Here is a 72,089-nt window from a genome sequence, read left to right on the forward strand (position 1 = left end):
GTGGGGGGGGGGGGGGGGGGGTAGTACTTCAACCTGTCAACTTCAAACCCTGATTAGCAATGTTCTGACCTGCCTTATTTTTCTGCTGGTGACAGTGGTGTTGTTCCCAGCTGGTAGACCAAGTGGCTCAGATCACACGGAATCATCCATTGGCTTTTGTGTTTGAACACTTGGTGAGTCTCAAGCACTGTGTTTGCTCCCTTTGATACCTGTGAAGAACATACTAATCAGTACTTCCCTGGGCCTTTCTCTTGTCTTCTGCCAGACAACTTATTCTTGCTTTTTTGGTTTATATAAATACAAAAATTGTATATTTTTGGTGAATATAAATACATATAAGTGTGTGTGTGTGTGAGTTTCAAGACAAATGATCATCATGTACTCTGATCAATTTATTTTTAAAAATGTTAAATGTTGTTTCAGGCCCTACTGTGACTCATGCCAATTAGTGACGTTTTGCTGTATTTTTCCTTTCCAGACACTGTAATAAACCCACACAAACAGCAGAAAATACTGGCTTAGGGCACAGTTTTGACTCAGGTTCACAGAGAAGTGAGAGGGTGTTAGGCAGTCACATACTTGTTTGCTTGGGCTACCTGTTTCATGGGTAGCAGCATGTGGCAGAGGAGAGGAGAGCAGATGCCACTGAGCTGCTACTTGCCATCCTGTGCAGGTGGGTGGGTAGTGGGTGGGCAGCAACGGAGTGGGTGGAGCCTTGATTCTGCCCTCAAATTCATTGATGAGCAAAGAAAAAAAAAATGTTGTTTTTCTGTGACCGTATCATAGGTGGTACGCTGAGCAATGGAAAAGAAAAGAAAAATCAGACAAATATGATTTTTTTAACTTGATGTCCTTTTGAAGGGTAGTTATTGCAATGTACCTTTTTTTCTTTCTTTCTTTGTTTCTTTCTTTGTTTCTTTCAATTTGTTTGTAAAGAACTGGTGCATTTTTGTTGGATTTTGACTGTGTTTTTAAATAAAATCATTTTATTTGTTAGAAAAAATAATCTAATCTGAAGTGCACATGAGGAGAGGATTTCCTTTGTCATATGATCTGATGAGAGACTTGTTGGTGTGGTTAAAGAATTCCTTTCTAGCACTCTAATCCAGCTCCCATTGGGAGTCTTTCCATTGTACTCAGTTAGTGCTGGTTCAGACCAGAGGTTAGTTCCATGTAGAGAGAGCACCATACCAATGGTCAGAGAATGTAGACTTCCTGAGTCAGATCCTCATCTGGTTTAAAGTGGCAGATCAGATTGTGGCTACACTAATTTACACCAGCTGAGAATCTAGCCCATGGTTTTCATATTTAATTTAGGGCACTTTCAATTTTCTGCTTGTCATAAACATACAGCTATGGGTAGCATAAAATCCCTCTTTACCCTGAAAAGGGTTAATTCCTCTTTTACCTGTAAAGGGTTAAGAAGCTCAGATAACCTGGGGGCACCTGACCAAAAGGACCAATAAGGGGAGAAGATACTTTCAAATCTGTGGGGGAAGGTTTTTTGTCTGTGTCTCTCGGAGCCAGCCAGGAAACAGGGCAGGGGAAAATACATCTCCCTAGCTATATCTGAACTAAGCATCTAGTCTTGCAGAAATAGTAAGTAATAGCAGAAAAGAAATGTGTTAGATTACCTTTTGTTTTAGCTTGTGAATTTTCCCTGTGCTAAGAGGGAGGTTTATCCCTGTTTTTGTAACTTTAAAGTTTTGCCTACAGGGGAAATCCTCTGTGTTCTTGAGTCTTTTGTTATTCTGTAAAGTACTTACCATCCTGATTTTACAGAGGTGATTCTTTTACCTTTTCTTTAATTAAAATTCTTTTAAGAACCCGATTGATTTTTCATTGTTCTTAAGATCCAAGGGTTTGGATCTGTGTTCACCTGTACCAATTGGTGAGGATATTATTCTCAAGCCTCCCCAGGAAAGGGGGTGTAGGGGTTTGGGAGGATATTTGGGAAAGGTAGGGCTCCAAGTGGCCCTCCCTGAATGTTTGGTTAAATCATTTGGTGGTGGAAGTGATACTAAGGTAAGGAAGGAATTTGTGCCTGGGGGAAGTTTTAACATAAGCTGGTAAAAATAAGCTTAGGGGGTCTTTCATGCGGGTCCCCACATCTGTACCCCAGAGTTCAGAGTGGGGAAGGAACCCTGACACTGCTCTTGCCACTTCTATACACCATGAGCTTTGGTGATTTTATTCCAGATAGAGAAAGTGAAAATGTAGAGATATGAGGATCGTGGTAGGCAGAGTTTTATGACTCTTTGAGACTGTAAACCAAGAATGTTATACTTGTTCCAGAGTTAAAATTTATAAATTTATTTTAGTTCACATTCCAGTTTCATCTGAGAGACAATGAATCTGTGACATCATTGATGAGGTCTTTGTTGGAGACATTACATTTAAGCCCTGATGCTTTCTGTGTCTGAAGCTAGAACTCAGACAAATTCTCTAAAGAATAATGAGAACTGAGGTTATGCTTGGAAACCTTTGTACAGAGAAACTGAATGGTATAGCAAGAAATGACAACATAGCATGTCTTTGGCTAACCACTGAGCAGAGTAGCTGACATTTTTTTCATGATGTTATTTTAAAACTAGAAATACAGTAGAATCTCAAATTTACAAACACCAGAATTACGAGCTGACCAGTCAACCACATACATCATTTGGAACTGGCAGTACGCAAGCAGGCAACAGTACAGTACTGTGTTAAACATAAACTACTAACAAAATTAAGGGAAAACAGCATTTTCCTTTTGCAGAGTAAAGTTTCAAAGCTGTATTAAGTCAATGTTCAATGGTAAACTTTTGAAAGAACAACCATAACGTTTTGTTCAGAGTTACAAACATTTCAGAGTTACAAACAACCTCCTTTCCCGATGTGTTCGTAACTCTGAGGTTTTACTGTATTACGTATCAGGCCAAGTTCATTACTGGTGTAACTCCACTGAAATCAGAATTTAGTCCCAAATGTTTTCCCTTAAGCTTGGCATTAGTATGTGACATTTCACCTCCCATCATAAGAATATCTTTATTGTAAACCTTTGTTTTATGAAATATTTTGTTTTCAAGTTGTAGCACAATGTAAATAATGCTATTTAAAGCTCTGGATCATATACACAGCAGAATGTTTTAACTGGTGCATGTGTGTATTACAGTGATATTTTAGGTACAGGATACTGTTTGGGTAAGTTTATGATGGTTATTAAAATGATTAGTTGAGGCACTGCAGTTAGTATCTAAAACAAATGTTGAAAGGCAGTAAGTCTAATTAAAATGTTTACGAGTTAGATGATTAGGCTTAGATTTTCAAAGACATCTAAGGGATCTGAACACCCACATTCCCATTAAAATTAATCGGGACTTGGACATCTAAATCCCAAGATGGCTTTGAAAATTTCAGACTGATAATGTGAGGAAACTGTCCTAATGTATAATATGCCTCTTAATAAAATGTCAAATTATGTTATTTTTAATATTTGTAATACAGATGCAAATACTTAGATTCTATCATTTATATACTGCTGCCTCTCACAATATTATCTAAGCGCTTTCCATGAAAAATCGATAGCAACGGTGAAGTTCCTAGTGGGCTTTATGGAGTCTCCGACACATTTCCCTTTCTGGAGTAAAAACTCTGCTTGAGGTAGGCATTTTGCTCTTGATAGATTTTGTTTTGGGGAGGTTTGTTTGTTTGCTTGCTTGCTTGCTTGTTTGTTTGGAGTTGACTGGGGGACCAATGGGAGGAAGCTGATGTCAATGTTGTGAGTATCGTTCTTATGGAAGACTTTTTTTAAGAAGAAGGTTTTGCAGCATTTCTTAAAGACAGTAGACTCTGGGTTTGCCTAACCTCCTCTGGATGTTTGTTCTATAGCTGGATCTCTTTAACCAATATCAATCTTTTCCCAGCTCACATGTGCTTCATCCTGGGTATCCTATATCCTCTGTACAATCTGCCTACTCTTAATAGTATTCCTGCAAGTGACACAGTTTAGGGGAGAGGACTCCTTAGCCCATGATCTTCTGACTTGAATGCTAAGGAAATAAAAGCTATTTAGTTACTCACCCTCATCCTGCTGTCCATTGGACTGACCTGAAGTAGAGTAGGCTCCAGGCACTCTTCTTGAATCACCTCTTCATAGATCTTGTCTAAACTATACTTTTTGGGAAAATTCCCACTGTTTCACCACTGCCAGTGCAGTCCCATCAGTGCTAGTTAGATAATACACAGCAGAAGAGAGTTTTCAGGAGGGCTTTGAACTAGGAAAGGTTTAATGAACAGGGATTTGGACGGCATTCCATGCACATGGGCAGCACTAAAAATGGTGTAGAAGTTGTACTGTTAAAAGGGAACACCCAGGCTGTATCAGCAAAGCTTCTAATCAACATTAACACAATAACTCTCCACCTTTTACATTTTACAACGTTTTGACACAATGTAATGTTTTCATTTGCTTGTGTGAATATATTCTATAGGAAGTAGCTTTTCTGATCAGAACATTTTTTTCTGCAGCATGAACAAATTCACTAGTCACAGAGGGGTAGCCGTGTTAGTCTGAATCTGTAAAAAGCAACAGAGGGTCCTGTGGCACCTTTAAGACTAGCAGAAGTATTGGAGCATAAGCTTTCGTGGGTAAAAACCTCACTACCAAATGGACTGAAGGTGAAAAATCCATTGCTATCTACATACTGCACAGACCACAGTGAGAGATTATGCCATACACTATCAAAGAAACTGAGGAACCACCTGATCAGCATCCTATACAGCAAACAGAAATAGGAAGAAGTGAGGTTTTTACCCACGAAAGCTTATGCTCCAATACTTCTGTTAGTCTTAAAGGTGCCACAGGACCCTCTGTTGCTTTTTACAAATTCACTAGTAATATGCTCATCTTGTAAAAAGAACTGTACCACAACCGATAATGTCACCTACCTTAATACAACGAAACAGAACTTGTTGGCACAAGAAATGGAGCATGCCATCCCATTCCATGCACATCTGTCCCTCTGTGTCTTGGAACTTCAGGGGTAGAGATAGTCAAATTTATTTATTTTTCTGTGAATAATTTTGACTTTTTGGTTATGGTGCTTGTGAATATTTTTTAATGAAAAGTCAAAATTTTCCATCAAAATGAGATATTTTCCTTGAAATTTAGTCAAAATCCCAATTTCCCTCCAATTTTTTTCTCCTATTACAGGGAGATTATACTTCAAGAAACTTCCCCTCAGGTGGTATTTCTTGGTACCACTCCCAACATGAGCCAGTAGCTAAAAGCCACAAAGAAGCCCTAACAGTCATGACTTTCTTCCTGCTAGTTCCTTCCAACTTAGTTTATATGATATTCCTGAACCAACACAACTGACATTGGGAGAGTTAATCAGATTTCCTGAAGTATTAGTATAGATTATGTCATCCCAATGTGCCAGCAGCACCAAAATTTGTAAAGCATTTGTGTTAACAGGATTTCCAAAGATTTGGTCTGTGAATAAATTTTGAGCTCAGGAATAGCAAGGGAATTTTGACATATATACTCCCATTGTATCCATAATTGCAAATGGTATAAATTGCTGGTACTTGCAGTGTAAATGGATCTGAATATCTATTGGTAATTTTTAAAAAAATCATTTATCCCATAAATAGACATCTTTTCCACCTTGAAAAGCTAAAATTATACCACTGGGAGAGTTTTTTATACTGTAAACCATATACAATAGGGGCATATTTTTCTGAGTGTGAGAGAACTGATTTGAATGATGATTTACCACCATGGGAAAGAGAATCTTGGTAGTATTGATTGTTATTGTTTTTATTATTTATTCAGCTAAACAGCTATCTGATCTTAAACATCCCAGGGGTATAAGTGATCAATAAGTCTCTGTAAGTACCTTGAGTGAAGTGATAAAACAATCCATAGAAAATCATTTCCAAAACTCGGTTGTGCCTTGCTGCTGGATAATAGGCATGTTGTAATATGGGATAAAAAGTACTTTATTGAAGATAGATTTGTGATACGAGATTTCTTTAAACAGAGCCTAATACTTGTGTAGAGCACGTTGTACAAATATTCCATAAGATTAACTGTCTAGAAATTTATTAACAGAATGAAAAATCAGGAAAGGCAATATACCGTATATACTCGTTCATTAGCCCATTCGTTTATAAGCAGACCCCCCAAGATGGTTAGGTAAAAATAGCATGACCCTTTCATAAGCCGACCTTATATTTCAGGGGTTGGCAAACTTTGGCTCCTGGCCCATTAGGGTAAGCCGCTAGCGGGCCTGGATGTTTTGCTTACCTGGAACATTCACAGGCACGGAGCCCCGCAGCTCTTAGTGTCCGTGGTTTGCCGTTCCCAACCAATGGGAGCTGCGGGAAGTGGTGCACCACTTCCCGCAGCTCCCATTGGCTGGGAAGGGCGAACCACAACCACAGGGAGCCGAGGGGCTCCATGCCTGCAGACGCTCCAGGTAAACAAAACCACAATGTATTAGATACTCAATTCAATGATTCCATAGAGTTTAAAATCATCAAATTTTGGTGTAGACCCATTTATAAGCCACCCCCGCTCTTTGATGCGTCACTTTTTTACCAAAAATATTCGGCCTATGAACGAGTACATATGGTAATTAAAATAACTGTTTTAAATCTTCCATCTCTCTGAACAAAACTTTTAAAAGAAAATATGCAAGTGTTTGTCCACTTTGTGGCTTCCTTGTTCAACTTAGTAGTTTAGTTTTCACAAATGGCTGCTTACTTATGTAATTGATCATTTGCATGCACATATAATTTCATATGTACATGCAGCTTCAGGAGTTTCATGAGGATGCTGTATTTTCCTATGTGTATGCAATCTAGGCCCAAATGTCTAAGGCCCCAACCTTGCAATAAACACGTACTCAACTTTCAGGACAAGTAAAATATCCTTACTTTACTGTATTATTTTTAAAAGATATGTTGAAAAAAGCATTTCTAATTTTCATTGACTTACAACACTGGCTGATGTTGAGATCCAAACTTTCTTTGTTGGAGTAATCCTCAGGTTGGTGTACTATTCCCACCCCCCCAGCCACCCTTTTATAATCATAGTATACATACTGAACAGATTAGAAGGTGAAAAATTCCCAACAATCTTTTTTTTTCCTCACTAGTAGGAATAGGAATCTGGTTTTGAGGAACAGGGAAGAGCTTCCAGGATTCTTCCCATTTCCCAAAAGGCCTGGTCAAGAAGTAATAAACCAAGGTCCTGGTTATTAGACATGTGCAAACCAAACAGAAAGCAGTTATGAAGGGGAGCAAGCATGCATGAGCAGACACTGATACCTATTCTAAAACTTTGGATGCATGTTAGATTAAATTTTAGACAATCAGCCAGCATTTATATAACAAATAAACTAAGATCCCTGAATCCTTAGCAATATTATAGCCTGATTCTCATTTACACTAGGTCCCCTTTATACCATGTTGGCGGCATAAAGCAGCCATAAAGTGGATGTGAAATACATTTTACATATACTGTAAGGCAACTTTATACTGCCAGGAGAGTATAAAGAGGCCTTAGGCTACATCTATACTTTCGACTGTACACTGCTACATATGCACTGTTGTGCCATAACCCCCTATTGTCCACATCTGAAGCCCTGAGGTATGTTCTTGAAGGAGAGCACACTGTGAAAAATCTAGAACACAGGGATTGTGGCTATATACATATCTTTGCTGTGGCATCGCCTCACACTAAAATGTAGTGTGGACATGGGCAAGGGGCATGTACCAGGCCTCCAGGGCTATTCCCACAATGCATTAAACCCATTGTTACCTCATGCTTACCAATATGTATAAAGGTCCCTGACCACCTGTTGCCAGTCAACATGAGCTGAGCACTTCTGGACGGTTCATTGATGAACTCTAATGATCAGCACAGGCAATCATACTTCATGTTCCAAGAGCTGCTGCCTGATCTTTGGAGCACACCCAACTGCTCATCAGTGTGTGGCCAGAATATAACTAGACTTCTCAGAGAGCATCAGGAACATACACCTGTTCTGGGAGATTTCATAGAGGCTGGAGGAGACGGGCACTTACAGGACTCCGGCCAGTGCTGGGAGTGCATGAAACATCTGAGGCTCCTGTACCAGAAGGTGAAGGACTCAAACAATTGCCCTGGGAGGGAACCTCAGACATGTCCATACTATGTCCATACTATGATGAGCTGGATCTGGTGCTCTGCAGGGCTGTGTGTCACAGCCTGAAGTGACTCACTATCCCCTCCTCAATTCCTCCAGCCTCACTGTACAGGATGCTGATGAGATACGGGGCAAGGCACTGGGGACCTCCAAGGAAGCCTGGGGAGACTCAGAAGAAGAGGAACATGTGTTTCTGCATCTCTACCTGTTAGACTCAATTGACAAAGCACCTCCCTACCCAGAGGCGCCTCAGGAGAACCCAAAGCCACTGCAGGAGCAAGAACCCCAACTCCTTGGAAATATCTCCTCTTGCTCCAGTGATATGCCTGAAGCTGCCTCCCCCACCCTTCTCTACCCAACATAGTTCCCAAGCAACACACTGCTGTAAATGGCCGATTTTATTGAAATCCCATGAATTACTGTGATGCATGTAGCAGAAGCAATAACAAAGATGATTAACAAGCAGTCAGAGGTAGAGAGGAAGCCTTTATTGTATTCTGAGAAGTCAGATCCTGACCTACAGGGTTTGGTTGGTAAGACTGTTGAACCCATATGGTAGAAACTTTGCTTGAATCTGATATAGTTTGTCAAATTAGGCACCAGTTGTGTTTTAACTTTATTTTCTTATAATTATTTCTGACTTTTATGCCTCATTATTGTACTCACTTAAAATCTCTTTGTAGTTAATAAACTTGTTTTATTGTTTTATCTAACCCAGTGTGTTTAAATTGACGTGTTTGGGAAACTCTATTTGGGATGGAAAGTTGTGTGCATTATATTTCTATTAAAGAAATAATGGAATTTATATAAACTTGTATTATCTAGGAGTGAGCTGGGCAATACAGGATGCACATTTCTGGGGAAAATTCTAAGACTAGGAGTGTGTTGGGGTCACCCTGCAGTACAACCCAGGCTGGTAAGAGCCAAGGTATGGCTGGCTGACTGCAGCACACACTACAGAAATAGCTGGGAGTGACTTGCACTCTGGAGGCTGTTTATAAGCTGTCCAGGCTGGAGGCTACAGCAGCAAAGGGCACCCCATGTTAGATGGCAGTGGTGACACAGCTACTCATTAGTCTGGATTGTACTGTGTCATCTCACAAATGGGTCTGCAGAAACTGATGTTTGCACTTTTCTCAGAGAATTTTACCCTATTTTTTGTTTTTTTACAGTTCCTATTAATAACTGTTTTAGTTCTATGTTCCATGTATCTCTTTAAATAAAAATCACTGCTCACTTGTGTGCATGCACCTTGCTTTTTGAGTATGATCCATGGGATCATCAATGTTTGGAATGGGTCAACATAACTGTGTCTGGTGTCATAGAAATGTAATGAATTCTAGGTCCCTTCCATGCCCTCCCTTCCCCTGGCCCCAATCGTGAATTTTCTAATGTTGGGGAAGAAAAACCGAGTTCTAACTGTTGCTGTCCAGGGCACTGGAATGCAGAACAGAAGAGATGTGTACATAAACATCTTTATGCCTTTGTAATTAATGCAAGTGACAATACAGTGAAAGGAAACAGTGCAGGTATCTGACAGTGAACAATGCTTTAACAACCTCTCATTTCCCACCACAAACAAACATTCGCTTCTTGCAATCTTGGGAGTACTCATTCACAGCAGTTGATAAGTGCTGTGAGCCATGGTGTTAGAAAAGATTGTGCAGAAGGAATGTGTGAAACTCCTTCCCATAAAGCACCCTTAAACAGAGCTGTGAACATATAACAAAAACATTGCTCAATGCTGGCATTAAAGCGTATATACACCTTCTGCAGCACAAAACTATGGCCAAAGGTGTTAATCGTGGGGGAGGGCCTCTCCACAATTGTTGGCTTTCAGTTGGTACATTAACATCAGCTGCTGGATATCAAAATCCAGCGAGGTATGTCATAACATACCTTTGTGACAATGGTTTATTGAACTTTTCCAGCACCACCATAGCATCTTGTAGTGTTCCGAGGAACTTCTGACTCTCTGTTCCATGATGTTTGAGTAAATAGCATTACAAATTCCCCTTGCCTGCCAGGAACCAGGAGCAGTGTACACATGTGTGGGATCCAGCTGCCTGTACAGGGTGTGCAGACCAGATCTGTCCTGTACCCACTCGCTCCTGAAGTATTCCTCTTTAGCCTCACATATATTGTGGAAAGCACAGAACGCCACGATTATGGCCACACTGACATCCAGACATGTCCACAGTCATCAACAATGTGCTTTCAGCCTCCCAAAGGTACATTACAGTACCATTCTGCAGCTACTTAGTCTGTGGTGAAATTCCCTTTTTCTTGGCTCAGCAATGTGGGGTACAGCTTGATGAGCCAAGTTAGGAGCAGGTATGCAGGGTCCCCCAGAATAACTGTTGGCACAGAAACACCATACAGAACCACGTCACTTCTGGGGAATAAAATCCCTTCTTCACCTCTCAAGGACAATCCCAATTCCTTAAGCACTCTGGTATCATTAACTTTTAGTGCGTGTCCAACATAACAACATTTGAGTACGTGAACCAACCCTGTGGCCCACTAAGCCTTCACAGGCCTCTCTCAGTGGTCAAGTATTGGGATATATGTTCTGTTGATGACCCCTGCACAGTTCAGAAACTCTATCCTCTGAAATCCTGCTATAATTTCAGGGACTTGGGTTATGGCAACTACCCCTGGGTAGATGACAGTAGTGATAGAGTGGCAAACCTGTACCACCACCACCCTGACAGTTGCCTTCCCAACCTCAAAGTAATTAGCAAATGACCAGTAGCTGACAGAAGTTGCCAGCTTCCAAAGAGCAATAGCTGTACTGTCTTGGTATGGGTTCCAAAAATGAGAGTGCCTGGCGCTGCAGGGCTGGCGCAAGCACCTTCCGTAGCTCAGGAGATCTGCTTCCTCATTCGTATATTATGCAGCCACTGGTGGTTGTCCCAGGTTTCCAAGATGATGTTGCCCCTCCACACTATGCTGGCTATCTCGGATCAGAAGTGGCAGTACACCCTGGGCATACCACTGCAAACCTGGCTTTCAACACATCTGTTCCATGGGACTCCAGTGGATTTTTATTCATCCTCTCCATCAGCTGTCTTTGACACCTCAAATATTTCTGGACCCATTCCATCCAGTGTCCAGTAATACACCATGTGAACATTTGACCCACGAGCAGGAGCAGAACCACATAATCATGGACTTGCTCCATGTCTTCCATGCAGTTTGGCAGAAGGGGGAGAGATGAGCAGGAGCTGCTGTCTCCAATTGTGTGAAGGCAGCAACATGCAGCAAGGCGGTGCCTAGTGTGTCTCCTGTGGCACACTGAACTCTGGGATGCTGCCCCTGAAATAATAACGCTAATGTTTTGTACTGAAAAGGAGCAGTGTGGATGAGGGTATAAACATGTACTCCTGGTGACTTAGAGTAGCACTTTAATCTGTAAGTACTTATCAGTGACACAACACCCAGAGTCGTGTATTACCTGCATGAATGATGGTGACAGAATGAGGCCTGTAGTATTTTGGGGATTGAAATGATATTCCAGCCTCCTCATATGGGATTATTAATAATGGATTTGTTTTGTGTAATGCCACCATGGCACTATTAGCGGCAGGTTTATTAATCCTTTCAAAGATTCAGTGGGTGAAGAGCAGTATATTTCCAATGAAGACCAGAAAGCCACATTGATTTGCATCAGCTGAGGACCTAGCCCCAAATGTTGATGTAGAGTCCAAGAGCTTTAGATAGCTACTTAACAAACTGAAATAAATAAATACACATTTAAAATGCAGAGAGAGAGTGAGAGAGCTAAATGTCAGTGTGCCAGCCCTCACCTTTTTTTCTTCACACTTCCAGCAATAAAAGGATCTAATAATAATAATAATAATAATTAATAAAAAAACTCTGGGAAATGAATATATTCATACCTAGAGCCATTATTTGTAAATCCATCAATAAGACCAAGTGGAATAGCTTTGAATCATGCAGCTTGGGTTTGTATTTCAATTGGGAGTTGAAATAAACAAAACAAATGGCCATCACTCTTTTATATGATGTACTGTGTAATAATGCACACCCCAGAACCTGTGAATTATCACATATCCCTTTTTCAGAAACAATATAAAAAAGAGCTGACAAGTGGAGTAGGAAAAAACCCATAAACTTATCCTTCTTCCTTAAAGTGAAAATATACCTTGTCTCCTCACAAAAATAATAATGGCTAAAATGATAAGGAGAGTATATTGCAAACAACCCATTGTTTAAACTTAGTAGGTGAAATCTTGGCCTCATTGAAGTCAATGGCAAAACTCCCATGGATTTCATGGAGTCCGGTATTTCATCCAGCCATCTCAAAGGCATCTTTAACATTTCCATAAGTGTGTCTTGTATTTGCCAGCTAAAGGGAGATTTAGATATAGATGAGATTTACATACTGCTTGTGACTTTTCTGCAAATGGATATTCAAACTAGCCATCAACGATATCTTCACTGAATCTTGTGATCTAAGGTGTGCCAATGAAATCCCAGATTTAAATATCAAGAAAACCCATTCTCCATCCATTTGCTTTCATTATTTTTTTTAATTACGCAATCTGAAAAGGTGTTGAAAAGGTGCTAATTTCAGTAATTACTTTTTTATTGCAGACTATTGTCAAGCCAAGTAGTGGAGTGAAGGAAAATATTAGCCAGTCATTCTTTCTGCTTTTATTTCTTTCCCATTAAAAATCCTTCTCTTACTTTTAGTACTACAGGCTGTGAAACTGTTTTTTCATGTGTTATGCCTATTGAATTTTTTATGTAATATATTTTAAGTTACTAATGGTACAACATACAGATCAGTGGCTGTTATAAAGTCTCAGGCTATGGTGTCACGTAAGTGCCTGGTTGAGATATTCCATCCTGATTTAGGGCCTAATCCTGTAGTCCGTACTCAAATTAAACTTTAATGGAAGAGGGCAGGATGGTGGCTGTAATCCGAAAATCCATCAGGTAAAATTACTGTCCCTCCTCAAAACTCTTCCGTTCTCTTAATAAAAGAAGAATGTTTATTTCCATGTTTAACTTCTCTCTCTGGGTGTCTCTCCTTTAATCACAGGGTGTAATTACAGTGCATGTAGACATTGCATAGTGTTATACCTTTCTCTGCTAGGCTGAAGATCCAATTTGTTCTCCATGTAGGTGATTTTGGTCACCAGGACTTTGAACACCTTACACAAGCACTAAATTCTAGATCTGGCCAGAAAAAAAGATTTTTCCTTCCACACAAAAATTTGAATTTTCATTGAGACAAAAAGTCAAAAATTTGAAACGTTTCATGAGAGGAAAATTCTCAAACAATTCTGTTTCAGGAAAATGACAGTGGAACACTTCCGCTTCCTCCCTGGAAGTCAGGGAGCCAGCTGCCTGGGCAGTTTGAGAATCCAACTACCTGGAAGACTGTTGGCCTAGGAATCAGAGAGTCTGCCCACTGGATAGTCAGCTGCCTGGCTTCCTGGGTAGCCCAGGGAACCATTGAGTCATCTAAGCAGGGAACAAGCCACCCGGGGAACTGTCTAGCCATTTGGATCCCCAAGTAGCCCGGGAGCCATCTATCCAGGGAACCCAGTCTGCCAGCTGGGCTGCTGGGGAGATGAGGATGCTGTGTATCCAAGCAGTCAGAGGAACAGTCAGAGGAGGGCAGCTGAGGAGCCAGGGAAGCAGGGATGACTTGCAGGAGCCCAACAATTTTCATTGAAACTTTTGCATTCCCAGAGAATACTTTATTCCACCAAAACAGCATTTTCCAGAGGAAAACTGTTTGGTGATAAAATTTGCGACCAGGTCTAAATTCCCCTTCTCCCTTCCCACCACAAATGCAAAACAAGGAAGACAGTTTTGAACCTGCAGAGGCCAGGTAAATAGTAGACTTGCCACCTAACTGCTGGGTGACGTCACCATGCTTTTCAGAGAGAGTTGAGTTTGTTGCATATAAAGAAAATGACCTTCAGCTGTGATTGGAGCTATAACAATTTACAACAGGTGAGGATCTGGCCCACCGTTTCTAATTTCATGCTCAGCTTCATCATGTGCAAAAGCTCTGAACAGTGTATAACAAAGAGAGGAGAACCTGGCTCTCATTGACACTACAGCCTATTTCTATTGCTTTGATGTAAATTATATTATGCCTACTTCAAGACCCCATTACACTGCTAGTGTGGTAGAAAGATGCCTTGGTTTCATAGGCCTGATTCTCATTTAATGTTCGTGTTATAGTCAGTGAGATGTTACAGAAGAATTTTGAAAGCAATAGTCTTGACACTACTCCAAATAAGTTTGATGTAACTGGCTGGCAAAACTCATTTTTTTAATAGCAGTGACTTAAAAATGTGTTCAAAGATAACTGTTCCCAATCTCAATATATAAAGGGTGCAATTTTTTGTCTTCCTTTTCCCCTGCTTGTATCACTGAATGAAGCAGAGTTCTAGTTCTTGTGGGGTCAGTCTATCAAATTGTAGTCATTATTTTAGGCTTTGTGTTCTTTGTACCATATAAAAGAATTTTAATATAAAAATCATTTTATCTGATGGAAGTGTAATATTCCTTTATTTTGTAAGTGTGAGCGGCAGTCTTAGAAACTGTAGTTGCATATTTCTCAATTGCAAAGCTCCTAACACTTGTCTGCTAGTGTTTTTCAACCTGGAGGGAATACTTCTAAGTGTAAGAGGTTAGATCCCTCTCCCCGGTCATTAAGACTGAGATTTTCAAAAATGCTTAAGTGACATAGGAGCATGATACTGTAGGTCCTTAATCTGTCTGCTGTGACAAACAATGGTTCTAAACAGCAGCAGTCTGAGTGAATTTTGTGTGTGGGCATCTATCAGATAGGTCACTAAGGTGATTCAGTTCTTACTATGGTATTTTCAGTTATTGCTGATCCATCCCCATCCAGCTCATTGATCTAGAGGTGAAAGGTTCTATATAAACTACTGTTACCAATCTACAAAATCATCCAACCCACACCCACTTTGGGGCCAGATTCTGACTGTCTCTGTTCAGTCCCTGAGGAAGAAGAGCACATAAACAGCCCAGGTCTGTGTACTCACGTACAAGGCATCCAGAATGGCTAAGGCTGAGAAGAGTGGACATAGATATTTTGCCCCACATAAAGGGCATGTGTGTGCGTGTGGGGGGGGGGGGCGGGGGAGATAGTTGAGCTGGTAGGAGTTGAGCTGGGTGAATAATAGATTGTTTTGGTTCCACCAGCAAACTGAAAAATCAGGGAAAATAAGTGGTTTAGTTCCAAAAATGTTTGGAGTTTGTCAGCATATTGGAAAAGTCCACGTCAGGCCACCAAACTATGTGTGTGTTTCTATCTAGCCCTTTAGCTTGGTGGTTAGGGTGCTTGTCTGAGGTATAGAAGATCCTGGTTTGATAGGGGACTCATGGGAGGGACACAAAGGGGAGCCTCAGCTAAAGGGGGAGGCACGTGACCTCCCCACATGACTCCTGACGTGACCACCCCACATGACTCCTCCCTGCCCCACCTCCAGCCCAGGGCCCACATGCTCTCCCCGTCCCATGTTAACTGGGAGCGGCTCTATCCTCCCGCTGCGCCAGATACTGATATCTGAGATACAGGGCTCTCCGGAACTGCAGCGGCAAAAGGAGCAGAACGTGAGGCCACCCAGCGGCCCCATGATGGCAGCTTTTTTGGCGTGGCTGTACCGCCCCAGCCCTGTCCTCTGGTGCGGCTGTACAGACCCCAGGAGACGCAGCTCCATGGAAGGGCTGATGGTGGTATAGCTGCGCCAGAGAAGCTGCTGACGTGGGGTCGCCCAGCAGCCCCACATTCTTCTCCTTTCACCGCTGAGGTTCCCTGCTGAATGTGCCCCCCACAAGCATCAGGGGAGGGTCATGTGACTCTTTTTGCCCCTCCCACTTGACACCCCGAGCTGGAAAATGGTAGATGTGGATTTAAAGCTTTTCTCCGTCTGATTCAGAGGAGAGATTTGACTCTACATCTGCTACCTCCTGGGTGATTGCCTTATTCACCAGGATATAGAGTCATTCTCATACACTTGCTCTCTCTTTGGCCCAATGAGTAGTTAAATGGTTAGACTAAGCTTCAAAAAGACAGAATAGAAGTCACCTACACCACAACTGCCTGGTAGTTAGGATGCTTATTTGAGGGTGGGTGTGTGACTGAGTTTAAGTCTCAGCTCCAGTGTGGTGATTAAAGCCTGGATCTCCCGTGCCCCAGGAAAGTACCCCCACCCATAGGCTGCAGGTTATAAAGTGGGGCACATGCAGTGTTCTGGCCCTGAAAAACTTTTCCCTAGCCAAAACCAGTGAATCAAATTCAAAAATAGTTTTGGGTCAACTGACACTGCATTTTTTGACAAACTATCTGAAAAACGTTGAGCAGTTCTAGTTAGAAGTTTAACTCTGGTATATCACACTCCTGCACATTGACTAGTGACTGGAGGCTGGTGCCATGGTGAATGAATATTACAAACACTACTGTATTTGCTGCTTCTGAGCACCTTTCCATAGCATCCCATAGGCTTTCTGAATGTTTTTCTCTCCCTTGTGCAAATCTGGCACCCCTTATTAGTGCACCATTAATGCTCAAAGCACAATATACTTTGACAGTATATACTATGCATAGCATACACAAAAATATGTGAACTTGTTTGACAAGGTGAACAGATACTGGCCCTGAACTGGCAGGGGAAAGTATTAACCTTTTGCTCCTAAAAGGACCCCAGGTGCCTGCAATCAATGTAGAAACAGTGGGTGGGGTTGTCATGTGATTGGTCATATGAGCCTGGAAAGGTTTAAAAGCAGGGCCTGGTGATTAGCTTGGAGAGAGTTTAGAGAGGAGGGGTGGTATTTGCTCAACAGCTTGCAAATAAACTATGTTGGGGCTGGCAGAGCACTCTGGTCAAAGTGAGCTGGCTAAAAATCCTGGAATAAGATTAGGAGGGGCATTGATACAAATAAGGGTGACTGGGGAGCTCTGCAGGAGAGCTGAAAGGGGGGGAATTCTGCTCTGATGGTAAAGGAGCGAACAGGTTTATTTGTTAATAAACCTGGGAAGAGTGTAGTTAAAACACTAATTGTGTGGCCTGAATACCTCCAAGGGTGGTGGGGGAGGGGATGCTGAAGGTTGGAGCACCAGGCACTTTTGAGGGGCAAGAGCACCCTCCCAAACCTGTCACAACAGGAGAATTTTTTTCCCCCAGACATATTTATTATTGTAGACCTTCAAGACCTGTAACTTAAGAAAAAAGCATTAAAAACATTAGTGCTGCATTAACTAGGGTGGATAGGTGTGTGTGTGAGTGCATTTTACTTCAGTTAGCAAAATTTAAACTGGCAGAACTTCAGACTGACCCTCCCCCATACCAATTAACAAATAAGTAGATGGAGATTATGGATAAATTTCTATGTAAACCAAAAGAATCTGTTCTTGATTAGTTATAAGAAGCTGCTTAGTTATTTTTACCTAGTTCAATACTGCTAAGAGTTGCACACCAATGAAGGGTTATCAGGGAATATCTGTGATCCAGTGCCAGGGAAATAATCTCACTTAAAGAAAGGCAAACTGCTAAATATTCAATTATTTTAATGTCTTTAAAAAAAAAAAAAAAAAAGCTGAACTGATGTATTTTTCTTAAGAGGTAGTGGGTGTGCACAATCACACGGGGTAAGCATTTGCTTAGCTTAGCTATAACAGATCATCTAATGGTGTCTACAGCTGTGGTAGCTGATAAAGATCTGAATTTGTTAGCCTTCAAACAATTCTCCCCCAAAACTGTATGTAGTGCCTAGGGCACTGTCACAATGCATGTGGTAGCTACCCTAGTGTATAGCGGCTGTGGCCAACTTTCCATTGTGTGAGTTTACAACCCAGTGGATTTATGCTGAGCATAAAACCACTACCCCCCTATTCCAAGATGCTTGTAACATGCCAACTCCTATTTATCCTCTGTTTACACTGCAGTGAAGAAAGCCCTGGAGTATGAATGCCTGTTACACACCCATCACTGCTGCCCGACAACCCCCAGCCATGCAGCAGGAATGAAATGCTTCTGCAGTGTTTCAGGAGCAGGAACAGCCAATGTCGCTTACTCCTCTGTGCTTAACAGGTACGCTCACCCACTCTCTGCCCTCCCCCCCAGTAATTCTAAAAAAGAATGTAGGGAGCCTTTTCTACTCTTACAAGTTATAGATGTAGGGTAGAATTTTTTGTAGGCAATATTATAGCGCCCCCCCCATTTATTGTGGACCCCTCCTTGCAGCACTACCAAAAAGAAGACAAAACCTGATAAGTGTAGCTGCTTGTTTGTGTGCTCAGCTATCATCTTCTATAACCAAAGAAATGCTGGGCCCAAATAAATCAATTTACTCAACATTTCTTGAATAGATTCTGAATGGGGCTGCATGGGTTGCAGAGGTATGAGTGGAAGTGAGAACCTTGCAGCTGGATGTGCAATCATATAGAGATTCTGTGACTCCAGGATTATTCCTGCCACCTGGAAGAAACTTGGCTATGCCTCTACAATGCACCAGGCAGTGCAACTGGACCAGGCATGTGCTGCTGATATAGGCCAATAGCAAACTTCTATGAAACAAGTGAGAATCAGCAACATAACTGTCAAGTATAAAAGGGGGTAGACGTGTTAGTCTGTATCCACAAAAACAATGAGGAGTCCGGTGGTACCTTAAAGACTATCAGATTTATTTGGGCATAAGCTTTTGTGAGTAAAAAAAAAAAAAAAACCCCACTTCAGATGCATGGAGTGAAAATTACAGATGCAGGCATAAATTTAGTGACACACAAAGAGAACGGAGTTACCTTACGAGTTGAGAACCAGTGTTAAGGAGGCCAATTCAGTCAGGGTGGATGTGGTCCCAATAATTGAGGAGGAGGTGTCAATACCAAGAGAGGGAAAATTGCTTTTGTATTGAGCCAGCCACTCCCAGTCCCTCCCAAACCCAAATTAATGGTGTTAAATTCGCAAATGAATTGTAGCTCTGCAGTTTCTCTTTGAAGTCTGTTTTTGAAGGGTTTTTGTTTGTTTGTTTGGGTTTTTTTTTTTTTTTTTTTTTTGGAAGGATGGCTACTTCTAAATCTGTTATAGAATGTCCAGGGAGATTGAAGTGTCCTCCTACTGGCTTTTGTATGTATCATAGGGGTAGCCCTGTTAGTCTGGATCTGTAAAAAGCAACAGAGAGTCCTGTGGCACCTTTAAGACTAACAGATGTGTTGGGGCATAAGCTTTCGTGGGTGAATACCCACTTCGTCAGTTGCATCTGACGAAGTGGGTATTCACCCACAAAAGCTTATGCTCCAACACATCTGTTAGTCTTAAAGGTGGCACAGGACTTTCTGTGGCTTTTGTATGTTACCATTCCTGATGTCTGATTTGTGTCCATTTATTCCTTTATATAGAGACTGTTGGTTTGGCCACTATACATGGCAGAGGGGCATTGCTGGCACATGATGGAATATATCACATTTATCACACCTAATGATGGCATATATCACACACAACTGTGCTATTCAGAGACATAATTTCTTCTCTATGCTGCCTCACACAGAGCTTTTAGCAAACCTATAATCTGGCCCTTCATGAAAGAATGCATCTTCTGAGACATTCCATCTGTACTAGATGTGTACTTTCAGTAATCGTGTACATATGGTACATTGTATTGATTGGTTGGCCCCTTCTCATGCTTTTTTTTCTTTGAAGGAATTTTTTTTTTGAATATTTTTTTTCTCAAAAGAAAAAAAAAATCTGTTTATAATATAAGGTGGAAGAGTCAAGCTAATGTTTTGGTGTTAGGGCTGGTCTATGAGGAAAGCTTGCATTGGAATAACTGGGTAGTATCTTTCAAGACTCTGCTCCTTACCAGTATGAATGTAGTCATTAGAAGGCATCTGCCCTAGACATTTCCTCTCATTTTTTGTCAGATGTTTACCACTGACTCTGGGTCTCTGATTGCATGTGTAAAATGTGTCAGCTAGGTGTTTCAATAGAATTTGAAATAGATATTCCCACCCATGTGATGAGATGTCACTTACTTCTCATTCTGTCTGTTCAAAAATCCTTATTTCCTTGTTACAACTTCTTCACATATATTAGCAAGAGACCTAGTGCTGACCACCTGATGTTTTCATAAAACATCTGAGTGAAATAACTAGCCTGTAGCTTGTTAGAATCACAATAATAACGATCCCTTTTTGACAGTTCTGGGATACTGTAACCTTGCAGAGGTGAGGGATAGCACATAGGAAGGAGGACTATAAAATGCCACTCTTTTATTTTCCATCCTGCTGCTCCAAGGTTGAATCATTGTGATTTGGGTAACCTCTAATAGCAATGCTAGGATTGTTTTAAGCTGGGCAAAACCTTTTTATAAAACATCATTCAGACTGATGTGTGAATGTGTCCTTCTCTTAAGATAAGTATATTTTATAACTAAGGGGCCACACCTAAAACAAGTTCTAATAGAATCTGCCTAGAAACTAGCACCAGGTGGGTGGGAGGTTCCACTGGGTATTGTGACCAGGTGTGTATCTGTGAGAAAAGACAAACAGAAAGGCAGAGACAAAAACAAGACAGCCAAGCAGTAGTCTGTGAGCACAGTATGAACCTGGAAAAAGCTGGGTCTATTGCTAGAGATTCTTGCGTCTATAAACTAAGAAACTGCTATTTTCTGTTTTTAGTTTCTCCTGCGTTCGGAGAAGCAGAACTTCTTTTTGTATTCCTTTGGTGTGGGGGAAATAAACAAACCAACCAATATTGCATCGAAGAGAATATCAAACATTTTCTTCTTCCAGCTGGAATGTCCCTGGGTCTCTAAAATATGGGGCAACAGTATCTTTTTCCCCTTTACATTTTATTTCTATTATTAAAATCTGGGAGTTACTGTACATCTTATCCCCATTACAGCAATCTGACCAGAATAATATTGGATGCATTTCTACATTTCATTCTTTGAATTAATTTTTATAGGATTTCTTTTTCCAGAACATTTGTGTTCGTAATAACAAGTGGGCTAATATCCCCAAAACAGCAGCAGGAAGAGCTGGCAATTGTTTCTTAATCAAAGGCTTGTTCCTCAAGGAAGGGGAATAGAGTTTCAGATTTTGCAACTTCCCCTGGGTAAAGCCTACATTTTGCCATATGGTATGTAACTATTTTCCTGCCCCAAACCATAGCTTCAAGTAAAAAGAGGGAGGGGGAAAACCAATGCAAATACAATAGACAAATAGTATATTGCACACTTTAACTCACATACATCTCTGCATAAGATTTCTGTGGAAAGTACATTTACTTCTATTTCAGCTCTCTAGCATTTTCTGGTCACACTTTGTAATACAGAGATTAGAATAGAGATTCAAAGTCTGGAGTAGACTACTGGATTCTATTTCTGATGTTTCTATGCCTCTGTTTAAACCGGAGTGTTGGTTTGCAATTCATTTGTTTGTAAAGTACTTTGAGACTTTTGCATGTGCTTATCTATTGTATGGCACATTTTTTAGATGGCTCTCTGACATTAGCTCAAGAAACAATAATCTACCTGATAGGTCACATCTAAACCATACTACACAGATTTTAAGAGTTTGAATACCATTTATTGAAAAGATTTTCCTACATATTTTGAAGCTTGAAGTCTCTCAGATTTTTAATCTTATGATATTTTCCTTGTTACAGAATAGCTCATGGTCTGTCCTGTCTTGGAGTGTCTAATATGTATACCTAGCCAAATTCAGAGTCAGTATGCAAGCTTGTGTAAATTAAACCCTGTTATGTTCATCAGTGTGAAAGTAAGCATAAGAAAGTAACCAAAACTAGTATAGTTTATATGCTGAGGAACTGAAAGAAAATAACATTTAAAGTAGGAGCATGGTATAACTTAACATTATACATACTGTCCTTTCTTCAAGAGCCTCAGAATATTAGTTACAGCCATCGATTCCCCTAGACTCAGGTTCACCGGGCCATATTCAGAGGTAATGTGTAGAGATTGGAAGGGATGATACACATTGGCAAGCAAGTAACAAGTAAAAAGAAAGGAAACTGGTGTTTGTTTTCCATCACCCTTCGCCTCTGTCTAGCTCAGGGGCGGGCAAACTTTTTGGCCTGAGGGCCACATCAGGTTTCTGAAATTGTATGGAGGGACAGTTAGGGGAGTCTGTGCCTCCCCAAACAGCCAGGTGTGGCCCGGCCTCCACCCCCTATCTGACCCCTCCCCTGCTTCTTGCCCCCTGATGGCCCCTCCCGGGACTCCTGCCCTATCCAAGCCCCCCCTCTCCCCCCCGTGCCCTGATGGCCTCCCCAGGACCCCTGCCCCATCCACCCCTCCCTGTCCCCTGACTGCCCCCGGAACCCTTGCCCACCCACTGCTGCCCAATCCAACCCCTCCTCTCGTTCCTGGCTGCCCCCCTGGAACTCCTGCCCCATCCAGCCACCCCTTCTCCCTGTCCCCTGACCACACCCGGAACCCCTGGCCCTGACTGCCCCCCGCCGCCCCATCTAGCCCCCCCTTCCTGACTGCTCCCCCTGGGATCCTTGCCCCCATTCAACCCCCCTGTTCCCCACCCTCTGTAGTGGCTGGCAGCGCTACAGCCGCACAGCCCAGAGCACCAGGACAGGTCGTGGTTCTGCAAGAGCCCTGCTGCCCACAGCATTGCGCCAGTGGCGGGGCGACTTGAGGCTCGGGGGAGGAGGAACAGCGGGAGAGGGGCCGGGAGCCAGCCTCCCGGGGATGTAGGTCAGGGGCTGGGCAGGAGGGTCCCGCGGACCGTAGTTTGCCCACCTCTGGTCTAGCTGTTTGTTTTTTATTTCTATTGTTAACTCCTCAGGGCAGGAATTGTTTTTTCTTTTTTTTGTCTGGCAATCACTTAGCTCATAGTCAAAGCTGCCATAAAAATATTAATTCATAATAATGAATCTGAGCTAATCTTCCATGTATCCAAATATGTGCTTGGTTCTGTGCAGACATGGCAGGTGAGAGATCCTCTACCCAAAGAGCTTACAGTCTAAGCAAACATCATACAGACTGAAACGGGGAGAAAGAATCAGATGCAACAAAAAAGTGATCTCCACTCCTATTTTGATCAGATATTGTAGCCTTTGCCGTTTAATTGTTTGACCCATGACCCTGGGTTCTCTATTACTGCATGTAATATTTTAGTAACCATATTAAATTATTCAAAGGGGACTAAGAGTCTAACCTGGTATAACTTATATTTTTTCGGGGTGATGTAAGTTTCGGCATCTAATTCCTTTATTTAGACTTAGGTTCACCTCTGAATCTGACCCACTCTTCCTGTTCATAGTAGTTCTTTCAACCATTCAAAAGTTGACAAGAATGGTGATATCACTAGTATCACAGGCAACACAGACAGAAAGGGAAAGACAATCACAATCAAAAGCCCATTTAAAATGTGACTAGCAAAATGTTAATGCTAAAGGGAATTCTGTGGATAAACTCTTACACAATGGTGGGATATTAGACCACCAAACAGTCAAATACTTCTTCAGTGGTAACTTTCCTGTCTCAGTCTTTAAAAGGAGCCAAACTTTGGAGCCTTAAAAGAGAACCATTGTCTCAGAGAAAATTACTACCTTTACAAGGTTAGAACTTTCAAGCATTAAGGAATGTTCCTAGTACAAGAAACATATTTGAAATTGCAAAATGAACCTGTGTGTGTGAGAGATACAAAATGTTCATTAAATATGTTGTATTAGAAATTAATTTTACTTCTGAACGTAATTCCTCAGTCTTGAAGTACTTCTCTCTTTCCATCCTCATTTTAAACTTAAATTAATATCCATAACAATGTGTGATTTCCCAAATTATCACTATCTTGGAATTACTGTACTCTTAAAGAGTTAGACATTTTAGCCAATTGTTCTATACAGTAATCTATTAAATATTCTTTGGAAAAAATGAAAATATTAAAGGCTGCATAAATTACTTCTTACAGGAAATTTCTTGCTTTGTACACCCCAATATCTTTTAACTCTTTGAAGACCATGGTTGTTCTAATGTTCAGTTCTATCTCAAATGGATATCGTATATATGAAGGTGTGGGTTTGCTCTAAAAAGTGACTTTGGAAAAGCAGCATCAAGGAACTTCATATCTACTATGCCCTACTGATTTCCAGAACAACTTTTTTCATTTTCTAAGGAAAAAAAATATATTTTTGTTTTTGAACCAGTCAGGCTTGGAAACTCAGCTATTTTTTTAAATTAATGATAAAAAAGATACAGCAAACTGCCTCCAGCTATACCTGTACAATCCCATTTTCTGCAAATTAATCCCCCAATTACACCTGTGTAGTCATTTGGCCTACACTGAAGCTTCAGGGGTATAACTGATATTCAACCTGGAAAACATTGAGGTCACATAGATGGCCCTGTTTTCAAATCTTTTATAAATGTACTGATGTGAGAAATAGAAAATAATCCAGTTTACTCTCCTGTAGCTGGATAGATTGTGCAATATATTAAAAATTATAATAAAATATAACTATAAATTATAATAAACCCTAATATAAAAATGTACTTATTCAGTAGGTAGATATAACTGACTAGACACAGGAAATATCTATTGAATAAGAAGGTACCATTTTCACATAGTCACTTCTTTAGAGGAATTCTGCACTTTTTAAAACTGACTGACTACGTATGACCAAGGTTAGTTTTTTGTAGTTGTCTAGGAGTTAAAGTCTCTTGTCTAAAAGCCAGTAAGCAGTTAATTTGTTTGAGTCGGAAGATGTACCATGTTGATCACCTGTTTCCTGGGAAACAGATACTATAATAAGTAAGATAGATGGTTCAGAAATAAAATCCAGGAACCAAACTCCAGATCAGGAAATTGTGGGTTTTAATTAAGGGCCATCTTTAATTATGTTAAACACTGTGAACAAACAAACAAAATTCTACTAAGGCCCATTTCTAATTTGATTTACAGAACATGGCCAGACCAGTTTTGTTTTTGTTCTTCTTTTTTTCAGGATTTATTGTATTATGAATTCTCATTAGTGAATTCATAATACAATATCATTCTCCCTAGTTGGTGTCCAAACTGGGCAACCCTAGTTCTTGTTATGATTGGGCTGTTTGGTTACTGGAGCAAATAGAACTATTATGAACCCAACAGTGATTGTGATAACTACTTTCTATTTGCATGTTCCGTAGTGAAGTTCATTTTAAGTTTACTTTCAATGTGGAATTTTCAATGGGGCCAAAGAGAATTAGGACCCAACTCCCATGGACTTCTTCAGGAATCTGTGTACCTAACTCCCTTGGGGAAGGTAAGGAAGTGATACTCTTCCAAGCTCCACCCTTAAGATAAATTCCACCCAACTGAGTTGTCGTCCCCTTCCCCCCCCCCCCCCCCCAAAAAAAAAGTTGAGCATTGCAGTGAATATGCCCCTGGCCTCCACAAGACTCTTTGGGCTTGTTTTCTTCTTGATTAGGAGGGGAAAAAAACAAGTAGGGTATCTCCCAAATAACACCTACTCATGGCACCAAAAGGAGATGTCAATCTCAGAAAATTGTGTGCATTTCTGACCCTCTCCCTCCTTTTTTACACAGGGAAGGAAATAGTTAACAATGTTGATATTCTAATTATCACTGGGTGTCTGCGTTAACTCCTCACTGAGAGGAGTGGGGCAGGTCACACCTCTCAGCTCCATTGTTCCAGGTTCTCTGAAGACTCGTTTCTGCATTGGTTATACATTTTTAGATTTTCTTCATAACCATAACAGCAAAAAGATATATTTTTTTTAAATGAAAGCTGAGATTCTGGAGAATAAAAGTTACCTTCAGAGAGATGCTAGTATCGTGTACAGGCATATGCCAGATGTTTCTGAACGCAGGTTGAGTGTAACATCTCAACATGAGCTTTCATAGACTACCTGGGCAGGCTCTTATGATTTCAGTTTTTATTTTCATTTATTTGTAGGCTTTTTCTTTCCTAAACTAGCATAAGTTTTGTCTTTCTTTGTTGACATTTAGCAAAGGTCATCATTAGCACAGTTAAATTATGCTATGTTAACTGAAATCATCTAACTTCTGAGCAACATCAGGCAGTGTCAATTTAAAATCCAGGAACCAAACTCCAGATCAGGAAATTGTGGGTTTCAATTTATAGCCCTATTTCATGCATAATATCTTGAAGGGAGGAGCAACATGTTTTTTCCATACAGTGATGATTTGTGTTATCTTTACTGCAGTTCACATCCTTTTTGCTAGAATGTGACACAGCATGGCAGAAAATAGACACTTGAAACTATGTCAGCAATAGCATTTGCTTCTATAAAAATGATGCAACAAGATAATATGCCTGTTTTGTCTTATTACCCCTGCATTATTTTTCAGACTCAGAGGCGCTATTACATGCTCTTTCATACGCTGTTCTGCTTTAATACTGCAGTGATATAATTTTTGTCATCACTGCCTTTGTCTCCTTCTTGACATGTTCTCCTATTCTGTAGCCAGTGTTGTCATTTACCTTAATAGTTCAGTTAGTTATTCCATTGCTTACACAATCATCTCAAGATGTCTACAGATAATTGTGCATATTTGGGGTAAAATCCCTGCAATACTCCCATTGAGTTCAGGTTTTCACTTTTTTGTAAAAAAAAAAAAAAAAAAAAAAATAGAGAGTTCTAAAAATATGATAGAGAGGGTGGTCTGAGAAAAACAAAACAAGAGAGTGGGAGTCAGGACTTGTGGTTCTGCCACTGATTTGTTATGTAAACTTGAGCAAGTCACTTAACCTCTCAGTGCCACAGTTGTAAAATGTATACGATAATATTTATTTACTTCCTCGAGTGTAGATAAGCTTAAATAAGTTATATACTTGCAAAATGTGATGTGACAAAATCCCATCCATCTTTTAGCAATGTAATTTCTCTGCCTGAATTTTGTTTACCCCTTTTGCATTTGCATTGTACAGATGTAACTGACTACAAGGTGCAAAACAATGAAGAATCAGGCCCATGTATTGGTATGGACGGTCAACTTTTCATGTTTCAAGTGATACCAAATTCAAACAATTTGTGGGGCTCTTGTTTTGTGAGTCATTTCTAAATCCATAGCAAATATGCTTAATTCTGTTTTTGTGTTCTTCACTTCTCTGCTGTACAATAATGTCTCTTTGTGTGTGTGTGTGTGTGTGTGTGTGTGTGTGTGTGTGTGTGTGTGTGTGTGTGTGTGTGTGTGTGTGCGCGCGCGCCTTTTTCCTCTTTGCTTACTTTTCTGACCAGCTCACATGCATCTGAATCTTCAGGTATCTCTAACTTCCCAGCTAATTTACAATTCTTACATTAGTTTATTTTTTAAAGTTAATTGAGTCATAGTTCCTGTGAGGTGGCTAGTTACAAAATGACCACTTATATGAAGCTACTGCTAATACACGCTACTGCCTGACGGAGGAGGCTTTTGGTGCCATTCTATATTTTTATTTATTCCAGTTAGTTGACTTTCCATATTTTTTTCCTGTGCACATGCAAGTTATTAACTTCTTTTGGTGCATTGCCCCACTATTAATTATGGTGGCTATGTTACCTTGGTTGCTTTGTTTAGGTTTACAGAAGTCATTATGCTAAAGTTTTGAGATTGCAGGAACAGACCTATTTTAGCTTTTTGGAAAGATCTGGGGCAGGTTTTGGAACTAGAATGAACTGGAACCTACTAAAGCAAAGCCCTTGTTTGACCAGTGCACACAACACCCTCACCCAGAATCATTTTGAAGGATGATACAGAGGAAGAACCATTGCTGAATAAGGCCTCTATCTTCCTTTTGAGAAAGAAAAGTTTTGAAAAGCGGGTCAGCACTGTCCTGGAAAGTATCAATCTATTTTCATGTGGGATATATGTAACAAGACATTGGTAGACATGTAAATTGAAATATGCTCCTTGCCAGCTGCTTAATGTCATTACTATAGACATACAGTAAGGACTCTTGATCAATAGGCACTTAATTGCCTTCCAGGTCCCTCAAAACTCTTCCTTTTGTCTCCTATAATGTTACCCCTTCTGCTTCATAAGGATGTCCACCTTGAATGCCCATTTGTCTGCTTGTCTCAAAAAGATCTCCATGCTTTTTTTTCTTTTTTTCTTTTCATGCTTGGAATGGCCTTTCTTGAGTTAATCATAAAATCACTACTCTCTTCTTCAGGTCTCTCCTCTAGACAGACTCACTTCTGCTATGACACATTCAAAAAATAAGCTAACCAATTTAGGGAGCTAATTTTATTATTTTATTTTAGTAAGATGATTTCTTGTCATGAAAGTGTTCAATTGCCAGTCTATGTAAGCACATTATCTTAATTTTTATGTTCTGTTTCTTCCCTCTTTTTTAATGTCACACTTGCTGGATATTATCTGAAATTAGAGTGCAAGCATTTGGAAGCAAGGACAGTGTCTTCATATATGTTTTTACACTGCCTAGCAAAATGGAGCACTGATACTCATTGAGGCTTCTAGGTGCTTCCACAAATAACTCATACAATTGCATGTTCTTCTGGTCACTAATCTAAAGGAATTTGTTAGCAGGAGATTTGTGAAAAACGTGTGAGGCCTGAGATTCCTAACAAGCCCCCTCTACAAAACCGCATATGAATCTTTCAATTCCACTAAGTGTTAAACCTTTTTTCAGAGACCTTCCAGAGAACAAAGGTTAAAGAGTCTATAAGGTCAAGAGGATTAAAATAGCAGGTGTTGTGTGTGTGTGTGTGTGTGTGTGTGTGTGTGTGTGTGTGTATAGCAAGTTGTGAGGAAGAAGGAATAAGAAATTGACTTTCCCATTTCATTCATAGCAACAGTGTTACGTGTTCATAAATTTATATTTTTTCCCTCTCTTCAAAAGAACCATTGAAATGTACTACCACATTGTATTCAAAGTTCAGTCTTGATTTTGATCTTGTTGAAAGGAATACACTTCAAGTATTTTGACACCTAATCCTCGCTACTCACTTTTATCATTTCAGATTGAGGTATAAGTAACCACTTCCAGTACCTGTGATAACCAAGACTGAAAAATATCTTATCTGCAGATAATGGAAGGTGCTCCTTGGAACTCCAGCCCCTTGATATCTCAGTGTAAAGGATGTCTGTCTTCTTTTGCCTAGGGTTTTCAACATTGTGGCATGACATCAGGGAAAAATGTGATATATGCAAGCTACAAAGTGCTTTTAAAAAGAAAAATCTATTATATAATCAAAGGAGGCTAACGCATATGAAACCTTCACTAGGTCTGTATGGGCAATATAGAGTGTTAATAAGGCCCCAGAGAGTGGTAAAAGATTAAAACAAACAGGCACTTTATTGCCGTAACATAAACATTTCTCATGAGATGCTATCATTAGGTAGATCATTACAGGTATTTTTTGTTGTCTTGTATTGTAAAACAGAATTGGCATTAACTGGGCCGATGTTTTGCACAATAAACTATAAAATAAGGATTTATGATGGCAGCAGAAGCTACATAAAATTTGTTTGTGGTGCTGAATGTTATATATAGGCTCCTGAGATAAGTGAACAGAGGTCTCACAAGAACTCTTTCAGGTACTAAACATGAGCAAAGAGTACTTCATCCACCTGCTGTAGCAACCCCTCAAATATCCACTTTACCCATAAGACTAGTTCAAGAAGATGGTGACTCCTGAAGGGATATCACCATGGCCAAGTGACAGGGATCATCAAAATCTTGGATTAATTATAACATTAGCTATAGCCTGACAGCTATAGGTATAGAGACACAATAAAGTGTAGGGGAGCAGAATAATATGTTGATCAGCAAGATGGGCCGATTTAAATGTCACTTGGCTGTTGATAAACCCTCAACGTTAAGTTGTAAGACTCGGAATGCGGGCCTGATGGTATGGGAACTGCGGGACTGCACGTTCTTAGGGATACCAGAAGAGGTGATACTGAGATTCTTCAAGTATGAGCTTGCAGATTCAGTTTGCTAGGAGGATCATTAGCTTCCCCGGACTGTGCCATTTGAAGCCCAATGATAACATAAGTTTTGAGGTCATGCATCAAATTTGGATCAAACATGTCAAGGAAGATTTCTTGTTTGTTTTTATCTAGTTTTTTTTTTAAAGAGAAACAAGTGTGATCAGCCCATCTTGCTGATCAACATATTATCGATGTGATCTGCATACAAGAAACTCATGTTTTATTTAATGAAGCTGGTCAATACAAGATTGATGGCTTCGACCTGATATGCCTTGCTGCACATCCAAAGCACGGCAGTGCCACATGTGATTGGGCCACCATGGCAGGCGCAGTCCATTTGTTATCCACTGAATACTGAGATGTCATCAAGACTGACGCATTTCAGATAGCAAACATCTGTAAGCCTCCTAGCTTACACACACACACCCCTTATCTACTGAAGTCTGTACCCCTGCTCACATTTACCAAGTTATGGAATTGGGGATAGCAAGAAAATCTGGGGACAGAACAAAATAAAACTTCACTCCAGTATTTCAAAACTCTTCAGGGCCTTGTGTCTGAAGTCATTAAACACCAGTCTGTTGGCTTCAGGAAAGGCAGTCCTTAGAAGCAATGTCAAATCGCTGTGTTAAAACGAACCAATGAAAGAAAGTGCAATGAAGTCTAAGGGACACAAATGGCTCTGTTAATGTGTGTTCAAGCAAACACATCTGGCTACTCTGGCTGATGTTTTCACTGCTAATGGAACATGCAGCTGTTCCTATCCGATAAGGAAAGTCAGAGGAGAGTGTGTCTTGAGCAGAGCCCTGTGGAAAATAAATTAATGACACAATGATTAGTCATACAGAGGACATTCAGAAGAGTGACAGTGGCTTTCAGGAGCTAGTACAGCATGCTACAGCATGTGTCAAGTGGGCAAGAGCTGTTAGTTTAAAAAATTGACACATTAAAGCTACTGTAGTTTGGTTTTACAGCTCTCTACTTTACATTACCAAGAAAACTTTTTTAAAAGAATAGACTATTGCTTTCAAATATAAACATATTTGTCTATTTTTACAGTTGAAGTCATTCCCTCCCTTGATTTACTAGCTACTAGTTCTGACATTGACACATTTCCAGCTATATCATGCTACATCCCTAGCAGAATTTCCAGTTTGATTTAAAGCCATGTATGATCTAAAACAAAAGAATAAGACCTACGTTTTCTAGGCTGGGTCCTAGATTAAAAATTGACTGGAAGATCTCTCTCTACTTACAATATCATACTGAAAATAAAAACAAAACAAAAACAAGCCTCATCTCTTAAATATTTAATGGAATACATTTTAAAATTACCCTATCAAATCTCTGGAAAACTTGCTACTTCATTGAAAATTCTGTAACTTTAACAGAGATGCTTAAAGACAAATTAAATTAAAGGTTGGCCTTCTAACAAATCTTATGTTCCAGAAAGAAAATCAGATACAACTTTATTTCTATAGAACAACAAGGAAACAAGTTGTTCCAGAGATTCCTTTGTAATTATTTCTGACAAATTGGTAATCTATACACTTTTATACGCAAGGCACTCTTTCCCATCTCCATTTCCACTGACATGCCATGTGCCCAGTTCTGCATGTTTCTCTAGGCAGGTGGATTCCTGTATCAACATTGAGTAGCTTGCAGGATCAGGGTCTATCTTACAGTAGAAGAGTACAGGCTAATTTAACTTTTACCCTGATGATGTTGCTTTCACATGTTTCCTAACAATGGCAGACTATATGAGTTATATGGCATCAGATCCAGAACTCACTGAAGTCAAAGGGCATTGGGTTAGGTCATTAATTGCTACAGCATTCTGATCTGTTACAGCATTCCAGAAAAGGCATTTAGAAGTGTGACAGTGGGTTTCAGGAACCAGTTTAACGTAACATAACATTACAACTTCCTGAGGCCTTCCTGAATATTCTTAGGGTGGTGCAGCACTACGCTGCCTCCAATTCACAACTGTGCCGTAGAGGAGCTTAAAGGAAATAGCTTACATTTTCCAACAGCACTAGACTCTGATCTCACACTGGTGAAGAGCTAGAGTAATCACACTGAAATCAATGGGTGTTTAAAAAAAAGAAAATCTGTTTTTAAGAGCAATTGAAATATCCGGGGGAGGAGGGGGTGCAAAACCCCAGAAGCCTTTCCAGAAACAGCTGGGAGCAATCAGTGCCAAGTACTTAATGAGGGCAAGTCAGTTACCTTTGCATATATTTCGTGTGCAGGTAACTTCATAACTGCATCAATCTGCATACCACATTTCATTGCTTTCCGTGTCTAATGTTTGAGAGCTGTACTTAAATTACAAGAATGTTTTGTATCCATTTTATACCCTAGATCCCAAAGCTGAGGACAGATGAAATAGGGGCAAAAGAAAGAAGCAATTTAGTAATTTGGACCCAATTTTTAAAATGCTCATTTTCAGAAATATGCACATTTTCAGAAATATGTCCATCCTTTTCAGAGATACTGATTTTTTTCTCTGTTTCCACTGTTGTCGCCCATCCTTGACGCTGTCTTTCAGGGAACTAAAGGAAATTTATTCTTTTGCCTAGCTTATTTTATTGAACTAGTAAAAACACAGTGGAAGATGGAGTTCCAATAATGATTATTCTTAATTTGTTTAATTTATTACTGCAGTACCAGATGTTGGTTACAAGTCGTCTCTTATAATTCATGTGACTCAGTTAAAAATTATGATCAAAATGTAGATATAACTTTCTTTTGGCCCTAATTCTGCACCATTAATGTTAATGGGAGCTGATCATTTACTTCAATGAGTGTAGGATCAAGCCTGGTTTCCCAGCATGAGGAGGGACAGATTAAAAAAACATTATTTAATAGTTAAATATCATTATTTATTATTAGTAGTGCTGCAGTAGCACTAGGTTCCCCAGTCAAGGCCCAGGACCACATTGTGCTAGGGTCTGTACAAATACGACCGTCCCTGTTGCAAAATATTTAAAATCTAAATAGCAGGGTAAGGCTGATTCTCTGCTGTCTTGCAATTTAGGTAATCATTTACACCAGTGTGAAGTGAGAGAGCAATGCTGTTGAATCAGAATTCTCCACCTATCTATATTGATGGCAGGAATTTATTTTCACTCTACACAGGTGTAAATGGGGTACAAGGCGGTGGAGAGAGAGAGAGGACAGGAAACAGTTAGCTGTATTGCAAAGACCTCAAGATAGAATGGGGGCTTTTTGCAGGTTTGGTTGGACAATATACACACTTTCTTAACATAGAACACAGAATGGGCCACTCTCTTACCACTTCAAAAGTTATTTCTCCTCCCTTGGTATCCTGCTGTTAATTGATTTATCTTGTTAGACTGACCTAACACTTGGTAAAGCAACCCACATCCTTTCATGTATTTATACCTGCTCTTTTACTTTTTACTTCATACATCTGATGAAGTGGGTTCTGGCCCATGGAAGCTTATGCCCAAATAAATTTGTTCGTCTCTAAGGTGCCACTCCTCGTTTTGTTGTTGTTGTTTTTTACAGAAGAGAATAGAGACATATTTTCCATTGCAAATTTGTCTGTAAAATTAATAGTCTACTTGGATTCTTTGACTTTATTTAAATTTAGTAATCAAATATTAATGATATTTCTAATTATTATGCATTTGTTTTAAAAATACTTTTTCTGTGGAGAATGCATATGATAATCCATTGGCTTCTAAAACAACTCCACATGTAGATAACAAACCTACATATTCTACGTAATATCCATAATGTTTTTTTGCACTGGGTTAACAAAGCAAACTCCTCTAGTCAAAAATATGCTTAGAAAGTGCTAGGCTTGGCAAATATATATTTGCCTTTTTGACTTGGATATTATTTGTTTTTGTCAAACTTTACCCTGAGTTCTTAATTATGTTTACTAGCCACAAGTGCATTTTTAGGTGATCCAGATGACCTTTAAAGGGCCTGCAGCAGATGGTGGAAAGTCTGTGTTCTGTGCAGTATTCTGTTTTGTCTGTTAAATACGTATCTAATTACTCCCAGTCTTATCTTATTTCAACACTGTGTCACTAAATTACTTACATGGCTGTAACTGAAGTAATCCTTTGCCAATCTGATAAGCTTTAGCTTGACTTTTTGGGAAGTAACCTTGCACCTCATAATAATTTTCTTTGTGCAGGCTAGAGCATCTTTCAGTACTTTCCATGCAGGTGAACCCTTGTCTTCATGCAACCCTACTGAAGTCAATGGGGGATCTGCTCAGGTTGCATCCACAGAGAGTTCACTGCAGGATCAGGGTCTTAGTATATATTCAAAATACTCTGAGATTTTACAGAGTGACCAGTTCTTCAGCAGCAGGATTTGAAGGAGTTGAAGAAACACTATTCCCTAAAAAGAAAACATTTTGGGATAGCTTACGAACACTGCTAGTCACTACTTCATAAAGTAAATGGAACTCCCTTGTTCATTTACTTTTTATCTGTCAAATATAAGTTGGATTGAATCCTTGCTGTATAATGTAATAGCAGGTCTTCAGTCTAGTAGCAATATTTTTCTCCATTTTTTTCCTTCTCTGCTTTCACATCAGTTGTACTACTTTGGAAATGACCACCACAATATTTTAACCATTTAATTTCCTTTGAAATAAACAAGAACACCATTTGGTGTCATTCAAACTACATCTTATTGTATGATGGCACCATCCTATCTTACACACACAGTGCAAACTTCTGCAATTATTTAAACCCCTGTATGTTCTGTTTACATCATGACATTGCATTACCATCCCATGATGTTGTATCATCACAACTTCCTCATATGATGACATTCATAGTCTCTTCTTTCTCCACACCTGACTGCTGGGGGAAAAAAGGCTGTCTTAGCTCTATTTACCTTTGTATAGGCTGTAAGTTGAGAGGGTGCTACACTCTTACAGGATGAGATTCCAGCGGTTTTATTTCCCCTTTAACCTGTAGGGTAAACTCAGATGGTCCCACAAAACTGGCTGATTTGATCAGTGCTCTCCGTGAAGCATGACAGGAGATATACTTTGCATTTATCCTTGTGTTTGACCAAAGTCCTCCATGTAGGAAGGAACAATCAGTTGCACACATACAAAATGGGAAATGACTGCCTAGGAAGGAGTACTGCGGAAAGGGATCTGGGGATCATAGTGGATGACAAGCTAAATATGAATCAAAAGGGTATCGCTGTTGGGGGGGGGGGAAGCAAACATCATTCTGAGATATATTAGCAAGACTGTTGTAAGCAAGACATGAGAAGTAATTCTTCTGCTCTACTCTGTGCTGATTAGGCCTCAACTGAAGTATTGTGTCCAGTTCTGGGCACCACATTTCAGGAAAGATGTGGACAAATTGGAGAAAGTCCAGAAAAGAGCAACAAAAATGATTAAAGGTCTAGAAAACATGACCTATGAGGGAAGCTTGAAAAAATTGGGATTGTTTAGTCTGGGGAAGAGAAGACTGAGAGAGGACATGATAACAGTTTTCAAGTACATAAAAGGAGAAGGGAGAAGATTTTTTCCCCTTAACTTCTGAGGATAGGACAAGAAGCAATGGGCTTAAATTGCAACAAGGGAGGTTTAGGTTGGACATTAGGAAAAACTTCTTAACTCTCAGGATGGTAAAGCACAGGAATAAATTGCCTAAGGAGATTGTGGAATCTCCATCATTGGAGATCTTTAACAGCAGGTTAGACAAACACCTGGTGGAGTGACCTAGATAATACTTAGTCCTGCCATGAGTGCAGGGGACTGGATTAGAAGACCTCTTGAGGTCCCTTCCTATCCTATGTTTTTATGATTCTAAGTTATTGAACTAAAAATTAAATAACTGACTGAAATTCTTTGTCCTGTGTTATAAAGGAGGTTCCTTCTGGCCTAATATTCCTTTTGTTGTCATTCCATTCACTTTCCCTGATCAGATTCCCAGAGCATTAAAGCAAAATACAGGAACATGAAAAACCAAGATGCAGCTTAACAACCCCATACATTCAGGCTTCTGAGTTCCTGTAAATCCTTTATAAACTGACCCCTTTTTAAGTTCTTCCTATGGGCATGATATTCACAATTTATTTTTTTGATAAATATGCCACTGAATCTAATAATATTGGCTTTTGCAATTAATGTCCAGTAGAGTGGAGACAGATTGTGGCACGAATGCCTGACAAAAGGACCATACCATTTATTTGCCAACCTATTTCCCATTCCATTCTGAGTAAAGGAAGGAGTTTGACCAGCTCTGTGCCAGGGAAGCATTATTACTAGCACTCTAGTTGCAGTTATTGCATGATGACTTGTAAAAGAGCTCGTTTTGTGGTTTATATTTTTACATTTGCCTTCATGCAAAATTAAATTAACATTATATTATCACCCTCCAGGCATGTTGCTGTAATTTCAATTATATTGGATACAAGATCCAAATACACAATATCAGCTTTTGATTATTTAGCTAATTTTACTCCCTCTAAGCCAGGCATTATTTTTCTTAGTCCCTTCACAAAACCAAATTCTATAAGTAGTCTCCTGGAATGCAGTAAAAGGCTCCTTTCTAATATAAAATAGCTGGCAGTTTATTGTACTTGTGCTACAGATGCAGATATAGGCTGAAGTGGTTTGGAGGAGATAAAATCAGAGATTCCCGGCTGTTGCTGCACAACCACAAATGGTGCTGAAGCCATACAGCAGAATGCAAGGCAGCCTTGCAGCTGGGGATACCAGTGATGGCCTAGGCAGGTGCCAGTGACCCTTCAGGGAGAATGTCAGGTTTAAAAATAGCAGGTGTTTTTATGTTAGTCGTGGATTATGACATGTAGAGCTAGATCGTGTCTGGCTCAGGGCATGGGCCTGGCACAAAAGCTGTTTGACCAGAGAGAATGTCAGTTGCTAGTGACCCCTGGAGCTGGAGTCCCCAGTGTGAAAGAGAACAGCTTTGTTACCCTATTCTCACACTGCAGCACTGAGTGGAGGTGGTCAGCTGCAGCTGGGAGCCTGCACTGCACCTTCCTAAGAGGGAAGAGAAGTGTGCATTCTTTTTGTGGGTCAAGGATGCTTCAGGAGGCTTTGTGTAGTTGAGGCAATGCTTCCTTGAGCTCCCACTGCGATGGACCAGCTCTTACAACCCCCAGCACGGGATTATACATTAGTGCCCCTATTTTGTCAAGTATTTATGAGGCAGATTACTCAATTGAGTGGCACCTATGAAAATCCCATTGAAATCAATGGGTCTAGTGACATAAGTCACTACTCAGCTTGAGTAAATATTGCAAACTCCAGTGCTAACTGCCCGATGATTTCACAGCCTTCACCTGTTAGGAGGAGAGAGGAGAAATCCTTCCTGGCTATTGTGGAGAGACCCACACTAAAATTTCCCTGACCCTAAATCTCTCCTCTCTGCTCCCCCTTCTTACGAGGCAGGAAGCCTGACATTTCACTTCCTGTAGGTCACATGTTTGCTCTCAATCATGTGCCCTGCAGCTCACAGTTTTGAAGGGCTCAAGGCTGCAACAGGCACAGTGGGATGTGTGCATATACTCCAATACCCTGTTACCGTCTCCTTATCCCTGTATTATGAGAGAGGGAGAATGGAGTTTCCTGATCCACATTCTCCATACCGCTCCACTTTTATCATAATCCCTCTTGTAAATGTCCTCTCTGAAATAATTAGTTCCAAACTTTTCAATCTCTCTTGATATGAGAGATTTCCCATGCCTGTAATTATTTGTGTTGCTCATACCATTAATTTTGGTTGGTCCTTTACCTATCAGTTGTGATTTCTTCCCCCCTCCAACCCCCCATGAAGCTAACCGTTTTATTGTAATACTTTAAAAAACTGACATATCAGTACAGAAATCTATTATTCAATTATATTTATTTTGTATTGTCTAATATATCGATGCCTAGCTTGAGATAAAGCAAATGTATAATTTAATTTTCCATTTAGAAATGCCATGGCTGGGTGTTAAGCTGTTGTTGCTATAGTGAAACTGCACTAGCCTTGGTAACGAATTAAACAACTGTATGTTTGCCATAGTGCAACATAACAAGTCAATTTAGGTTCTGATCTTTGTAAATAATGAATGTTAAAAAAGTATTCAAATTTCACAGCTGCAAACTAACCTGCCTTTAGATGTGCCTCCAGGAATTAACAAAATGTTTATGCATGAGTTTAAGAACTTAATAGCAACTGCAGGAACTCGCTCTCTCTTTTACTTTTAAGCTAAAACTTCATAGCAAAGAAGTATAATTTATGGGTAGGCATTTTTGTTCCGAACAAATTCCCAAACCATGCAAGCAGCACGGTTTAAAAATAAGCAACATTTCCTCAGGTGATAATCTTAGGGAATGTATAAAGGAAGTACCGCAGCATTATGCTTATAAATGCCTGCATTCTTAATGAGTTGTCTCATTATAGCTAAAGATGGCTCACACCAAAACTCCATCTAGAAAGCTTGGGGAAGGAGAGTAAAAGCTTGAAAATTATTCTGAATTTAGCAGTTGAGGTCCCACTCTCTATACAGCCTAATGTGAAGATGACCAAATGGTGGCTAATAAAGCATGTGCCTGATCAAACTCCAGCTGAAATCTGTTTTTTTCCCCTTAACCTCTGAGGATAGGACAAGAAGCAACGGGCTTAGATTGCAACAAGGGAGGTTTAGGTTGGACATTCGGAAAAACTTCCTAATTGTCAGGGTGGTTAAGCACTGGAATAAATTGCCCAGGGAGGTTGTGGAATCTCCATCATTGGAGATTTTTAAGAGCAGGTTGGACACACATCTGTCAGGGATGGTAAAATATGGGAACAAATTGCCTAGGGAGACTGGAATTTCGGTGGGCTTTGGACAAGGTCTTTAGGAGTTATCTTTGCCTTAATCTCCTGTCTTTATAAAGTAAATGAATCAAAGTTAATCACAAAGTATTTTTTCCAAACAGTAATAATCTGTGTTCCAAAAGAAAACAACTAACTGTTGTAATTAACTATATATCTGAATATCAGTCCTTAGAACACTTAGCAAATGAACATGTAGTGTGATTAATGTGCAAGTTAGCAGTATGTAAGTGAACAAGCACAATAAAAGAAACCCCAAGGATAATGCATCACAAAATGTACTTTGTTCACTTATTTTGACTGAAGTTTCATTTAAATTATTTCTGGTAATGCTTAATATGATATTAATTGGACTGAAGTGTATTCTGTTAAAGAATAAGTCTCAGTAATATGAGACTTCAGAGCAGCCTTTTGCTACTAAATTAAATGAAAGGTGCATGATACATTCATTTAGCACTTTTTACATGGATATTACATAAATGCACACGCATGCTCACACACTTGTCAAAAGCGAAAATGTCTTGCACTTTATGAGCAATGGATTTTTGGATGGAAGTGTCAGACATGTCCAAACATGTCTCAGAGAACTGTCAGCAGTGATAGTTTTGGGGGTAAGGAGTGCAAATAGGGCGATAGGAGGAAAATTGTTTTCATAGAGTAGTGGGGATTTATTTAAGAGACTTAAATAACATTTGGAAAACTCCAATGTGCTGCTGAACATTTAAATACTGTATGTCATGCTCATAACGAAATGCCTATACAGCATATTCTTGACACAGTGTTTATTTTCTAAACAATTTAAAGCATCATTGCCTATCTTCAGGGTGCTACTTTGTGACCTGAGACTCATTTCTCTGAAACACTTAAGGATTTTCTGTGTTTTCTTGCGCAAGCATTTAAATAAATGTGTATATATCTAATTATGACTGAAAGAAAGGTGGTTGATCGGTGAGGAAGTGGAATGGTGAAATTTTAAAATACAGACCTTGATCAAACATCGGCTGTGTTGAAACGAACAATAAATAGGATCTGTCATTTTGTGAAATGTGGAGCTAGTGTGCACAAGAAAAGGTGCAAGTAAGATCAGAAGAGATAAAAGATGTGTAGCGTACAACAAACAGTGTTTAGAGCAGCATTTTTCAGAATGTGGGGCACATCCCATTGGGGGAGGTCATCAAACATTAGCCAGGAGAGAGCTGACTGTCTTCTCAGCTATTCTTCAGCATATCCAGCTGTTATGGGTGTGAAGAAAGCTTTCAAAATATGACCCAAGTCAAACTGATGCAGACTACTTCCTGAATTTGCAAAAAGTCTCAAAAATTAGTTCTAATGTGAACTGCCTCATTCATTTCAGTGGATGCTAACTCACTCAAATGATGATTCTTTAAATCAGGGGTCAGCAACCTCTGGCACGCGGCTCGCCAGGGTAAGCACCCTCGCAGGTCGGGCCAGTTTATTTACCTGCTGATGCGGCAGGTTCGGCCGATCGCGGCCCCCACTGGCCGCGGTTCGCTGTCCCAGGCCAATAGGGGCGGCGGGAAGCCGCGGCCAGCATATCCCTCACCTGCACCGCTTCCCGCCGCCCCCATTGGCCTGGGACGGTGAACCGCGGCCAGTGGGGGCCGTGATCGGCCGAACCTGCCGCATCAGCAGGTAAATAAACAGGCCCGGCCCTCCAGGGTGCTTACCCTGGCGAGCCGCGTGCCAGAGGTTGCCGACCCCTGCTTTAAATATTTACCTTGTTAACTATTTCACCTTAATAAGGGAATTAAAGTATCATATTCTGAAGATCTACATCAGCATTTCCCACAGTGGGAATGTAGCAGGCCACAAAGGACTAGCCAGAGGACATGGAAGATGTATTAATTATGCCTTTTAATAACATATAGTTGAGTTATGATGGGAAGCATGATCAGTTAAATTTTCTGGAAGGGGGCAGAGTTCAACTTTCAAGCATTTGGAAACCACTCACTAGAGTGACCTGCCCACCACTGCACAATTGCTATTAGCAGGACTAGTGTTGCAAAAGCAAAGGCAGTAAGCCACAGTGAAAAGGAAGGAATGGATCCACAGCCGTGCTATGTGTTTCTATTTCCAGTGTGGTAGGGAAACATGCAAGGAATAGATAATATAAAGCTTCCCCAGGTATCTTTAGAAACTTCTGCTATCTGTGGTGTTGTCTCTGCATATTCTGTTTGGAGTGTCCATCTTTTTAACAGCATTTGCAAATTGTTCAGTGTAGCCCTTATAATCTCCCCTCTTTGGTCAAACTGGTAACTCTGCTTCTTTACACTGGTAGGCATGCTCTCTTTTCATTATTGCTACCATTGTGTGTGGCGGTATTTTTTTTTTTTTTTAATAACAGTTACCATCAACAATTCCCTATCCTTACAGGGCCGTGTGCTGCATTAGCCACTCCTGCTAGGTTATAGGCTGGCTTTGGGCATTTTAATTGTATGGTCGTGACATTGCAACATTTCCCACTTCAAAGCAGATTAAGGCACAACTTTTCTCAGTGTAATGCCCGCTGAGAGGATGGGGGCCCAAGAGTATGAAAAATTATGGCTTAGGAGACAGATGGAAACAGAGGAAATTTTGAATGTGAAAGGGCTTTTTCACACTGTCAGGGATCTGTCTGAGAGGCTCATTTCCCCACTGCAGTGGTATCAGGGCAGCAGATGGCACAGTGTTAACAGCACAGGACGATATCAAGAACCACAGGAAAGTATATTTCAGGGAGCATCAGGGGACATCATAGACAGTACCGAGTGTGAGGCAATCATCAACAGAGCCATAATATAACCTTCACCTTTTCTGGCAGAGATTGAAATTGCAGTAAACAAGCTCAAACTGGGAAAGGCACATGGTACAATGTTACAGATGAATTCATAAAAGAGGCTGGCAACTGTGCACTCAGTGTCCTTCATAAAATCTGTCAACAGGCAAATGGGAAATGGGGGACTGGCCAAAGTACCAATGCAAATCAATCTACATCTTGCTATGCCTCCTCCCTCTCTTCCCCTGAAACAACAACACATATTGGAAATTGCATGCAGAGCCAGGCAAGATGGGGGTCAGAATAGATTGACTAAGAATTGGGAGAGGATAAAAAAAAATTATATTTTCAGCTTGAGACTTGAGCAAGATTTGAGATAATTCAATCAACTGCTCTATGTGAACTTTGTGATTGCAAGCGAGGTTGGGATTGTTGTATGCAAATTGGAGCAGCTTGTTTTGGTTTCGATACCTGACTCAATCAATTTAATTTTGTCAGAACTTGTATGAGAAAAAAACAACCAGCACTGCACACAGAATCAGATAAGACACTATTGTGGGCCTGTGGTTTGAGAACAAATCTTTCAATTGAGTTAGATTTCTCTTCTCTTGCTATGTTTTATAATGTAAGGGCCAGATCCTCAGCTGGTGTAAATTGACCTAGCTCCATTGAAGTCAATTGCTCTGCACTGATTTTCACCAGCTGTGGATCTGGTCATTATTTATTGTTTAAGGGCTTTTCTATGGCACTCCTTATAAAGAGCATGTATATAACTAATAAAAACAACCAGAAGTCCGGTGGCTTTTGTGGGTAAAAACCTCACTTCTTCAGATGCACCTGAAGAAGTGAGGTTTTTTTACCCATGAAAGCATATGCCCAAATAAATCTGTTAGCCTTTAAGGTGTCATCGGACTCCTGGTTGTTTTTGTGGATACAAACTAACACAGCTACCTCCTGATATATAACTAATGATACGTTACTTTTGTTTTATAAACAAATGTCACATTAATTGTCTAGAAATCATTGTCAACAAGATGCTGAGTGCTGAACCTGGAAACTTCATTGTGCTAGTTCAGCAAAGCACTATAACAGGAACTAAAGTTTGGGAGGGAGGTTGTTTGTTTTCTCCAGCTAGCACATGATTTCTGTGTGATTCCCCCAAAGGTGAGGGGCATTGGATAGGAAAGGACATAGGCCCAGGAAAGCTTGGAGAATGCTTTAATGCCTAGCACCTCTACCACGAGCTATGGAACTTCAACCACAATTTTAAACTGCAGTCTGCCCTTCTCTAGGGCGTTAATCAGCTGCATCCCTTCCTGTAGAAAAGTGGCTCTTCTGGTACAGAAATGGCACATCTCTTCAGGGAAGAACTGAGCCCACTTTCTTCATCTTTAAGATTTAGTGGATCTTATAGAAAAAAAGCTAGTGTAAACTTGGTTGATTTAATAAAAATTCACAAGGATTAGTTTTTACAAAATCATATTGTTTAATGTTAATCAAGCCTGAATGGGTTGCCACTACTTTGCAGAGGCAAACCAGGGAGTGAAAACCATTCCTTTCAATATCTTAATCTTAATGTTCAGACCTGGGGAAGATTCATAAAGGAACACTGGTGGTAGTGCAACAGCTGTCATTGACAAAACAAAACAAAATAGAATAGAATATATTGGAAGGCATAACATTTGCAAGTTTGGCCCTGGAGCTGGGTCACTCATTTTCCTGCATTTTCTTTTTTTAAAGCTCTTTAAAAATATATATAACAAGTTGAAGAACAAGTCATATATTCCCCCAGATGCTAGGTTGGCTGTAACTGTAGCTCAGAGTGCTGGAAGTAAAGGAACATATCTAATGTGTGTAATCTTTTAAGATGCACAATTCAATTGACGTGTTAAACTTGTCAGAAAAAAGGATTTTGAACATAAGGCAAAATTAGTGAAAGAGTCTACTGTGATTTTTTTTTGTAACCAGACCAAACTTTCAGAAAATGAAAGTTTTTCATCTCAGTGGATTTGGAAGAGCTGAAGGACAAGGATGAAATTCAGCTTGCTGTATCGCTTGCTCTCAGGCTGACACTTACTGACATGAACATACTGTCAAAACATGAAGGAAAGCAAGGTTATGCAGCCAATGGGGAAACAAACAATTACCTTCTGTAAACCCTTTTGAGTTGAGTCTATTTTCTGTGATAGCAGTGACCGGGAACTGTGAAGGAGGAAAGTAAGTAGAAATCAAATGAATACAACAAACAAAGCCCATGAAGTGGAAGATGGAAAAGGGCAGAAAACCTGTTCCATAGAGAAAGTAAAATAAGAATTTACCCAGATGCCAAAAATACACCCCAAAGTCTCACTTTAAAAAAGAAAAGAATGAGATATAAGCATAATAGTCTCACACCAGGCAACTATTCATTTCTTGAGAAGAGCATCATTTTCTGCATCCTCTCACTCTGTGCTGATGAGTAATGTCCCTTCAGGGCAAGTTTGTATCATTGGAGGAATTCTATCTCTTACACACCAGTTGGAGAATAGCCTTAATTAGAGATGACTGTGGTTAGCTATTCCCCTGAAGCTGACAGTGACTACCAGCAACAAGCTGTCTATTGAATCCTACCTAACTAGCAATCCAGCATCCCAGCCCAAGATTTAACACAAATTGGAGAACAGGAGATATCTCTGGATATCTAGGCTACTACCCTCTCCAAAGGAAGATGGAAGTGTGGCATGACATGGCTGAGGACTTCCTTTGGGCACATAGGATGTCTTGGGATGTAAAGACACAGGCAGAATTCACCTATACTGGAGAAGTCTACTAGTGCTGAAGTTTAGCTTCAGTAGGGAGCAAGGAAGTTGATGACCTCAGTTTGGGGATTTTAAAATCAGCAAAATGTTAGTTATTAGAATGTTAATGCAAATTTAATGATGATGATTTATTGATAAGCTCTCTTTAAATCCATTGCTGCTTGGTGTAATGTCGAAAGTTAAAAATTCACCCTTGTGCAGAAGATCAGGACAAGGTGCACATAGAACTTAAGTCCTATGTAAGCCCTGAATGGGTGAGGAACAGAGATAGTATTAACTTCAGGTGAACACAGGAAGTAATACATTTTAAATGTAGACGTTTATGAAGGGCTGAGTCTTTTGTCACTTTTCTGGTGCAAAAGCATTCCTAGTTTGGAGCCCCAAAGTGGATTGCAGATGCCATAAAATACTTGTATATCTCACTACCTGGTTTGTACCTACCACCCGGTAATTAGAGGTGGATGATGTATTCAGATTTGCTCCTGCAAATCAGCTTGCATTCATATGGGACACCACCCTTTTGATGTTTAGCCCATAGCTGCATGCTCAAGATTTAGTTTGAAATATATATTAACATCTTCATGGGAAATATAAGAGATTGATGTTAAATGAAATAAAGTCTCTGTGTTGCTCCAGGGATGCTTTTACAAATTGCAGTTTGCTGATGCTCAGTTAGGTGCGGTGAACTGATTCACTAGTAATGCTTCACGTACTGTTGTGACTATTTAGAATGAATAGCTACAATGTGTCAAATATGCACTGTCAAAAAACAGTAGTTCACTGAAATTTGCAAGCCTACATAAAGCTAAATATTCCACAGGTTCACCAGACTGGTGATTTTCAGTTTGTCATTAACGATATGTGGTAGTTTAAGGGAAACTTTGGTTGGTGGGAAATACCACATAATATGACATAATGTTTGGAAATATGATATTTTGAAATTAGATGTGATTTTCAATAAATACGGTAATTAAATAATTTTGTCTCATTTTCTGATACACTCAGTAGACCATGATTTCCTTCAATTTATTCATTATTTAAATGTACACAACAAACATATATTTTTGCATTCTTTAACTCTACAAATTGATCACGAATATCCAAAATTTTAGCTGTGTTGTCATTGAACAGATCAGTCATGCGGCATTATGGGGTCAAATTCTTAATGCTTATTAATCAGCATAGCTACACTGAACTGATACTGATTTAAACCAGTGACGATCTAGTCCTGTATCTATTTGTTAACTGAATTAAGAGGCAAAATACAACCAATATTGCCTGAACCTAGATCAGGATTTGAACTTTGAACCTGTTGTGTTAAAAGCATATTGTCCATCAACTGAGCTAAAGGACTAAGCTTTTGAAAGTTCATTAAAAACATTTGCAAAACATTTTTGCTGTATTTTGACCACCTTAGAGAATGGTCAAAAATTTTCAAAAGTAATATAAATATAAATATTTAAAAAACCACATTTTTTTCCCCTAGCAGCTCTAGGTTGGATTTTGTGTTGCTGAGAGAGATGTTTTTGGAATGGAAACCATGAAAATCAACAGGGTCATTCACTTTCACATGTGACTTTCAAGGGTCAGATCCTTAGCTGGTGTAAATTTCCCAGCACTATAGACTTAATTTAAGTGGCAACTTTTACACAAGCCACAGATTTAGTCCCAAACCTCAAATTTCAATTAACCCAGACAAACTGAAATAAACACAAAAAGGTTCAAATGAAATCATTGTAAACCAAGAGTGCTGAATTTTACTTCTTAGTAAATTCAATATAATTCTTGGAAACACTGTCTACTTCAGCGAATGGCACTAGTGATAGCAAAATTTCCAGAGACGCATCGTCATTTTCTGGAATACGAGATCTCATTCTCCTCTCATCTATTCCAGTTACACAGTGGTGTACCTAACTTGATTTGCATTAAATTGGGTAAGGAAAGAGGCCAACACAGAGACCACATCACAATGAAGTTGAAAACAAAGTTTGTCTTCTCACTCCTCTCCCTTTATCTTTCCACTTTTTCATATCCTTTGGGGATCTTTTTTCTTTATATTGTAACATTGATACTAATTGTTGAGACAATACCTAGTCTAATTCCTAACACCTAGAGCCTGAACCAAAGCCCATTGAAGTCAATGAGAGAGTTAAGTGAGTTCACAACCAGAAAAGTATGACAAATGTCCAAGAATGACAAATGTAAGTAGGTGCTGTTTTCCAAAATCCTGTCCCATTTGCAATACTCTCCATTTGGAAATGAGAGAGTTGTTATATGTTTTGCCTTTGGATATTAGCATGTTTGTATACTAATTAAAAAAGTTAAAACTTCATGAAATCAATCATGACTCATCAAACTATGATTTTTTTTTTTAAATAAAACATATGGCAAAGCTAAATATTTAGATTTTTTTTTTAATGATGTACTTTCTCTTGGGCAGGGATTTTATCCAAATGTAGAGGTGGACAGAATCCTTGCATATCCTTACTGCTCTCTATGAAGGCCTCTTTCCTTTAGAATGTTTTCTCCCTTCCTTCCCTGGTCCAAAGCAGACTCGATCTGTTGACCTTTCAGGCATGCTGAACAACCAATCTGATTGAGAAGCTTGATGGAGCACTGATGGAGCACATGGTGGAACAGAAGGTGGGATGTTTCTTTGGTGTGTATGTGTGGTGGGAAGTTCAGGTTTTAAGTCATGTTGTTCTACTGACTGGTGGTTAGAGGAGGTGTATTGTGGTGGAGAGAAGGTAGTGTGCTTCTGTTTTGAATGATCTATGTTATAACCTCTTTAGTACTAAGTTCTTAAATGTCTGTCAAAAGTGTACAGAGCTTTGGATGGGGGCCCTTTGTTGTTGTGTTATTTTTCTTAGATTAAAAATTAAAATAAAATAAATGCATAAATAAAATATTGGTTGCTATACACCACTTTCATAATAATGCTTTCACATCTGTTGGTAAGTACAAAAATATAGTCGATGACTAATTTCAGCAGCACTGAGGTGTCATATTTTAATCAGATTTTAAAAGTCACAATAGTAAGCTCAAAAGATTTATTTGAGCTTATTTACTTCTGATCAGTTGGAATTAGTAATTTCTGTATATTTTTAAACAGCTTTAAGTAATGACACATTATCACATCCAAAAATTCAGAAATATCATACTGAGCCCAAGTTAACCTTCTCCCATGCCTACAACAAATGCATTTGGATTAAGTTTTAGTTTTAATAGCACAAGTGCAAATCATTGTTACTAAGATTTGCATACAAATTAAAATAAAGGTAAATGGCAGTTGAGATGAAAAATCACTGGTTAAACATCCTAGTAAGGCTTTAAATAGCAATCACAGATATGTATTTCTTGAGGCTAATTAGCGTAACCTCTGTGTCATCAGTACAATGGCAATCTCTGTCACAATTAGGTAATATGATTGTGTTCTCAATATGAGTCTTCCAGTTACCCTTATTTCTTCTAAAAATATTTTCTGGTTGTGACTGATATGGCAATTTCCTTCAATTCCTTTGGGAGATCTTATTGTATTAAGTTTATGTATAATTATGGGCCAGGGATTGTATGTAATTCCAGGGGGGGGAGGTAACCACAGCTCTTACAGGTATTAAGAACAGTGGGAGATGATTAGGCAAATTCACTCAGTTTGTAACATCTCCAGAGAGATTCCACTACTTGGAGAAGCTTGCCTATACTGGTTCAAACTGGATTCTACAAAGAGCCAAAGAAAGGACTTTTGGATAAATAGCCTGAATTTAAATTGATTTAGGACCTTCATTCTGATCCAGCAAATGGACATGATCTTCTGTCCAAAGGGGAGCCCTTGTGGAAGGGGTGGAAGGACTTGACCTACCAGCGCCCATAAGACTGATGGGTGACCTCTAAGTTTTTTTTTTTTTTTTTTTTTTTTTTTTAAGTATGTGTAGGTTCTTGTATTGTTTTAACATGGTTTCTCTATAATGCTTTCACCTTAAGAATACATATGCTTGCTTAGGCTTTGTCTTCACTACCCGCCGATCCGGCGGGTAGCAATCGGTTTTTCGGGGATCGACTTACCGCGTCTAGTCAGGACGCGGTAAAATCAATCCCTGATCGCTCTGCCGTCGACTCCGGAAATCCACCTCGGCAGGAGGCGGCAGCGGAGGCGGCGGCAGCGCGGCAGCGGTCGACTTTCCCGCGTCCTCACCGCTAGGTAAGCCGACCTAAAATACGCAACTTCAGCTACGGTATTCACGTAGCTGAAGTTGCGTATCTTAGGTCGGAACCCCGCTGCAGTGTAGACCTAGCCTTAGAAAGCTGGTTGGTAATTTGTAACCACAGATGATACAATAGACAGTCTCTGGAGAGAGAGCAAAGGTGTAAATCCAGGGAACTGTGTGGCCTTAAAACTCTGGTCAGATAGGCGTGAAATGTGGGGAAGCAGGGAGGGAATTGTGCCTTAAAGGGGTGTTTCAGAGTCACAATTCTTCCTAGGGCTGTTGCTGGGGTAATGCAGTTAATGCACCACCCCTTGCTCAGTGCTATGCATAAATGTATGATAGTAAATATAAAGAAGTTCCAATAAGTAATTCATTTTAGAAGATACGGGTACTGGATAAAGTGGTATGGACAGCCTTAAATGTTGTGGCAGGTGTGCTAATTTAAAATACATACAGTTACAAAAAAAATTAAACATGTCAAGCTTTTATTAACTGAATAGGCAGATAAGATTTAGATATGACACACATCAAATAAGATTCTATCTCTTAACCACATACAGATGAATCAGTTCCCACAAAGAGGCTAATGTTCAATATTTACAAATTGGAGACGGGTTGGAATTGAAAAATTGGAACTACATAGCTGTCCTGAAAAATGTTTAAGGTTTCTAACCTGTCCTAACCTAAACCTGGCAGATATCCTCAATTTAAAGCTGGTTGAAATTTTTCAATTGAATCCTCTATTGATGGAAAATGGCTTTTATGTATTTTTTTTTTAGATTTATTTTTTTCCAAAACTCTTAAAAATTAAAAAAAAAAAAAAAAACTTTGATAAACATTAAAAAAATCATTTTTGTCAAATTTCACAGGAAAATTAAATAACTTCCTGACTGGCTCTATTAAAATGCAGGCATTAAAGGCCTGATCTAAAGTCCATGGAAGCCAATTAGTAGACTCCCTCTGACTTTAATGGGTTTTGGAGCAGGATATAGATATTCAAATTACCCAATTTCTCAAAAGTACCTGGAATTAAACTAAGAGTTGCCTCAACAGGTAGCATTTCTGTTACAGGATAAAGGGGAAAATAAGATCCCAATGGATATGAGACAGTGGAATTAGAACGGAAGAGTACACTGAGAAGACAACATTTGTTTTCACTTTGATATGGTCTCACTATTGACCATTTTCCCTGGCAAATTTAACTCAAATCAAGACAAGTAATTTATAGCATGGGTAAAAAGGTTACACTAAAATAAAACTCTCACTCAAAACCTGAACCAAGAATTTTTTTTTTTTTTTTTTTTTTTTTGTTGCACATTTGAACATTCTTGGCTAACTTGTCTTCATAGTTATCAATTCTGTAGTGCAGCAGCACTTCTGGGTTTTGCCTGGGGCTGGAAACGGCAATGCTGTAAAATAGGCTGTTCATATGCTATTCCCAGCCTGACTGAAATGAGTGAGTCTCAGAAATCTCACACCAAGGCCCATTCCCAAGGGATTTCTTGCCCAGCTTTGCAGAGCCACAAGGTTCAGGTAAACAGCTGATATTTGAAATGATCATAATTTGCACCTTCAAGTCTTTTGATATTCACTTAGCAGTAGTAAATGTCTCAGTAACATAGGCACAAAGAAATTTGCATACTGGATCAGACCTGAGGTCCGTCTGATCAGGTATCTTGTCTTTGACAATAGCTAGCATCAGATACTTCAGAGGAAGTCTACGAACCCTGCAGCAGACAGATGTGGGATAATCTTAAAAGGGCTTCTCCCTTTTTTAATCAAAATTTTTTGTTCCAAACATTTCAGCCAGCTCTATTACATGGTCTTGTTTATGTTTCTGACTGAATGAACTGAATGGTTTAAAAAGAAAAATAAGAAATAACAAATAAATAATTCATTTTTTGGTTCAAACTTTTCAGAAAATACACTTTCATGAAGAAACTCTTCCTATCCTCAAACATTATTACAAACACAGGACACTGTCCAAATATTCACAACCAATAAATAATAAGCTTTATCCTGAAAGGAACTATGAGCAAGAATTTCTCGCTCTTATGCAGAGTCCATATAAAAGAAGCTGGCATCTTCAATACAAGTATATTGTTGCAAATTCAAACCCAAAATAATTTCACAAATCATAGTGAGCAATCTCTGTACTTTTATTGACCAAAATATTCAGTTTTACTTTTCATATATAGATAGTGTGACAAAGTCAGGCTGGAAGGCTCCAAGAGGGTGCTCATGTTGGATTCCGGGAAGTGGGCGGGCGCAAGCCAGCCCACTGCTAAAGGATCCTTCCACAGAAGGTAGATACATTAGCCCCAGAATGTTAAAGGCCCTCTTCCCTACTAGCTGAGAAGGGGTTACCTCAGATCAATGAGGGACACCTGATTCCAATTAAGGCCTGCCTGAGGCCTTTTAAACCCGCCCCCCCACCCCCTTATGAGCAAAGTGGGGAGAAAGAGAGAGACAAGTTACTGCTAAGCTAGTGGTAATAGAGACAGAAGCTTCTCCAGGATGGGAGGCTGGGCTCCTTCCCATAGGGAAAGTTGCCAAACCTGAGGCCTGCTGGGGAAGGACTGACACCCCAGGGCAACCAACAGGGTGATATGATACCCTGCACCAGGAGAAGGCAGTGAAAGATAGCACCTGGGTTTTCTTTGTTTATGAGACTGTTTTCCATTTTGTTTGGTGGAGGATCAACCCTTAGGCCAACTTTCAGGCCTATCCTGAAAGTACAACCAATAGAGCACAGAAGAGGGAAGGCAAACCCTGCTGTGAGTGGGGCTGATTACCCCAGGCCTGCCATCGCCAGAGGGAGAAGCACTAAATCTGGTGAGACGAAGGAGATGCTTTGCCACAATAGATAGATATGGATATATATGCTGTGTGATCAACTCTTTTATCACTTAGCATTACATGTAATTTTTTTTTTTTTTTTGGCTGTTTCTAGAGGGGGTATTCAGCATGACATCTGGCTAATGTATTTCTCAATTTGTCTGGCAGTCAATCAGAAAGCGGGGTTATCAAGTACTCATTTTGTTTTCTCTGTCTGCGAGGGACCCCTGGGCATCTAAATGTAAATTTAATCTACTTCTGATATGCAATTAAAACAAAAAGAAGAAATTAAAGAATATGTAAAATGAGAAGAAGCAAAAGAAGTTTGTAAAAGCCCATTTTGTTTTTCAATTTCAGAAAAAGTTAGTTAGATTTAAAAGAAAGATGTTTTTGTTTTCTCTTGCTGTTGGGTTCTCCACTGTCTTAAAAATAAGTTTCTGCCAAATTTTACTAGTTACATGAAAAAGGTTAAAGATACAAATTTACTGTGAGTTTATTGAATGAGTATTAATTAACTAGATCTGAGAGCAAAAGAATGGTGCAATAGATTCAAAGGTATGGAATAAGTGCATTAATAATAACTTTCTGTATGTCCCTCATAAATGCATAAAATAGTCTAAATATGAATCATGATAGCAATACATCTTACAATTTTTATTACCAGAATGCCTATATGAACTAGTGTATTTTCCAACTAAAGAGGACATAAGCCTTTTTTCATTAATTACAGCTAAAAATTTACATGGTATTGTGTAGTTTGTAATCAAATGCTGTATGCTCAGAGGTATGCCCCCACCCTGCTGTTTGTCTCTTTTGGGGTATTGCACCTCCCCAATTTGGCAGTAGGAGTCTTCTGTACCTAGGTTCCCCAGAAGGCAGGTATTGTAATTTTCTCTGATTGTTATGTGGGCTTAAGCAAAGGAAGAAGACTCCTTGGATGCTTCCCTTTCTTCACTGTGCAGCCACATAAGAGCCCAGATTCTTAGTGTATTTGTTACTAAACTATTGAGGGACAAATGAGCATTCCAGGTTTCTTTGTGTGTTTCTCTAGCCTGAAATGTGCACAATACATTCTATACATATTTTTTTATATCAATCACAGAAAAATTGTTCCATTTTCTATCTCTGGGATTAATTCATTCCCTTATTGTCAGTGCTTATTATTTAATCCAATCCTATTCATTAAGTGTTCTCTAGAGAGGTTTTGTTTTGGTTCTTGCATTTGTTTGTTTTCAAGGCAGAATCTCTGGCACCTGAAAAGGTATTTTTGGATCAAAGTGTAAAATCCTGAAGAAAAATAAATATTAAGCTTAATAACTAAACTTGCATTATTGCAGTGGGGATAAAAACATCAATGAATTTGTCATATTTTTGCTAATTATTTCTTTATATATCACCTGCATTCATTTACATTGGAATCATGACTTTCTGTAGTTAATTTGCACACGTTAAACAGCCCTACAGGTACTTCAGCTGAATTCACATATCTATCTGTATTAGGATTTTATACCATAGTATCTGAGTACCTTCCATGTAAAATCACTGGAAAACAATGGAGTTCCTAGTGGACTTCATAGAGTCTTTGGCATTTCTCATGGTCAAACCTCAGATGGGGTTAGGATTCATATTTGTGCATGGAGCCATACAAAATATTACATGTCATTGAATTTAATAATTTAACAGATGATGCTTAAAACTACGACTGCGTGAAAATGCTAATTTTAATTCCTCAGGGTTCCCTGCTTCTCCCCTCCCCCCCACACACAACTGAGATTTTTGGGGGTGAGCAGAATGTTTGAATTTTTCAAAAAGAAAAACTTTGTCAGAATTTAGATATGACACTAACTGGGACTCCCCATATTGGGACTCCCCATATGGCACTTGAATGTGTTCTCCTAGTTGGTGGTGGTCTCAGAGAGGTCAAGGCCAGAATGGGCATGGAGAACATAGCTGTAGAGGTGGCATCTTCATCTCATCATTAAAACCCATTGAGGTACTATGAGGAAACTTGTATTCCTAACTTCATGTAATACCGCTCTTGTAGACAGAGGACTTTGGTCTCCAGGGTTGACATTCCATTGTTGTTTGGTTTGTTTGTTTGTTTATCATAGCACCTCGGAGCCCCAGTTATGGACTAGGTACCCAGTGTGCGAGGTAGAGCATTAAATGCACTTATATTCTTAAAACATGATGAAAAACACGCAAGAAATCCTCTTCCAAGTAATTCTTCTCCTTATGCCAAAGTATTCTGTCTCCTCATGCCACTGCTCACAAATGCTTTCTTTTTATTTTAATAAGAGTAGCAGGCAGTATGATTCCTCCTGAACAATGGTAATTCAGCATATTCCTTTGTTTTCTTGTATATATTTTGTTAATTTTTACAATAGCTATACTAAAGATTCTCATGATGTCAAGAATTAACATACCTGGGACTAGCTACCATTTTCCTCTGCCTTCAGTAGAGCTATGCTGAGTAATCACAAGAAAAATGTGTTACAATACTATTACTGCAGATTTTTTTTTTAAAAGCACAGTGGACATCTCCTTTAAGGCTAGAGTTAATCAAAATTGTGCCCCAAAACAATGTATCAAAATACTAAAATTGAAAGGAAAATATTTTATACCTTCTCGAACCTTAATTTGAAACCAGTGACTTTTAAGCAGCCAAATAGTTGAAAGATAAAGAAGTGTTAGGGGGTATAATTGTAATAGTCTGAAACTTTTGTGTGATATTTATATTTTAACATGCTATTCAGTAATCAGTAGTAATCTTCTGATCTTGAGGCTCCATGCTGATATTAAACAGGCATCACACAGCCTGCAACTGTTTGTCTGAAATCCCTTTTTTGTTTTCTTCTTCTATATTTTTTTTTTCCCTCTTAGCTTCAACAGACCTGCATTTTCAAAGGACCCTGACAGAACCTTTAGATGAAACTTATATCATATTTATTTGAAAGTCATTTAATGATGCATAAATTGAAGGGAGGGGAAAAAATCAGTGTTGTAATGTGGTGGCTATGACTCAGTCAGAAATACATTCAAAGTTCCAGAAGATATTAAAGAATTGCTTCAGTTTAGAAACTAAGAAGGGCAATTTAAAAATAGCAGAGCTTAGTAGTGTTAAATCAAGATGTTTTTGATTTCATGCCCATAGGTCTTTCACAATTTTCATTAAAATATTAATATATTTTTATTTTAAACCATTGTACCATGTGGAAATATCCCATACAATGTAATGGAAAACCATCACGAATGAAAGGAGGGTAATATAATTAATACTAATCAACATGGCTTTATGGAAAATAGATCCCATGAAACTAACATGATATTTTTTTCTGAGATTACAAGTTGGATTGATAAAGGTTATAGTGTTAACATAATATACTTAGAATTCTGTAAGGTGTTTGATGTACACCATGACATCTTGATTTAAAAAGTAGAATGATACACAATTAACATGGAATACATTACATGGATGAAAAACTGGTTCACTGATAGGTCTCAAAATTGTAAACAGGGAATCATCATCAAGCAGATATATTTCTAGTGGGGTCCTGCAGGGATGGGTCTTGTCCTTATGCTATTTAACATGTTTATGAATGACTTGGAAGAGAACATCTACAAACTTTGTCGGTGATGATTTTATAACACAAAGATTTGCAGACTAATGAATAATTAAGAGGACATGTCACTAATACAGAGCAATCCGAATCTCTTGGTAAGCAAGTTGTGTGCAAGCAAACAATATGTGTTTTAATATGGCTAAATGTATACATCTAGAACCAAAAAACATAGGCCACACTTACAAGATGGGGGACTCTATTCTAGAAAGCAATGACTCTGAAAAAGATTTGAGCTGGCCAGGAATTATTGGTGCAACACTGGCCAAAAGTGCCAATGTGATCATTGGATGCATAAATAGGGGAATTTTGAGTAGGAGTAGAGAGGTTATTTTACCTCTTTATTTGACACGGCTGTGACTGCTGCTGGAATACCGTGTCTACTTCTGCCATCTACAATTAAAGAACAGAGAAGAGCCATAAGAATGATTAAAGGATTGGAAAACATGTCTTGTAGTGACAGACTGAGCCCCTGGAATCTATTTAGTTTAGCGGATTAAAGAGAGGATTAAAGAGTGACTTAATCACAATCTGTAAGTACCTATATAGAAAACAAATAATTGATAAGGGGCTCTTCAATTTAGCAGATAAAGGTATAGCAAGATCCAATGGCTGGAAGTTGAAGCTAGACAAATTCAGACTGGAAATAAGGAATAGAATTTTATCAATGAAATTAATTAACCACTGAAACAGTTTACCAAGGGTCATCATGGATTCTCTATCACTGGCAATTTTTAAAGCAAGATTGGATTTTTTTTTTTAAAGATATGTTCTTTATTCAAAAGAATTATTTTGGGGAAGTTCTATGGCTTCTTTTATACAGGAGGTCAATCCAGATGATCAAAATGGTCCCTTCTGGCCTTGGAATCTATGAATGTTCTTGATTTCTCTATACTCCTATAGAATATAATGGATATCTGCAAGAATTTTTGATCTATGTTATAGGGTTCTGTTACATTCTACGGAGTAGACTTTGGCTTGGCCTACATACCCAAGCAAGAGGGAGTAAGAACTCCTCTTAACTCCTCCTCTACATAGGCTGCCTTTATATTGGGTCTGGGAACACAGAAGCAAACAGGGCTATTCACCCAATTACATTCTCCCTGGAGTAGGTGGGAGGGGAATGGTCCAGGGAATAGACAGAACCTTAGCTTTCCCCCTTTTCACTAGTCAGAGGAGCTGAGGCAGAGCATTAGGTGAGGTCATTTATTGCTGTATAGACCACCAATAAATTGCTGCCCTCTAGAAGCAAGGAGAAATCAAGTGAAGAACTGCAACTCAGATGTGTTTCTGAGGCACAATGTCTGCTCAAGGGTGTAGCTTACTTGCTAGCCTTGGCACAGGTTGAGCATTGTCCCCAATGGCCTTGGAAAGGTGCAAAATGAACCCCTCTTCTCTACTTGCAGCCTACCTCAGAGGCCAGCTGGAATTCAGTGAGGATAGGCACAATGCTAAGCCCTGAACCAAACTGGTCTCACCCTGTTGGGTTTAGGGTATCCTATACGGTCTGTCTAGTGAGCCAAGCTCCTATCATAGGGTTCAAAGTTGTCAGCTGAGAATGGCTCCTTTGTAGGCACTCTGGGGGAATGGAAGTCTCCCTCTTCCACTTCTCCCCCTTCATTAATAAACCAGTGTATGAGTTATCAAAATTTGGGCCATAGAATACTGGATCCTCATGGAAAATAGCTGATAGTTTATGCCTCCATCTCAGCTGGACTGAAAAACATAATCATGGAACAAATCTATTTATTTCTCTCTTGTGAGTTGTTAACTTGATTAAATATGTTTTCTCCCTTTTTATTTCTTCTTTATCATGATTTTGCAAAACATCTTTTTAATTTACAAAATGGGGACTTTTTTGCTTGAATTCGAAAGCCCTAGGAAAGCATCTGAAGAGGAGAGAGCTTTGCTTTTCCTTTTGTTGGATGCTGTTGCACTAAGTCACAAATACTTCTCCCTGGCTGGCAATTCTCTGTCACAGATATGGTTGTAAATGTCTCATTTCTGTTTTCAGAATAAAATGCCACTATGTGCTTAGCCCTTCACAGGAATTTTTGAACAGTCTCTTGTCAGACATCCAGAATTAAAGAGCTTGATTCTAAATTAAGTAATTCTTGAAAGATTTAAAAAACATAAAAATAACAAAGCCCCAAATGCATGAGCACAGGATAAGTCTATTCTGTTTTGTTCCAAATATGTATTTTTTTTGCTTTCAAAGCACTTTTGGTGCCAAAATAATTTCTTTTGAACAGATCCAGGAGCTCAACATTTTCATAGGAAATGCCTCTTATTTGAAAACGAATTAGTTATCTCACACTTCCAACCAGGTACTGGTAAATTAAATCATCCAAAGAAGAGGAAACTAATGTTGGCCATAAACCAATCATTATTTTTATTTGTATTTCTTTATTCACTTTTGCAAAATTTTTACTTTCTCATTATCTAAGTTTGCTTCCAAAATAAATAAAAAAGACACTGTTTAGACTCAGAATATGACACTTTTGCACCTCCAGTGTCTTGCACAAATATTTTTGATTTGGACTCTAGGTATTGGATAAGTTGCAAGCAACGTGGTTTAATCCAGCCGAAACTTTATTAACATAACTCATCTGGGAACTATCCAACCATAACTCATACCATACAAGCATGATTCCTTCCTCCCTCATTTCTTCCTGGTGAAGAGCAGACAATATCCCCCACAGCTGGTTCCAGCCTGTTGTTGGGACTCCCCTTATAGAGGGGTTGAGAAGCTGGGGGAAAGGGTCATCTTCGCACTGTACCAGACATAAGGAGCCCTCAAACAGTTCCCCAGCTTCTTGAGGAGATGCCGTCCCCTAAGTACACTTCCAGTGCTGGTTTATCAGGGAACTGCACACTCTGTGGAATAAGTACCTGCATGAACACCTGCCACTTAGCTACCTTACCCGCAAGCTTCTGTGGAGCTTGCTGATTTTCAATTAAATCAGGATTCAGATTTTCATGATTTTCCCATGCACTATCAGAGATCTCCTCCCTAAATAGATAACAAAATGTCTTTTTGCTTCTCCTAATATTTCTCCATTGTTTTGGCCCCAGAAATAGAATAACTCCCTGTGAACTTGGTCTCCTATGGTGATTTCACATTCCTACCTTCAACCTGTTTTCCTGTTGAATTAATATTCACATGGGCTTCCTTTGTGTTGGCTTATATCCTGCTTACTTTACATCAGAGATCTAGGCAAACAGGTAAATCAAATTCCTCTGTCTGGGAAAATCTTATTCATCATCCCTGCCTGGTTACATAGTTTAAACATATTTTTAGTACATACCTACAGCTTCTTGTATGACACTGCACATGCATTTTGTAATGCTTACGATGATCAGTATGATATAAGCTTTTATTTGATATCTTACACAATATTTTTCATAGATAAATACTATGAGAGCAATGTTTTAGGTGTAATGAGTTCTTCAGGCTAATGGGAGTTGCTGTTACATGACAGTGAACCCATTCCCAGTTGGCATTGAGGGGCTCTTAGGGTCACAGATGGGTACATGCTCAGTTTGGATCTTATTTCATTTCAACTAGTCTGCCAATGTGGAGCTGAATGAAAAGTTTCTCACCACTGACAAAACCAGTGAAACAACATAGGCCCAGGTTCTGCAATTTGTTGCACGTGACTGAATTCCCAAGTCTATGTGGAGCTCCACATAGATATCAATGGGGTCCATTTCAGAATATAGAGCAGGCCCTGGACTCAGCTGCACAATTAGGTCCATCATGAGGATTTGACAGAAGACGGAAACTACTCATTGAGAAAACAGTCATTTAAAACCTTGATTTTTTTTTTTTTTTTTTTACCCTGATTCACAATTTTGTAGTTCTTACCATGACAAAATTGGGGTTTTGTTTGTTTTGGAAGGGGGTTGTGCTTTAGGAAGTTGAGAAATTGAGGTCTATAAGAAATCTACAGCTACTGTGCCAGGTTTTGCATACAAATAGTCTTTTAAATTGAAAACTGGTAGGTTTTTGCACTACTAACTACAACCCAGTGGAATCTTACTACGATTATAACATGGGTAACTAATTTTTTTTTAAAAAACCACTGTAGTTATACAATGACACTGCCTATATATTTGCGGGTTCAAAGTACATTTTTCAAATGTCATCAATAACTAGTCCAAATGCTTGTTTCATTACAACCATGTTAAATAATTAGGTGGATAATTACCTTACTCTAAGTACCATTGCAGTAAGAGAAATGGAACAAAACAATTGCAAAATCACCAGTAATTATGCAGCTCAGGCATGATCATCTAATGCATTCTCCAAAAGTGAAGTATTGTCCTTGTAAAATGACCTGGTTGTTACCCCAAAACTGACTGTATCCATTAAAAGAATATGTTTTTTTACCTTATCATGGCAATTCTTTAACTAAAAGGTTTAAGAGAAGATATATTAATTCTATCCACTGTAATAGTGATCCAAGTGTAATTTTTAAATAACAAGTATGTAATAACTGAAATTCACCTTCAGTATGTAAAGATAATTACTGCATACTTATTATGATAAAATATTAAGTGAATTTCATAAATGAGTAATAATATTGCAATTTTCATTTGATATGATTCTGCTTAATGGTGGTGATAGTACTTAGTTATCATTAGTTACTCATTTCCTATAATTTCTGGGGCATTTTTGTTTGTTGTTCTGGGTTATTAATGGCTCATAACATAAAGTAATACTTGTTAAATTAGATGCTTGACATCTTACATTTCTATTATCAAGTGAGCTCATACCTGGTGTCATATGAATTGTTGTGTTTGGTCAGCTGCAGAAACTGATGGTAGATTTAGATATCGTATTAAAAAACTATCTGCTAAAAAAAAAAAAAATTGGTTTGAGATGGTATTTCCTGTAACAAGCATGTGTTAAGCCAGATTCATGCATGGTACATTTATATACATTTCTTTGCACAATTTAAAGCTAAAATATATATACTGGCTGTATTTTAAACATAACTGAAGAAACAATATATACTATCTACATGTGATTTCTCGAGATTTATGAGAAAATAACTGACCCCAAATATATCTCTCTCTGAAATAGATCAATAATTAGTGACCAGTAGACAACACGGCTATTGCAGGACTGTGGCAACCATAACACTTGTAGGGAGGCTTCTGTATCCTTCCTTGCTGACCTCCCTGCCATGCAGAACCCTTATCTGATCTGTGTGCTGAGGAGAGGATTATTTGCTCCAATGGGAATTTCTCTTGAATAAGAATGGAGTATGACCAATAAGATTTTGGGGATAGCAAATGTGTTAAAGCTGCTGTCTTAAGATATCAGGTCCCAGAACGCCTCTTGTTCCCAGGTCGATTGGTTCATGAAAGCCCATACTGAAAATGATGGGGAGGGAGACCCAAAAATCCTTTTGATCTTACTGGACTGAGTGACCCTATGGAAGGAGTGTTTCTGGCTGTGTGCATAGTTATTGGAGAGCTACTGCAATTATGAGGCTACTAATAATGGAGAAAATAAGTGATATAGTGTGAAGAGCTGGTTACAAAGGAGCCAATGCAGAACATGAAAGAAATGTACTGGATGTCAGTGCTAGACGCAGAGAGAAGTGGTGAAGAATAAAAATAGTATGTTCCCAATGGATCCCATTGCTACTGGGGATCCAGGCAGCAGGAATTCTAGTAACCGGCAGGTCATAAAAGACCCAGATTAGACACTTTCTTTAGAATAATCCATGGAATGGGAAAGGTTATAAGAACCAGTATGTCTTTGTTGAAGGTCTGAGAAATGACTTTGCTGGCCCACTGGGTTATCAGAAACATTTTGGAGAGTTTTTGATGAAAATCTCTTAGCTGTCCTGATCTTAAACAATTTAATATTCTGGCAGATTTGAGCAAGGTACATTTGTACCTTTAAAGTTACTAACAAAGGAGTGACTATGAATATTAGATGGGGCACTCTTAGTATGGGAGTAATTATACTAATCCAGGGCATTCTGCTGTGAACTAGATGTTTCAAGAATTCTGAGATGACCCAGACTGAACTAAGTGCTGGTGCAGTTAATGAAATTGTTGGGTCTTCTCTCCTAATACACCTGACTGTGATGGCAGTGGTTTCTAAATTGTGTTGAACAGATCAGTCTATATGAAACTGGTTTATTGTTACAGAGAACTATTTTGTTTCAGGTAATGTAAAATAATCGCTGAAGAAGAGATTCAGAAATGCACAGCACTAGCAATGGCCTTAACTAATCAAAAAGTAGGAAAGAGAAATATGATCCAGTGGTCTGAACACAGTGCTGGGAAGCAGGAATGCCTGAGTTCTAGCTAAAACTGGTCAGGAAACTTTCAATAAAATATTTGTTTCCCCTGATTCAGAGCAGGGGCTTGAAGCTGGGTCTCCCACGTGAGTGCACTCATAGGTGCTGGAACAATTTTTATAGTGGGGGTGCTGAAAGCAATTGAAGCAAACTGTAATCCCTGCATCTAATGGAAACCACTTCAAACCAGAGGGTGCTGCCGCATCACCAGCACCCCTACTTCTAGCACCTCTGAGTGTGCTAACCACTAAGCTATTTATTTCACTCCCGCCCCCATCTCTAAATATTCCACAGAGTGTTGGATTTATCCCAAAGCAGAAAGGGGACTATTATCATAGAATCATAGAATATCAGGGTTGAAAGGGACCTCAGGAGGTCATCTAGTCTACCCCCTTGCTTATAGCAGGACCAATCCCCAACTAAATCATCCCAGCCAGGGCTTTGTCAAGCCTGACCTTAAAAACTTCTAAGGAAGGAGATTCCACCACCTCCCTAGGTAACCCATTCCAGTGCTTCACCTCCCTCCTAGTGAAAAAGTTTTTCCTCATATCCAACCTAAGCCTCCCCCACTGCAACTTGAATCCGTTATTCCGTGTTTTGTCATCTGGTACCACTGAGAACAGTCTAGATACATCCTCTTTGGAACCCCCTTTCAGGTAGTTAGAAGCAGCTATCAAATCTCCCCTCATTCTTCTCTTCTGCAGAGAAAACAATCCCAGTTCCCTCAGCCTCTCCTCATATGTCACTGCACCAGCCCCCTAATCATTTTTGTTGTCCTCCACTGGACTCTTTCCAATTTTTCCATATCCTTCTTGTAGTGTGGGGCCCAAAACTGGACACAATATTCCAGATGAGGCCTCACCAATGCCGAATAGAGGGGAATGATCACGTCCCTCGATCTGCTGGCAATGCCCCTACTTATACAGCCCCAAATGCTGTTAGCCTACTTGGGAACAAGGGCACACTGTTGACTCATATCCAGCTTCTCGTCCACTGTAACCCCTAGGTCCTTTTCTGAAGAACTGCTACCTAGCCACTCGGTCCTCAGTCTGTAGCAGTGCATGGGGATTCTTCCGTTCTAAGTGCACGACTCTGCACTTGTCCTTTTCGAACCTCATCAGATTTGTTTGGGCCCAATCCTCTAATTTTTCTAGGTCCCTCTGTATCCTATCCCTACCCTCCAGCATATCTACCACTCCTCCCAGTTTAGTCTAATCTGCAAACTTGCTGAGGGTGCAGTCCACGCCATCCTCCAGATCATTAATGAAGATATTGAACAAAACCAGCCCCAGGACCGACCCTTGGGGCACTCCACTTGATACCGGCTGCCAACTAGACACGGAGCCATTGATCACTACCCGGTCAGCCCGACGATCTAGCCAGCTTTCTATCCACCTTATAGTCCATTCATCCAGCCCATACTTCTTTAACTTGCTGGCAAGAAATCTTATGAAATCTCAAAACATTTGAAAGAATGGGAAATCCAGCTGTTGTCCTAATCCTAGTGGTGACAACAACTCCTGCAGAGTCTGTGGTAAGTTAAACTGTTTTTGTGCTATGTTTACACTGCACACCTTACAACGGCGCAGCTGTGCCTCTACAGCTGTGCCATTGTAAGATAAGCAGCATAGCCTCTCTTTGTTGCCAGGAGAGAGCTCTCCTGATGACAAAATAAAACCAGGGGTGATAGCTTTGTCGCCGGGAAAGCATCTCCTGCCGACGAAGCGCTGTTCACACCGGCACTTTTTATTGTTAAAACTTTTGTCATTCAGGGGTGTTTTTTTTTTTTCACACCCCTGAATGCCAAAATTTTAACAACAAAAGTGCAGTGTAGAAATAGCCTTAGTCTCAGTAATTCCATCTCTATAACTTGGATAACACCTACCTCACAGGGGTGTTAGAAGGATTGGTTAATTATTGTTTGTGGGTATTTGAAGATTTATAGTGCTATAGAACTGCTATTAACATAAAATATAGACAAAACTGCAGATGAAATGAAAAATACTTTTGAAAGGTAGAATGGTAGTTTAAAATATCTAAATCACTACCAATGCAATAGAGAGAGAGAGAGAGATGAAGTCAATGGAGCTAAACTGATTTGCATCACCTGAGAATTTGGCCCTAAAATACAGGAATACTCACCTCTCTAAAAAGACAATCTAATGATAATCTCACCAGGTCCCTAAGAAAGTCCATCATGTATTTGGTGTCGGAAGTGAATTTTCATCACTCTCATTTTGCAGCCTTGACCCTTGTTAATATTTTTGCCCATACCCAAGCAGTGAGAAAAATGATTACCTGTTTATCTTAAAAATAAATAAGATGCCAAAAAATGCACAACAGATTCACATGTGCATATTGAGATGAATATATATATAGAGAGAGATTTATACGCATCATCACAACCTTCACAATCACACTTATATTTAAGTTGCCCTTTTAAATTACACCTACACTATTGTTAGTGACTTGACAATACACATGGTTACAATAGAGGAGGCTGTCAGATTTAAAGAGGGTCTTGTCAAAACTACTTGTCCCTCCTAACAGAATTAATGCAGAGGGGGAAAAAAAATTCCACATGAGCGAATATGTAAAAGCAGAGCTAACGTAAGGAAGAAGAAAAGAACATATTTTGTAGGCCCTCATCTCATCAGTCAGTCTTCTACAATGGTTCATACTGTGCACCAGTGTTTAACTAGTGTTTAGCTAGAGCCACCACTGTACATTTCCATATTGCTTCAAAACTACATAAACTTATTGTTCCCTAATTTAGCCTGCAATATAGTGGGGAAATAGCAATCAGCAATAATGTTGTCATTAATGCATGTTTCTTTGGTATAGTTATCAATGGCATCTTTTCAATTGTCATTTAACTTAGGATTAGCTTGTTCCCTTAGACACCGCGCTGTGCAAGGGATCATATGTAGGTCCCCAGTTCCCCAGAGTAGCACTGGAAGGGTTCATGCTTCAAAGTCTTCTCTTTGAGGCACTAGCTCCTGTAGCGCTGCAGAGAAGTGAGTTGCTACGGACCATAAAATGGTGCAGAATTCTCACCCCTGCATGGCCTGCCGGCTTGTTCCTTTGGTGGGATTGATAGAAACACCGAGTACACGGTCCCCTCTCTCTCTCTCTCTCTTTAATATATATATATAACACACACACTGACCCCCCTCTACTACCCTTCCTACCGTACATCCACTTTGGATCAGAATATGTTCTAGTCATTAATGATTAAATGAATTGTAGATAGCAAAACCTACAGTAAAGGTGCATTTTCAGTCTCCTACAATGATTTATACTGTGTACTTTCTCAGAGCTTTACCTTTTTCTCTGACATTTGTTATGTTTTGTGCTAAGTCAAGGAGTCTGAAAGGGTCCTGACTCCATTACAATAGCTGAAGATGTGTATGAATGAAGATTAGGCTCAAAAAGAGCCCTGCCTCCTTCCCATAAAATAGGTGAAGCATCAATGAAAGAGGCAGGGCTTGAAAGGAGACCTGCTTTCATCTATGTGCATAGAATGATGCTTTTGAAATGATGTAAGAGTCCTGCCTCGCTATACCAATTTTGACCTATAGTCTGTTCTCATGCTGTGTCTCAACTGTTCAACATGGTGGAATTTTTTTCTATGTAGGAAATTCCGTACAAAGATCATGTATTTATCATAAATTACACTTGTGTTTCTATATTTATAAATGTATTATATATGATCCTAGATGTATAACTTTACATTTGGCCAAAGAGTATAGGATGGGTGTATCTATCGTGGGACGCAGTGACTAAAAAATGTGTGGGTGCCGGTGGATAATCATCTGAAGGTGTGCTCCCATTGAGATACTGTGGCCAAAAGGGCTTATGCAATCCTTGGATGTATAAATGGATGTATAAACTGCAGATTTTTGAATAGGAGTAATTGGCAAGGGCGCAACTGCTAATGGAATACTGTGTCTTGTCCTGGTGTCCACAATTCAAGAAGGATGTTGATAAATGGTAGAGAGTGATTAAACTCAGGAAGTGCCATTGGTTTATCTTACAAACAGAAGGTTAAGAGGTAACTTGATCAGTCTAAAAGTATCTACTTGGGGAACAAAAATTGGATAATGGTCTCTTCGATCTAGCAGACAAAGATATAACAAGAACCAATGGCTAGAAGTTGAAACTAGACGAATTCAGACTGGAAATAAGACCGAATTTTTTAACAAGTGAAGGTAATTAACCACTGGAACAATTTACCAAGGATTGTAATGGATTCTCTATCTTTAGCCCTTTTAAAATTGAGATTGTATGATTTTCTAAAAGATCTGCTCTAGTTCAAACAGGAATTATTACAGGTTGAACCTCTTTAGTCCGGCACGCTCTGGTCTGGCAACATCCGTGGTCTGGCATGATTTTATGTTATGTGGGTTTTTTTTTTTTTTTTATGCTTTACCTTCTTATTTCCTTGTACCAGTATAGTAAAATTGTGTAACAACACTAATGCTTTATTATGAAGAGAGCCGGTAAGCCTTGGCTAGACGTCATTGCAAGCATTATTCTGTTTATTCGCCTCAGCAAGAAAAAATAATAAAAAGAGACCTGCTCACTACAATATTGACCTCCCGTGGTTCGACAAATTCTCTGGTTCGGCACTGGTAAAGTCCCGAGGGTGCCGGACTAGAGAGGTTCAACCTGTACAGGGAAGGCCTATGACTTTTGTGTTATGTAGCAGATCAGACTAGTTTATTACGGTTGTCCCTTATGACTCTGAGTTGTATTATGCTAGTGGTATTGGTAGCTTTAGAGATATTCAAGTGAGTGAGCATTTGAATACAAGGAATGGGAAACTTATATTAGTGTCTGATGAGTAGAATCAGAGAGAGAGAAGGCCTGATATAGACGTGGAAGAAACAATAGCCTTTCTACCTTTTGAATCACAAAGATACAATGTGTGGGGAAGTGCTGGTTTGTAATACTTAAAGGGATGTTGAAAATAATGGGGATGCAATCCTACAGCAGGTGGAGAAAAGATAGGTGCTCCATCACAGTGAGACTTACCTTTGCTGCTGGATCAACCCAAGAACTTTCCAAGCAACTTTCAAGACCTCCACAATTCAGTGAAGAGCACTGTTCACACAGCGGGGAATCCAGAACTCTTACAGTGAATTGCAAGATAATTAGATCAAAGAATAGTTGGGACCCAAGGGAGTACGGAGAGACAAGAATAAAGTTACTGCTGGTGAATAGGTTCCCTCGTAACCTTTGCTATAGAGAACACCATCTCCCCAATACACCTTTAATCTAAAAATTGAGAAATAAATGATTTCTTTAAATTACTTCAGTGGAACTTCTGTACAGAATTATCACCTCGCTTTTAAGACTGCAATGCAACTGGCTTTAACAGACAGTCCTAAAAACAGACCCTCTGCTAGCTGAAACTTATGAATATTTTCTTACATGGCACCTGTCTTAAGGGGATGAACCTTACAGTATCAGCCATTTTAGCTTCTCAAAACTATTCTTAAAAATTAGAATGCAAACTAAAAATGTTACTGGAATAAACCAATGTATTCATTTGTACTGTTCAGAAATATACTTAATGACATTTATTGCTAAGGTAATTATTCATTTTTATTGACTGGCAGGGTAATTACTTGCACAGAGTCATATGCACAGTAATGTATGCACTGGAAGTTACAGCTGTCCTTGGCTACTGTAACTTATGTAACCCACACCATTTTTTAATGAATGTGTGTACACTCTGCCCTCATTAGAAGATTTACAGTTACAGATTCTGCTGTAATATGGCACTTTGGTTCCCCAACATCTTCACGTTACAAAAGACACTACTCTGCAACATTCCAAAGTCGTTGGTTTCTGAGGCTTGTGTGATAAGCTGGGCAGAGTTCTGGTGCAGGGGACTGGTGAAACTAGTGGTTCTGAAATCATTTAAATGATAGAATCATTAGGGGCTCTTCTACTTGGGCTCACTCAGGAAAGTTAAACTCAATCAACTAAAGGTGTGAAGTTAATTTGCACAAGTTAACACCCTCATTCAGAAGTCACTCACTGTAACTTAATCCTTTATTTCTGAATGAGAGAACCCACACAGGACTTCAATGTGCATAAGTTAAAGTGCATTAATTTCACAGCTTTCACTGTGACTCTCTTAACTTTCCTAAGTATTTTCATGTAACTAAACCCTTGGTTAGAAATAAGAGACCTCTAATGAACCAGCTTTCTTCATAGATTTGGGAGCTGAATTTCAGAAAGTGGTTTCATTTTCTATCCGTTTCACCTGCAGATAACTGCACTCACACTCTTCAAGCACTTGTACATGTGCACAGGTGACAGAAATTGTATATATACAAAAGATGTTAAGGTTTATCAGTTGTGGGCCAGATCTTGTTCCCAATTAAATCATTTGAAGTTAGGAGCCTAAATATCTTTGAGGATCTGCTCGTTGGCTTCAATGGTGAGCAGGAGCAGTCCTGTGTTAGTGAGAGTAAAGTTAAGCATTCACTGAAAGAAGCCACACTGGTGGCAATTAAATACTCGTGGCTACCCTGGGTCAGCTGAGTTGGGCTCCAGGAGCTCAGGCTGAAAGGCTGTAAAATTGCAATGTAGCCGTTCAGGCTAGAGCCCGGGCTCTGGGACCTAGAGCCCAGGCTCTAGCCTGAGAGTGAATGTCTTACACCAGTTTTATACACACACACACCTCCGCCCCAGTCTGAGTCAGCTTTGCAAACTAGGAGTGACATCCTAGCTGTATTCATATGAATGGTCAAATTCTCATTGACTTCACTCTAGATACTTGATTTCTAATGAATTGGACTCTAGTGTGGCTTCAATATCCCTAGTAATTGGCTTACCAAACCTCCCTTGATGGCTTGTTCTATTGCTTGACCATTCTTAGTTATAAAGCTTTCCTGATATTTAATGTAATTTTTCTCTCCTCTAACTTAATCCATTACTCCTTTTTCTGTCCTTGCTGGTGGGTGAGAATAATTTATACCTGTCCTTTGATAAACTCAGTTATACTGGGATTATTTAAGTGAATTAAATAATTTTTTTTTGTTATTAAGCTGTAATTGTGCCATGTTACATGTGAAACGAGGGGATCAACACTTAACATGATGCATTTAAACCATTGGAAGACAACAGCATTTTGGGGGGACTGTAGGTTATTAAATGGGACTGATCCTTCAAGTTGCTGAACATTTAAACAATTGGAGGTTTGTTTGAAATAAACCTAAATAAATTTATGAATGGGAATTGGGAATGTTTAATATCTTATGAGAGGCACTTGTAGCATCAGCAGCAGGGAAGCTGAGAGGATTTTATTGGATGTATTAATATGTACAGAGTAGTTTCTGAATTCCCTAATAACAGATGCATTTGCCTTGACATGAGCACAACTATTACAGCCCTGGGCTGAGTTTGCCACCCACTTCCCCTTGTGGATGGGCACCAATTTACTGTATTGGACTCAAGTTTCTGTATCCCATGTGCTGCTGCTAGCTCTCTGGGTCTAGATAGTGACTGAACACTGCTCCTATCTCTGGGTCATTCAGAGCATGCTCCACTGGTGCAGACTCTAGGTCTGACACCTTTCTTGGCAGTAGATCTCTGTGGTCCAGCCATCAAGACCCTGAAACCAGTGCCTCAGCCCTCCTGAGTCCCCCAGCAGCTTTATATATGCTCCTCCCCCAGAGCATCATCCTCACAAGCACTCTGATGAGTAGCTGAACTCTTCAGGGACACATGGCAGATAAAGTAAGGAACAGAGACTTTACAAAGGAATTTCTTAAACACACACACACACACACACACACACTTTACTCTCGGAGAGCATGGAAATTCATGGAAAAAACCCAACACCTGAATGTGAATCCCTCCCGAGTGTCCGCACAGTTCCTGAGAGTCTTTTGGTTTTTGGTCAGTGCCTTCACAGAGGAAGGCATGCCCTTCCTGCTTCACTTTTCAGCATGTCTTTTCTCTCTGGTGATGATATGGTTCCCCTCCTCAGAGCTCATGTCTCTTTTTAAAAGCAGCTTGAACACCTTACCAGTTGGTCAATTGGAGAAAAAACTGCAGCTCTTTCAATCCTGCTCTGGAAGAGAGAGTTAAAGGGGAGGATTTCAGAACCTCCTCTCTCCCTAAACAGGTTTCTAATACCTTTTCCTGCTTCTGTTCATATACTGTGATTTTCCATTCTCCAGCCCCTGAAAAGGAATGCTATCAGAGGGTCACTAAAAGCTAATGGTTCGGCAGGTAATCCCCATTGTCCTACCAGGGTAGAACTATTCAAGGTAGATGACTCCTTGATGGCCCTGTTTCAGATTCACAGGCATGGTCTGTCTTCTGCAATATAAAAGAAGTTTTAACCCACACTGAAGGTCATAGTAAGAAATAGAGTTCATAAAATCAAATGGAAATTCATAAGTCTACATGTACAGATTTATCCAACCCATTTTGCTCTTGAATGAATGATAGAGCAATAGTCTTCTGTGCTCACATTTTTGTACCTGCAATTTCAGCATGGCTGAAAAATATGAGTAGTTAACATAAGAACGGCCGTACTGAATCAGACCAAAGGTCCATCTAGCCCAGTATCCTATCTTCTGATAGCGGCTAATGCCAGGTGCCACAGAGGGAATGAACAGAACAGGCAATCACCAAGTGATCCATCCACCGTCACCCATTCCCAGCTTCTGGCAAACAGAGGCTAGCGACACCATCCCTGCCCATCCTGGCTAATAGCCAGTGATGGACCTATCCTTCCTGAATTTATCTAGTTCTTGTTTGAACCTTGTTATAGTCTTGGCCTTCACAACATCCTCTCGCAAAGAGTTCCACAGGTTGACTGTGCGTTGTCTGAAGAAATACTTCCTTTTGTTTGTTTTAAACCTGCTGACTATTGATTTCATTTGGTGACCCCTAGTTCTTGTGTTATGAGAAGGAGTAAATAACACTTCCTTATTTACTTTCTCCATGCCAGTCATGATTTTATAGGCTTCAAACATATCTCCCCTTTAGTCGTCCCTTTTCCAAACTGAAAAATCCCAGTCATATTAATCTCTTCTCATATGCATGCAGTTCCATACCCCTAATCATTTTTGTTGCCCTTTTCTGTATCTTTTCCAATTCCAATATATATTTTTTGAGTGGGGTGACCACATCTGCATGCAGTACTTAAATCTATGATATGCCCACATCTTATATAGAAGTAATATGATATTTTCTGTCTTATTATCTGTCCCTTTGTTAATGACTCCCAACATTGTTAGCTTTTTTTCACTGCTGCTGCATATTGAGTGGCTGTTTTCAAGAGAACTATCCCCAATAACTCCAAGATCTCTTTCTTGAGTGATAACTGCAAATTTAGACGCCATCATTTTATACGTATAGTTGAATTATGTTTTCCAAAGTGCATTACTTTGCATTTATCAACATTGAATTTCATCTGCCATTTTGTTGCCCAGTCACCCAGTTTTGTGAGATCCCTTTGTAACTCTTCACAGTCTGCTTTGGACTTAACTATCTTGAGTAGTATCTTGAATAGATCATCTGCAAATTTTGCCACCTCACTGTTTACCCCTTTTTCCAGATCATTTATGAATATGTTGAATAGTATTGGTGCCAGTCCAGATCCCGGGGGGGACACCACTGTTTACCTCTCTCCACTCTGAGAACTGACCATTTATTCCTACCCTTTGTTTCCTATCTTTTAACCAGTTACCGATCCATGAGAAGACCTTCCCTCTTATCCCATGACAGCTTACTTTACGTAAGAGCCGTTGGTGAGGGACCTTGTCAAAGGCTTTCTGAAAGTCTAAGTGCACTATATCCACTGGATCATCCTTGTCCACATGTTTGTTTGACCCCCTCAAAGAATTCTAGTAGAGTGGTGAGGCACAATTTCCCGTTACAAAAACCATGTTGACTCATAAGCAAATCAATTACAAATGCAACCTCCTTGTGTTCATAATCAGATAGCCCGCTCTTAGCCCAAATGAAAATAGCCTCCTCCTCCTCCAATGCATTATTTAGTTTATGAATAAAATATAGGGCATCATTTGCTATGGGGCAAGGGATGTAGTAGTCCGCCTCCCCCCAGACTTTTCATAGGTCACTTTTTACATTGGCCCAAGGTTATAATCACATATGATGTTCTATGTGCTGACACAAGTTTGTCCCACCTCACCCCAGTTCCCTCCCCCCCCCCCTGAAATGATGTCCCTGAATGAAACAAGCACTCTTGGCCAAAAAAAAAATAAAAAAATTCTAACCTATATATATGTATATAAAGTAATAAATTGTCTCCACTTTGGCCTAGTTTGTATGGGAGTATTTATTTTTATTAATATAGATTTGTGTTTAGTACATACCTATCACAATCTAAGTGTGTTAGCAGTACAATTTGAGATACAACCTTTATAAATCACTGAATGAATATAAATATACACACACACATAATGACATGTATGCCTAGGATAAAATCAGAAATAGATGAAGCAGATAGAGATGGTATGTAACAGTAATAGTTCAAGAACAGTAAATGAGCCATAATTTTCCTAAC

Source organism: Emys orbicularis, chromosome 11 (genome assembly GCF_028017835.1).
Source record: "Emys orbicularis isolate rEmyOrb1 chromosome 11, rEmyOrb1.hap1, whole genome shotgun sequence".
NCBI lineage: Eukaryota > Metazoa > Chordata > Testudines > Emydidae > Emys > Emys orbicularis.